The following is a 72,089-nucleotide window of genomic DNA, read 5'->3' as shown; positions in this document are numbered from 1 at the left end:
ATAGAAATGAATGGACGTAGCCGGCACGCAGGGGGTTAAGCAGCCGGCCGCCGTCAAAGTGGAAGTACCAGGTGCATCCATTCATTTCTATGGAGCGTGCTGTTCAGATCGGCTGATCCGAACAGTACTCGCTCATCTCTAGTAGCTATCATGATAACGTGGTAGTTCTTTGGTAGGTAGTGAGATCTCCTGTTCACAGCTGATAGTTCAGTATCTTGCATCAGCACTATTGTCCATTAACCACAAAAAAATGCCCCAAATGTCCATCATAAGCCCTCCTCCTTTCTTCTTACCACTGTCTTCTACTGCCCAAAGAAGTCTGAAGCCATCCAGGTAGACAGGGTGCTGCTCTCTTGCCAAGCTTCCATAAGCTTATGGGGGTAGGTGGGTGATGGTAGGTTCCCAGGCTGTAACAGCGTCCCACGTGTCCACAGTAAAAGAAAGAAATACCAGTCGACTGTATGTATCTTCACACATCAGCAATAGACTCCAAAAATCATCTCCTTGAAAGAAGTCCACACTTCCATGTAGGTTTCTCCTCCATGTCGCATGGTGTCCATGCTGTCCTTAGCTCCTGGGGGGATGGTAACAGGCACATGTGCAAACAGGAAAACTCCAACTGAATCAGGTCTTGAGTCTTGTCCATGCTTTAACAATAGAAACAAAAGGGAAAAAAATACTCTACAGGGTCTTCCATTCGATTTATAGTTGCTAATTCATAGTGCTAGGTTGCTTGAGTAGAGGATTCTTGAAGATACAGACAAAAAGAGTGAAAAAGGAAGATAAAGGTTGCTCTCAGCTTGGAGCTCTGTATCGAGGCTGCCACTCAGTGTGGCGCCATCTTGCAACGGCTTTGCAAATAGCAGTGTGTCCGCACTGCGTTTTTTTTCCGCAAAGTGGGCATGGGGTTCGCATGAATCCCATCCCCTTTGCTTGCACTGTACAACGCTGTAATTTTTCCCGCAGCGACTCCGCTGCAAGCAAATTGCGAAGTTTACATCTAGGCCCACGGCACAGGTTTTATAGATTTAGTTTTTGAGTGTTTATTTGCACTTCCCAATAACGCTTTCCAGGTTGGAGGGAAGTGGTATAGACTCCCTCCCCCCCCCCCCCATTCAAAGTGGGGAGAAAAAGTCAGTGTGTCTTAGAAAGTAAAAGTCACTGTTGCCACCCACGAACCATTATTATACTCTGGGGTCTCTTCAGAGAGATTGGAGGATCAGCGCTAGAGCTCAGGAGAGGTGGGTTACCCTTTGTTCACATCTGTGTTCGGGGAGTCCGTACGGAGACCCCCCGAACGCAACTGCAAGCACTGTGCAGTTGCACGCTGCCTGCACGAATCATGCAGGCAGGAAAGAAGATTGTGAACTACTTTCCTGTCCGCATGATCTCTGCGGAGATCTGCCGGCAAGCACACAGACCCCATTATAGTCTAGGGGTGCGTGTGCTTTCACTGGCACACTGCTTGCAGTTGCGTTTGGTATTCCGTGAAGGAAGGGGGGTGTCCTCATGCGGACTCCTCCGGAAGGAATATCAACGCAGATGTGAATGAGGCCTTACACTGTTTATTATGATTAATCTGAAGAGTGCAATATTGATGGCTTGATTTTTGCTTTATAAGATGCACTGACTCCCCCACCCCCACTTTGAATGGAGAAAAAGCGAATCCAAAGCTGGTTACACACGACCATGTGCTAACCAGCAGGTGCGAATGAACAGCACGGGGTGACACAAGAATGTCATCCATGTGCTGCCCCTCTCATTCATATGGTCGTCTGCAAGACACTTTATAAAGCGGGAAAATACAGTAAATGGATTTTTAGATCAGCAATTACATTTCCTTGATATTCTGTTCACAGTAAGGGTAGGTGAGCTCAAAACATCACTACACCATAAAAATACAGCAGTAAATTCATTATTGCACTTTCTGAGATTCCACTCTAAACATGTCAAAAGAGATGTAAGGGTTTTGGCACCAAAGTTCAAAATTCTAAGCTTGCTTTCCTGTGTCATCACTATGTTTACCATAGTGCTCCCTTGCTGTCACCTATGTACTGTATATGCCTGATTACCTTACAATACCTAGATGTGCTGAGTGTTTTATCTGGCAGCTGTACTGTCTGGTTAAGGTTGCTCTATATACAACCCCTCCCAGTCACAACCATTTTTTTTTTTTATTTTTTTTTTTTTACTCCTTTCCTTCCAAAAGCCATAGCTGTTTTTATTTTTCCATTCACAGAGCCATATAAGGGCATATTTTTTGCAGGACGTGCTGTACTTCCTAATAGTACTGTTTAAAATCCCATATGATGTACTGGGAATCTATGTATTTTATTGCATTTTATTATTTATTTTCAGTAATAGACCAACACATAGTAGCAGATAATTGTAAAGTGGAATGTAAATGATACAAGGTTTTCAAAATTTTAGTCAAATAAACATCTGAAAAGTGTGACTTGCAAAAGTATTCAGCCCCCTATAGCAATGCTTTGTAGTTTTCTTTCGCTGCAATTACAACTGCAAGTTTTTTTTTAACTTCTTTCATCTCTACCTATCACTAACTACGCTCTAGTGGAAATGGGCCTCATAGTAGCTGCTATTTCTATTTCCCTAGTTGTTATGCCCATGGCACATGTCCATATCGTCTAAACTGAGCCCACATCATTATAGTTGAGTTCTACAATGACCATAGCTTTACTGCCCCATATTTACAGCACAGGACAAGACAGGAGAACTGTGATCATTGTGGAACTCAACATCATAAATCATTGATGCTGTGAACTCAGGTCAGATGAGCCGCAGTCATGCTGCGAAATAGGGCCATCACAGAGATCTTGTTTTCCAGCATAGATACACCTATGTGAAACAGCCCTTAGGCTAAGGCCCCATGGGCCGTATCCGCAGCACTAAAGCGCTGCGGGAAGAACCACGGCGTGAACGCATTTGCATTTCCGCTTTTAAGAGAAAGTCACCGAGTTTTCCTCTGCGGACTTTCTCTTAACATTATATCTAATGGAAAGCCGGCGGCATTTCTGTAGAAATAATTGACATGCTGCGATTTGCAAAACCGCAACGGCTTTGCAAATTGAAGCGTGTCCGCACAGCGATCTTTTCCTCAAAGTTGGTATGGGATTCGCATGAATCCCATCCGCTTTGCCTGCACTGCACAACGCCACAAATCGTGGTGTTTCTGGTCCATGGGGCCCCGGCCTTAAGCAGAATTCACATGATTATGTCCACACCAGGCAAAGCAATCCATTTAATGGGCCACATACAGTATAACAGCCTGATAATGGCTCAGCTGAACTGACCTCAACCTGTCAGTTTAGTCCGGTAAATGTGGTCAGCACATGGACTTTGTTTCCCAGCACAAACATGGCCATTTGAGCCCAGCTTAATAGGTTGTCTGTTTTAGGCGGAGGCCCCCACGTTGGGGGAAAGCAGTTTATTTGTTGCAGATTTTGCTGAATTTTTTTGAGCCAAAGCCAAGAATGGCTAGAAAAGGAATGGGAAATATATAGGAAATTCTTATACCTCTACCTTCTGCTCAATCCACTCCTGGCTTTTGCTTAAAAAAAAAAAAACTGCAGCAAAATCTCCAACAAAAAAGCTGCATTTCTGCAAAGTGGGGCTTTAGCCTTAGACTGATAGGCAACACTGCTTTTGAATGCTATGGAGAAACTGCATGAAACTTCCTACATGAACAACTGTTGTTGCCTATAGCAACCAATCACAACACTGCTTTCATTCTGTATTCTGCTCTTGAAAAACAGAAGCTGCACTGGGATTAGTTGTTATGGACAATAAAGTCAAGTTTTGCAATGTTTCATAGGCCCATTCTGCATCAGAGAGACTGGCCAACCTAGGCCAACTAATGGAAGTGCCCACCCTCTTGTCAAGCAGTTTCCTCAGCATAGTCCTGATCTCCTACATTCCCAGACCCTACTGTTGAAATACCTTCAGAACCAGAGCAGTATAAGCCAGAAAATGGGAGTTTGGTGTGTGAAGATCCTTCACTTGCCCTTCTGTCTCATATTCATGGAAGAAAAGGTGAAACCATGCCCTACAGGAGCTCTCTCTTTCCAAAGGTTTGCAATGTTAGGGCTCGTTCACATCTGCGCCCGGTCTCCATTCATGCAGGTTTCCGTTTCCTGCACAAAACTGAGCAGGAGACGGAAACCTGCAGGACTCTTTCAAACCCATTCATTTGAATGGGTTTGAAAGATGTCCGGCCGTGAGCGCCGGTGAGCGTTTTATGCTCTCCGCCGCGAAACCGTTTTTTTTTAAATCGGACACAGAGTCGGACATGCAGTACTCTGTGTCCGGTTTAAAAAAAAATGTTTCACAACGGAGAGCATAAAACGCTCACCGGCGCTCACGGCCGGGCCCGGTCTGACAGCTTTCCGTCTTCTGCATGTATGCTCAGAACGGACTCCAGTCGCTATTGTGAACCTAGCATTACTCTGAAAGGTATTCAATAGGAATATTATACGGTTGACCACACACAACCCTCCTAGCCTCCTCCGCCCGCTTGACTAGGCCCAGACTAACAGCTGGAAGAACACACTGCAGATCAGAAGAGTAGAAAAGTTCTGACAAAAGACAAACACTGCCCAAATGGATCAACAAAGGGATCAGGTAAGTTTTGATCAGGTTTACCCTTTCCCTTAGGACCTACCTTCTGAGAGGAAATGTTAAACCTGCTAATTTTTCATGGGCTAGTTCCACTGGCCAAATTTGATGCTGAGGACTCCTTCATATTCCTTGAGCCCTAATAGGGTGTCCAGGAGATCAAAAACAGGATCTACCTCTCCCAGTCAGAGACTCTCACATTTATCACGGTTGAACTTGAATCCAGAAGCCTCTGAGTTGTGATCAACCTCAGACATTATCACCCACTTTGCCACCTTTGCAAAGACACAAAGATAGTGACTTCATTGGCATATGCCACCACCTTCAAAGTGGCATCCAGTGTGGCCTGGTCAATCTGAACCCCCACCAACAGACCATGAATAATCGTCTTAAGGAACTGTGTCAATCACAAATACAATTAAGACTGGGTTCAGAAGCAAACCTGCCAAACACCAATTCCAACCTCAAAATAGCAGCCAATCCAACTATTCCCAAGCAAGAAACTCTCTCCCCTGCATACATGTTCTTAAGACAAGCAACAAACCCAACCCGGCAGGCCATATCTCAGAAGGCGATACCTTTCCAGACTCCTGAGGTTCAAGAACTGGCGGAAGAATCTTGCCACCCTATTCTTAAACATCTCCTACCAGACTTAATGCTGCAAAGGCCCAGCAGTGGTACCTGGTTCTAAATAACATTTTCAAAGGATTGTCATTAGAGATGAGAGAATAGTATTCAATCGAATAGTAGTGTTCGATCGAATACCTCCCTTTGCAGTTATTGGTGTACTCAGTCGACTACCACACTGTAAAAATTTGATTCCCCTCCCACCTTCTCTGGTGCTTTTTTTTACAACAATAACTATACAGGGGAGGTATTCGATCGAAACTACTTGCTCATCTCTACAGTAATTGTCATATCTCTGATTCTTTCAGGAAAGATGAACTGAGCTTCCAAAAAAAACCTAAAAATTGATAAAAACAATATATATTTGGTATCACCGTATCCATAACAACCTGTAGAATAAAATGGAAAGATTCTTTAACCTGCACGATGAGCATCAGGGGACAAAAAGGTGGAATAATAATATTTCACCATCTTGCCTTACAAAATATGCTATAAAAATGTCATACGTAATTGGAAACAGTACCAATAAAAAGCACAGGTCATCCTGCAATAAAATAAGTCCTCAACCAACTCTGTCAACTGAAAATTAAAATATTATGCATCTCAGAAGATGGTGGTACAAAAATGATTGATTTATGTCCTCAAATGGGTTTTTGTTCTGCAAAATTAGTAACATATAAAAACCCAATATAAATTAGTTATTGCTGTAATCGTACCAACCCATAGAATTACGGCACCTTGAAAACTATTCCAGTAAATACTCATAAAGCCAAATATTGCTCTTTCCATTCTGAACCCCGACATATTGCATATACCCATATTCCAGAGAAATTGTGTAACAAACTTTGGGGAGTTATTTTCTCCTTTATACTCTAGTGAAAATGAAAAAATTGGGGCTAAATTGATGGTTTATTGGAAAAAAAAAAAAGTAATATTTCATTTTCAAGTCCCAGAGTTAATAAAACCTTTGAAACAGCTGTGTAGTCAAAATGCTCACTATACCCCTTGATATAGTCGGTGAGGGGTGTAGTTTCCAAAACTGGGTCAATTTTGAGAGGTTTCCATTGTATTAGTACTCTAGGGGCTCTGCTAATGCAACAAGGCATATTCCAGCAAAATCTGTCCTCCAAAAGCCAAAAATTGGTCTTCCCATTCTGAGACCTGCCATGCAGATTATGACCACATATTGGGTATTGCCGTGTTCATAAGCAATTGTTTAACAAACTATGGGGTGCTTTTTCTCCTTTTAACCCTTGTGGAAATGGAAACTTTAGGATATAGTGACATTTACATTTGGGGGTTTACATACAATACACAAAATATACAGGTAGATATAATATTAACAGTGATCAGCTGGCACAGTGGAGTAGAGGGCCCTGCCTGCAAGGGCTTACAATCTAGGGGCTCTGCAAATGAGACATGGCACCCGAAAACTATTCCAGCAAAATCTTATTTTCAAACACCCAGTGTCGCTCCTTCCCTTCTGTTCACTGTAGTGTGCCCAAACATAGCTTTACATTTACATATGGGTTACTAGCTTTTACTCGCGACTTCGTCTGCGGTGATTTGAGAATTGGGCGGACACAGACGTGTGAAACTGTAAAAGTGCTTTAAAAAGTTTGGTGATAGCAAATGTGATCTGTTATATTGTGTATGTAGTGATACAGACAATGTGGTGTGTTGTATTGTGTATGTAGTGATACAGACAATGTGATGTGTTGTATTGTGTATGTTGTGATACAGACAATGTGGTGTGTTGTATTGTGTATGTAGTGATACAGACAATGTGATGTGTTGTATTGTGTATGTTGTGATACAGACAATGTGGTGTGGTGTGTTGTATTGTGTATGTAGTGATACAGACAATGTGATGTGTTGTATTGTGTATGTAGTGATACAGACAATGTGGTGTGTTGTATTGTGTATGTAGTGACACAGACAATGTGATGTGTTGTATTGTGTATGTAGTGATACAGACAATGTGGTGTGTTGTATTGTGTATGTAGTGATACAGACAATGTGATGTGTTGTATTGTGTATGTAGTGATACAGACAATGTGATCTGTTATATTGTGTATGTAGTGATACAGACAATGTGGTGTGTTGTATTGTGTATGTAGTGATACAGACAATGTGATGTGTTGTATTGTTTATGTTGTGATACAGACAATGTGGTGTGTTGTATTGTGTATGTAGTGATACAGACAATGTGATGTGTTGTATTGTGTATGTAGTGATACAGACAATGTGAAGTGTTGTATTGTGTATGTAGTGATACAGACAATGTGATGTGTTGTATTGTGTATGTAGTGATACAGACAATGTGAAGTGTTGTATTGTGTATGTAGTGATACAGACAATGTGATGTGTTGTATTGTGTATGTCGTGATACAGACAATGTGATGTATTGTATTGTCTATGTAGTGATACAGACAATGTGATGTGTTATATTGTGTATGTAGTAATACAGACAATGTGATGTGTTATATTGTGTATGTAGTAATACAGACAATGTGATGTGTTATATTGTGTATGTAGTGATACAGACAATGTGATGTGTTATATTGTGTATGTAGTGATACAGACAATGTGATGTGTTGTATTGTGTATGTAGTGATACAATGTGATGTGTTGTATTGTGTATGTAGTGATACAATGTGATGTGTTGTATTGTGTATGTAGTGATACAGACAATGTGGTGTTGTATTGTGTATGTAGTGATACAGACAATGTGATGTGTTGTATTGTGTATGTAGTGATACAGACAATGTGATGTGTTGTGTATGTAGTGATACAGACAATGTGATGTGTTGTGTATGTAGTGATACAGACAATGTGATGTGTTGTGTATGTAGTGATACAGACAATGTGATGTGTTGTATTGTGTATGTAGTGATACAGACAATGTGATCTGTTATATTGTGTATGTAGTGATACAGACAATGTGGTGTGTTGTATTGTGTATGTAGTGATACAGACAATGTGATGTGTTGTATTGTTTATGTTGTGATACAGACAATGTGGTGTGTTGTATTGTGTATGTAGTGATACAGACAATGTGATGTGTTGTATTGTGTATGTAGTGATACAGACAATGTGAAGTGTTGTATTGTGTATGTAGTGATACAGACAATGTGATGTGTTGTATTGTGTATGTAGTGATACAGACAATGTGAAGTGTTGTATTGTGTATGTAGTGATACAGACAATGTGATGTGTTGTATTGTGTATGTCGTGATACAGACAATGTGATGTATTGTATTGTCTATGTAGTGATACAGACAATGTGATGTGTTATATTGTGTATGTAGTAATACAGACAATGTGATGTGTTATATTGTGTATGTAGTAATACAGACAATGTGATGTGTTATATTGTGTATGTAGTGATACAGACAATGTGATGTGTTATATTGTGTATGTAGTGATACAGACAATGTGATGTGTTGTATTGTGTATGTAGTGATACAATGTGATGTGTTGTATTGTGTATGTAGTGATACAATGTGATGTGTTGTATTGTGTATGTAGTGATACAGACAATGTGGTGTTGTATTGTGTATGTAGTGATACAGACAATGTGATGTGTTGTATTGTGTATGTAGTAATACAGACAATGTGATGTGTTATATTGTGTATGTAGTGATACAGACAATGTGATGTGTTATATTGTGTATATAGTGATACAGACAATGTGATGTGTTGTATTGTGTATGTAGTGATACAATGTGATGTGTTGTATTGTGTATGTAGTGATACAATGTGATGTGTTGTATTGTGTATGTAGTGATACAGACAATGTGGTGTTGTATTGTGTATGTAGTGATACAGACAATGTGATGTGTTGTATTGTGTATGTAGTGATACAGACAATGTGAAGTGTTGTATTGTGTATGTAGTGATACAGACAATGTGATGTGTTGTATTGTATATGTAGTGATACAGACAATGTGATCTGTTATATTGTGTATGTAGTGATACAGACAATGTGGTGTGTTGTATTGTGTATGTAGTGATACAGACAATGTGATGTGTTGTATTGTTTATGTTGTGATACAGACAATGTGGTGTGTTGTATTGTGTATGTAGTGATACAGACAATGTGATGTGTAGTATTGTGTATGTAGTGATACAGACAATGTGAAGTGTTGTATTGTGTATGTAGTGATACAGACAATGTGATGTGTTGTATTGTGTATGTAGTGATACAGACAATGTGAAGTGTTGTATTGTGTATGTAGTGATACAGACAATGTGATGTGTTGTATTGTGTATGTCGTGATACAGACAATGTGATGTATTGTATTGTCTATGTAGTGATACAGACAATGTGATGTGTTATATTGTGTATGTAGTAATACAGACAATGTGATGTGTTATATTGTGTATGTCGTGATACAGACAATGTGATGTATTGTATTGTCTATGTAGTGATACAGACAATGTGATGTGTTATATTGTGTATGTAGTAATACAGACAATGTGATGTGTTATATTGTGTATGTAGTAATACAGACAATGTGATGTGTTGTATTGTGTATGTAGTGATACAATGTGATGTGTTGTATTGTGTATGTAGTGATACAGACAATGTGGTGTTGTATTGTGTATGTAGTGATACAGACAATGTGATGTGTTGTATTGTGTATGTAGTGATACAGACAATGTGATGTGTTGTGTATGTAGTGATACAGACAATGTGATGTGTTGTGTATGTAGTGATACAGACAATGTGATGTGTTGTGTATGTAGTGATACAGACAATGTGATGTGTTGTGTATGTAGTGATACAGACAAAGTGATGTGTTGTATTGTGTATGTAGTGATACAGACAATGTGATGTGTTGTATTGTGTATGTAGTGATACAGACAACGTGATGTGTTGTATTGTGTATGTAGTGATACAGACAATGTGATGTGTTGTATTGTGTATGTAGTGATACAGACAATGTGATGTGTTGTATTGTGTATGTAGTGATACAGACAATGTGATGTGTTGTATTGTGTATTTAGTGATACAGACAATGTGATCTGTTGTATTGTGTATGTAGTGATACAGACAATGTGATGTGTTGTATTGTGTATGTAGTGATACAGACAGATGTGTTGTATTGTGTATGTAGTGATACAATGTGATGTGTTGCATTGTGTATGTAGTGATACAATGTGATGTGTTGTATTGTGTATGTAGTGATACAGACAATGTGAGGTGTTGTATTGTGTATGTAGTGATACAGACAATGTGAGGTGTTGTATTGTGTATGTAGTGATACAGACAGATGTGTTGTATTGTGTATGTAGTGATACAGACAATGTGATGTGTTGTATTGTGTATGTAGTGATACAGACAGATGTGTTGTATTGTGTATGTAGTGATACAATGTGATGTGTTGTATTGTGTATGTAGTGATAGACAATGTGATGTGTTGTATTGTGTATGTAGTGATACAATGTGATGTGTTGTATTGTGTATGTAGTGATACAGACAGATGTGTTGTATTGTGTATGTAGTGATACAGACAATGTGATGTGTTGTATTGTGTATGTAGTGATACAGACAATGTGATGTGTTGTATTGTGTATGTAGTGATACAGACAATGTGATGTGTTGTATTGTGTATATAGTGATACAGACAATGTGATGTGTTATATAGTGGAAAGCTATATGTAAATGTGAGTGAGTAGAGTGAGGGCTACTCCTGAGGTGACAGTAAGGAGTGTGCAGGCAGGAAATGCCAGGCAGTGTGTGTGAGTCTATAGCTGGGGCTAGGAGTCCTGCTTTTGCGAGTCTCCTGCTAGGAAGCCATGTTGTTTAGTTGCACCAAAAGTAGCCTGTGACTCAATCCTGAGGGAAAACTATGTTTGTGGAAAATTGCACGCAAATCCGTCCAGGCGTTTTAGTGTGATTGAGGAACAAACATCCAAACTCACAAACATCCAAACACACAAACTTTGACACTTATAATATTAGTAGGATTTCCAATGGACTCGGCACCAGAGCCTCTAACACAGATCAATGTATCCAAGCCTACTGTGTATCTAAATCTCCACCTTCTTTAGGGATAACCCCTATAAAACTGGAGCCACTTGGGAGACCTGTGATATCACTGTTATGACCCTAGATCCCCCCTTATCTCCCCTCACTCCGCAATCCGCTGAGATACAGTCACAATCGGCACATGACATCACGTGACTCTCCCACAGTTTACAAAATGTCTACTAATGTCATCTTAAGAAGGCGTGGCTACAAGCCACGTGATCAGAACGGTAAGATCCCGTTGGTCCGAGCGTGTTCAGTACTTTACATGGGTGGTGTAAGCGGCCGGCCTTAGACAGACGAATGGAGCCTGGTAGTCGGAGTGACACCGGACACCGCTCCTCAGCTGGGGACAGCGCGCAGGTAACACCGGGAATGATAGCACAGCAGGTATAGTGTACGGGAGCAGTACCCTGTACTGCCGAGTAGGGAATAGTTACTAATGTGCGCTGTGTATGGAGGGATGTGCGGCGCCGGGCTCTGTGTGCTGGGATGTATCAGCTGTACGGCTGCCAGTGCCCGGAGCTGATACAAGGCAGTGCAGGTCAGGGCAGGGTTGTCAGCTCCTTCTGAGTCCCTTCCTCCTACTGATTTGCTTCCTCGTTTGTTTGTAAGATGTTCTCTTCTTGTTACATTTCTTCAGAATTCTTTGCCTGATGCCCTCAGCTCCTGTTTTGTCCCCTGATGCTCTAAGCTGCCTGCCCGCCTTGTGCCCTTATACCCCCAGCTGCCCACCTTGTGCCCTCATACCCCCAGCTCCCCTCTTATCCCCTGATGCTCTAAGCTGCCTGCCTTGTGCTCTCATACCCCCAGCTCCCCTCTTGTCCCCTGATGCTTAAGTGCCCTCATATCCCCAGCTCCCCATCTTCTCTCCTGATGCCCTAAGCTGCCCTCCTTGTGCTCTCATACCCCCAGCTGCCCTCATACCCTCAGCTCCCCGTCTTGTCTCCTGATGCCCTAAGCTGCCCTCCTTGTGCCCTCATACCCCGAGCTGCCCTCCTTGTGCCCTCATACCCCCAGCTGCCCGTCTTGTCTCCGCCTGGCCTCCCTATACAAAGTTTCCTGTTCAGCTGCTATTCCCCCCTACTCTTGAGAGTACAGATATTTATCACCTTTTTGTAAATGTATTAAGCAAAATGTTACAATGTTCTCATCTATTTCTTTTTAATTGTTGGTGTCTGTTCAGACCTTTGTAATTACCTGCTCTCATCCAGCCGCCATTACAGCTCTTATTTACATGGTTTGTCACCCAGATCTTTTATAGCTGTAGTCTATTTTTGTATTATTTCATAACTAGACAGGGAAGTGACAACTTGTACATGAGTTGTAATTGCAGTGTTTAGAGAGAGTTGCTTATGGAAGTGAGGGCCAGAAATCTTTTTCTGAGTGGACATGGATGACAGAGTGCTGGGAGATGTAGTGCCAAAGGCACTATGTTCATGTGTATGAGTATGCATGCTGGGAGCTGTAGTTTTGCACAGAGAACTTTTCTGTCTGCTGGTTTCAGTATTTAAAAAACAAACAAAAAAACAAAACTGCAGAAACCCCTCGGAACCCATCATAGTCAATAGGGTCCACGGGTAATTGCCGTGGGGGATCTTGATGGTTCTTACAAACAATCCCAGGATTTAGTTATCATAGATGCCAGACGTGTAAGGCTGCCTTATCACAAAGTTGAATTTATCTTTTGCATATCAGGTTCCCTGACAAAAGGACCATTCACAGCAGCTGCAGGGGGTCATAAAGTGGCTGATAACTGCATACAAAAGCATTTTAAAAAAATACTACTACATTGCATTACTTACCATGAATTCTTTCTGTCTTGCTGCCAATTATGTAAAATGAGTTCTCTTTGAGGTCTTCCTATTGTAGCTGAGTGTTGTACTCAGATATTACATTCTACTAATGGGATTATTAGATGTAATTGGTGTTCTTTGTGATTGTAATAATCCTCTTTACCTTCAGGGATGGACAATGGAGTCCAAGGGGCCTGGTGTGGAGAAGAAAGGACCATATCTAATGAACAAGGGTCCTACAATCCAGGCCAAGTTACGTAAGTATTTGCAGGAAGTCATGATGGACTGAAAGCATTTCTCTAAGATACCAAGTATGTTGTTTGCCTCATGTATAATAATATATTGTACAGGTCATACAGCAGGTACGGTATTTCAATGTGGTTCTTGCAGAAATTAATGAGTATCATGTCCAAAATGGCTCTCAGCCATTAATAAGTGCTATGTAGGGGCTTTAATAAGAGCCACAAACACATGGAACAGTCATCTCTTTTAGATCCGAAAATCATCCAGCCCTAGGGGTCTGATTTTCATATTTACCTACAGACTGAAGTGCTCTGGCTTTCTCTGGAGTTGCCACCTAACAAAGTCCCTTCAGCTTTGGCATTTTCAGTCTCTGCATACATAACAGCTATCTGTAGGCAAATCTATCAAATCAGGCGCCACCTCTGTAGTATTTCCAGGATGATTTGCATATTCATATTGATTATCTCTCTTTGGCCATAAATGTATGTTTTTGCTCCTATCAGAGACCTCTAAACAATGCTATTGTTGGTTTGGTGTTTTTTTTTGTCCCTAACAGACTCTTTAAAAACAACAGATGTTCTTTCTTTATCTACATTGCTAAAAACTGTTAATTTTTGTTCATCTATATCTGGGAAAGCTGGGTGACAACCAGAATGGCCAACTATACTGCTCCATCAGAGGTTGTTGTCTACTTGCTTAGACTCCAGAGTGGACAGATGCTTAGTGAAGTAGGAATACTGCCCCTTTCTGTATATTACTGCATAAATAGGCACATTTGCTGTTTAGTAGGCAGGGAAAGTTGGGTGACAACACTTTGTAGAGTTGTAATGGTAACCATTCTGTCACCCAATTTTCCCACAAAAACAAAGAACTGACATACTACAGAATAAGGTAATTTGACCTTATTCCTCTGTGCAGTGGCCATTTATTTTGAGCCTATAGAGGAATTGGATCCTGTCAAGGGTGGACATACCATTGATGCAACCTGTGCAGCTTCTCAGTGGATCCTATTACATCTTTCTACTGTCTATTAGATTTCAGGTAAATTCCTGAGCTAATTAACTTCATGGCTAAATATTGGTGGTGTGGGGAATCGCTCAGGTTGATGCTTGTAGCAGTGCAAACAGGGACACAGACACTGGATTGCACACAGGTTCAGGCTTTATTCACTTGTAGCACATACACTGATTTTGCAAAGCCACAGGATAAACAAAAACAAAGTTCTTCTCGGCTGAGAGACTAACTTAAATGTAAGGAGACTTTTCCTTGACTATACAGGAGACTGGCTACCAGTCTCCCACCTTGCAACAACCACGGGTGGCACAGTATCTGCTTTGGAGGTCCGGTCTGGACAGGCTAGCTCTGTCAGTGTGGTGCCACACTGCTAGTCTTCACACTCAGACTGTTAGGGCCTGATTACCCAGCTGACCTCCATGGTGTGAATCTTTACCATACACCCTTTAGCTGCCTGGCTGGGACATACCTGTCTTCCGAGACCACACCCTTCACTCTTTCACAGTGGGTTGGTGAAAGACATAAGGGTCCATAACTGTTTTTGCACAGGGACGGTTTACTCTCTGTATCTGCCTCTGGATCCTGTTCTATTCATTTGGGAGTAGTTTTCTTAGTCCCATTGTATTGGATCCATGTATGGAGCTTTAATAACCAGTTTTCACCTCTTTTTTTCCTATAAAATTAGGTTTTCTGACATATTTATCAAGCAAGGTGGGGGTCACCGTGTTGTCTGTCTCAGTGTTGCTGTTCTCATATACATGAATTGGGAAAGAACGGGTGAGGGAAATCGGCTATGAGATAATGAAGTCATACTGGTGGGGAATTTTTGTCATTGCTAGCCATACACATGAATGGGTATCGTGTAATACATCTGTATTATACTATGTAATTCTAAGAGGGTAAAAAAAAAAGTAAATGCAAGGTGATTGTGTGTGTAGAAAAGATAAATATTTTTTTGCTGTGGGACTGGCTTCTCTTATCCCTGGTGATCATTTGTTATGACCAAGCATATTCGCTCTGGCCTTACTACATTTTCCCTGCGGCAACTGCTGCAATATACCATATTTTTCGGACTATAAGACGCACCCAGGTTTTAGAGGAGAAAAATAGGGAAAATAAATTTTCAGGCAAAAAATGGTAAAATATTTAATATATGGGAGTTGTAGTTTTGGAACAGCTGCAAGGCCACATTGACAGGTGACCCTGCAGCTGTACGGGGATGTATAGGGCGTTTTTTTTGTGGGGCCAGGTGTAGACCGGGCATTTTCAGACACAGGGATACCTAATGTATATGTTTCACAGTAATGTTATACTTTTATATGTATTCTAGGGAAAGGAGGTGAACTTTTATTTATTTTATTTTTTATTATATTTTTTTAAGTGTTTTTTTTTGTTTTTGTTTTTTTTTTTTACTATTTTAATATCCCCCGCCTAGGGGGCTTGAACCTGCAATCATTTGATTGCAAGTCCCATAGACGGCAATACAAGTGTATTGCCGTCTATGGGAGATTCTATACATTACTATCGCGGAGGGTCATAGACCAGCCGCGATAGTAATATATATCTATGACAGGCCTGGTAGCCTTCATTAGGCTCCCAGCTGTCATCGGAACAGGTCGGCTCCTGCGGCCTCGCCGTGCAGGAGCCGGCCTGCATCACTAAAGGTATGAGGCTGGGGGGGGGACGACCTGCGGTGACCTGCGGTGGAGGAGTGGGTTTGCAGCATGGCCGCGCTACTGCCACCGCTGGTTTTCTTCAGCGGCAGTAGCGCGGTAATCTGCAGGCCCCGGCAGCTAAGACAGTCCCCGGCATCTGCTGTAATAGACCGGCGGATGCCGGGGAGTGTCTTAGCTGCCGGGGCCTGCAGTATTGTCACACTTCTGCCGCTGAAGAAAACCAGCGGTGGCAGTAGCGCGGCAATCTGCAGGCCCCGGCAGCTAAGACACTCCCCGGCATCCGCCGGTCTATTACAGCAGATGCCGGGGAGTGTCTTAGCTGCCTAGGCCTGCGGATTGCCGCGCTACTGCCACCGCTGGTTTTCTGGCCATGCTGCAAACCCACATTCAGACTATAAGACGCACCCTCATTTTCCTCCGAAATTTGGGGGGAAAAAAGTGCGTCTTATAGTCCGAAAAATACGGTAAGTGTATTGTATGCTAGCCATACACATGAATGGGCATCGTGTAATTCATCTATGTGAGTCAGAGGTCAGCTAGATGTCTGTTCTCAGAAGCTCTATGCTTTGTCTCATAGAGTGGGGTTTTGAATGGACCACTTAGAGGGAATCTGCCAGGTAGATTTTTGACCATAAACTGGCACCTTCATGTGTAGGATGAAATAATTACGTTTTCATTGTTGCCCCCTTCTATTCTTACTGTTGCAGCAATGTAAAGTTCTAAATGTTTGAAATCCTAAAAAGTTCTAAATTATCCTAAGTAGCCATAGTGGTGTGGGAGGGAAGGGCGACAGCTTTGGCCTAGTCACACTGTCCCCTCCCTAATCACGTCTCCTAAGCTTGATTGACATCTCTCTCCTGATGTCAGGAAATGAGGGAAATGTCAATCATGTAATGGAAGTGTGATCAGCAAGTGAACATTGTGACTAGGCTGAATTTTCTCCCTACCCAATATGACAGATTATGATGAAAAAAACCACCTGACAGGTTCCCCTAGAATTGTCCAAATACACTATAGCATGGAAGAGGATTGTCTTTGAGACTTGGCAACAAAACTGATGTACAGCTGTACTAGGATCTTTAGGCCCCACAGGACGTCCCACAGCCAAAAAGCACTGCGGGAAAAACTGTGGTGGCATTGCATCGTGGTTCTTCCCGCAGCGCTTTAGACAGAAATTTCATGGAGTTTTCCTCCACAAACTTTGTTACAATTAACTAGTTCACATGGGATTCCGCGTGTACACATTCCATCGCAGCTGCCACGACGGGAAGCCGGTGCAGTGCATTGGCATTCTGTCACTACATTCGCGATGAATTAGGCCCAAATGAATGGGCCAGAGCCTCGCGCTGCAGCTGATTCAGCACCGGAATCCGTGGCAGGATAGGGCAGCTCGCTTCTTTTTTCCGCTACTAGCCAGGGGGAAAAAAGAAGCAAGAGGCTCCCATTTGAAGTCGATGGGACCAGCAGATTTTGAGGCTGATTCCGTGCCAAAATCCGCTGCCAACTTGCCCCATGTGAACTAGCCCTGAGTTCACACAGGAATCCACCTCAAAATCAGTCTCCAAAAAAAGCCTCCCAATAGAGTTCTATTGGGAAGTTTTTTTGGAGGCGGATTCCTGACCACACGGCGAAAAAGGTTTCTGCTGTGTGAACTAACCCTTATACGTATAGGGAAACCGCCAGCATTTCTGTAGATATAATTGACATGCTGCGATTTCCAAAACAGCGCTGGCTTTGGAATTTGCAGCGTTTCTGCTCTTACTGTAAATCGCCACAATTTTTTTCCTCGGCATTTCCACCCTGTGGGGCATCAGCCTTACAGTCATCACATCAGGGCAGACAACAGGCAGGAGTGAAAGGCCTTACCTGCTATTCCTGGGATCATAAGTGGTAGAGAATACTGCTGGTTAGCATTTAGTATTCATTATTTGTGTAATTTCTATAGAGTAACTCCTGAAAAGCAAACATCAAATATTTCACTATATAGTGTATACATATTGCTACAGTCTGCTACCTATTGTGAAGTACAGCCATCTGTGTGCTGTAATCCTCAGGTGTAGCAGGCAGGGGCCTCTCCCTTATACACTGCACCGTGTGCTTAACCTGCATTCCTGAGGGAACATGCTGTAATTGACATTTGTCATGCTACTTGTATGTATGCGTCCTACAACAGGCATTTCCATAAAGTGTCACTGAAAATAACATAGAATTTTAAGTTGTCCATATACTGTACTTGGTGGTATGCATTGAATATGTGATGTATTGGACAGTGTAAGGCATTTTGCGCACTAGATTGGCAAGATTTTACAATGAATTCCTGCAATGGATACTTTGTCAATGTACATATATACAGTAAGAAAAATGCATGCTCATATACCAGCCCAACAGAGACCGAAAGGACACTCTTCTGGTCTCCATCTGGTGAGTGAATCCATATGGAGACTGGATTTATATACCCTTTTTTACTGGAGAATAAGAACAGAGTCTAAGTGCTTCCTGGTTTATAAGTCTTTAATATTTGACAGCTCACATAGATTTGTGATCATGTATTTGTGGGAAGGACCTGGCAAGGGTTTTCCTAGGAGCCAATTATAACACCCATGGGTTTTGTTTCTTATGCCTAGCCTTTACTATGTCAGACAGGTTATAGGAACTGGTCTTTCAGGGATTACATCTTCACAGCCTTAGCCTTGTTGCTCTTGTGTAAGGGAAGGTTCACCGGAAAAGGAAAGACGTTAGATTGTCAGATTGAATGGGCATTACTTATAATACTTGCCGCACGTCCCTCATGTGCAGGATATAATACCAAGTTTCTCTCTATTCAGAAAGGCAACGAGATTTAGCACGGGCAGCTCTCAGAAAAAAAGGAATGCTTGGAGGAACAGGGAGGACGAAGGCTGCACCTAAAAGGTAGGGCGGCTGAATAGTAGGTTATTACATAGAGCTGTGCCAGTCGTTTATATGTGTAACAATACCTTTTGTATGTTGTAGGTCAGTAAAGTTTAACAAAGGATATGCTGCCCTCAGCCAGGCCTCTGATGAAACTCTAGTATCCCTCGATTCTGACAGGTAACGCTCTCTATGTGTCTCTAACCCTATGTATCCTCATCCGTTTCAGAGAATGCACAGAAAAGCAAAATGATTCACTGTGCTTAATAACCTTTATGTCTCAATGAAAAGTCATATACAAAGAATGAAACCTAGTGAAAAATCAGTAAAGTGTGTGGAAACTGCAGTAAAAACAAAGTGGAGTAAGTCTAAGTTATTATGATATCTATAACTATACTTAGGATAGGTCACCAATATCGGATTGGTAGGAGTTCGATACCCCACAATCGGATGTCTGAAAAGGCCACAACTAAAAATCCCATTGCCAAATAGTGCTGATATGTAGTGCAGCTCTCGGGCGCACAGATCACAACTCAGCGGCTGTATGCTGCTTACACACACTTTGCTGCTTCTACATTGTAATTGCTATTGAATGATCTGTTCATGGCATCTATTAGATTCTCAGAAACAGAATAAAATATTTTAACTGTTAAATGTGAAAAAGAGCTTAAACAATATTCAAAGTAGCATTTTATGGTCCTACTGGAATTTTCGCAAAATTGCTGTTTTGACACAATTCAGTAAAATCTGTGATATAACAAACAGACAACAAAATATGAAATTACTGGAAATTAATGAAAAAACTGTAAAGCAAAGTATTTCCAAAGTATATTTGCATTTCAAGTAGTAAAAGATGGAACTTTACTTAAAATCTACTTTTTTACTTTGAATGGCAATGTCAGCATTTTATATGGTCATAAAGCCGTGGTATTGGGCCATTGTGTTGAGTGCTGGGGTTCGTTGAAATTCTGTTAATGATTGATTGTAGACAAACATTTCAGTGTAGGGTGAGGTGCCAGTTAGGGGAAGTGAAAGGGGGAAAAAGTTCCAGTTCATGTCTTACAACCATCATTGCTGAACTTATTGTTATCTTTAAAACTTTAGAAAACTCCAGATTTACATAATAAAAAAGCACGACATGAAAAAGCAGTAAGGCTGTGTCACACAGGAGTCTCTTGCCATTTTACATTAGTGTTTTTACAAATCAGTAGTGGCTCCAAAGGTTTTGGCTTAATAATTGGTGTACAAAACACTCGCCAAAATATGTAATGACCTTACAGAGGTCAATGCGCACGTGCAGACACCTCTCCTTTCCCCCTCTGTCTGGATAAAGTGGACAGAGACCATCTTAACAAGTGGGACAGGTGCTGGGGAGACCCCTGCTCTCTACACATGCATTGGTCTCAGAGGCGAGTCCCAGATCTGAGACTTTTACCGCAGACATACAGTCATAAATGTGTAAAAAAGGAATAGTCCTTTGTAAACCAACAGTATTTGCAAAGCAAAAGCAGGAGTGGGTCCACATTTTTTCTATTAGGGCTAGTTCACACATAAAAACTGCCTGGCTTATTTTGGTCCAGAAAAAACCCCGCTATTTAGGAAGCGGTTTCTTGACCCTGAGGCGTTTTCTGGAGCAGTTTTTGGTAAAAACAGCTTCAGAAAACACCAGGTGGTTTTCCCCTCCCCTAAAGTGAATTTACCGTTATAAAAAAAAAAAAAAAAAAAAAGCATCGCGTTTTTGGTCGCGTTTTTTTGCAAAAAAAAATGCGACTTGATTTTTGCAAAAAAAGCAATGCGTTTTTCCGCCTCCCATTCACTTCTATTGCTTTCCTCAGGCGGAATCTGCCTCAAGAAAGGTCATGTCGCTTCTTTTTTCTGCTAGCAGCAAAAAAACTGCTAGCAGAAAAACGAAAGCTAGCGGTCTCCATAGACCACCATTGTATGGAGGCAGATTTTGAGGCGAAATCCTCTGTCAAAATCTGCCTCATTGCCCCCGTGTGAACTAGCCCTTAGGGTTCATTCACATGCCATTTTGGAACCTTGTAACAAAAATTGCAACATGTTAATAAACCCTTTCTTACTGTTTGCTTTCGCTAACAAGCACTAAAATAAAGTACTGACAAAGATGCTGCTGTGCCAGTGGACTACTGGTGGCTATGCACATTAGATTTTATACCCTCATGCACATTGGTCTTTGTTGAGTATGTTATTTGTCTCAATACTAAAAAATGTGGGAACCAGCTAAAATACTGGAGAGAAGCCTATAGAAGCTCAGGTATTTCATCGGGTCAAGGCTGCAAGGGCTACAGTGCTGCTTTGCACCATATATTGTGGCTTCGTTTTATTGTATGCATCTGTTGCATGAACAAACTCAAATGTTCTTATTTGTCGGTATTTTTTTTTGTCTTTTCCTATATACACCCTATGCTTCCTGTGCTTATTTCCTGTCTGCTTCCTGTTGTAGTGATGTAGAGCTGGAATCTAGATGTTCCTCTGGATATTCCTCAGCAGAGGTAAGCTTATGTTTAAAAAGATATCCGCTAATATTGTGGGTCTAAAAGTAAAGCTACAGCTTTCATTAACAGTTTGCAGGTAGCAATGGTTTCCACTGCACAGAAAAGACACAAAGTGAAAAAATAGTAAAAACTGCATAAAGGATAAAGCAACAAATGCTGGACTGTGTGACCGATAATAGTCACAGTTAGAACCTCACCTCTTAGGCCCTATTCACATCTGCGTTTGGGTTTCCATCCGCTTGGGGACCCCCTCAAATGGAAACCATTGCATTGGTTTTGCAATGGCTGTCACATGGCCGTTTCTTCAATAGCTTGATTTTAGTGGGGCTGCTTCTATCTATCAAAAAATAGGATGTGCCCTATTTTTCTGTTCTGTTTTCACAAATCTGTCAATAGACTCAAATTTATGATAGATCTGTGAAAACAGATGTTCCATGGATGCAAAATGTCTGTGAAATGAAAGGATATTTCATCTGTTGGGGTTTTTTATTATGTTTTTTTTTTTCTAATGTACATGTGCATCAGGCCTTAGTGTATTGCCTGCAACATTAAGAAATTGCATCCAAACTGCATGCGGTTCCCTGTTATATAGTTGTGATGCATTTTAACAGGATCCAACTACATTGTGTGCATGCACCCTGATGGTTTGTTTACAAAAGTAAACAAGATGGAAAAAGCTTCCTTTTTTAATATTAAAGAGAATGGAGACTGATGGAAATGTGCTTTGTCTGCTTCAGTTATTTTGTTGGCATTTAAGTCCATTGCTCTGATCCTGTGATGGTTCAGAGCAATGGACTTCCGTAACAGCAATAAGTGCATTGTTATTTTCTACACATCCCCTGCTGCCTGTAATCAGATTTCTGATTCTGGACACCCCCTTTAATATCATATTTGGGACCTGTATATTTGGAAATTGCATAAACTGCAACTCCTCAACATATTCCTATTGTCTTCAGGGTCCACATAAATCTGTTAGTAATATAAAATGTGGCGCTATACAGCCATCAAACACACTACCAGGGAAACCACGGTGGACAAGAATTAACCATGGCTTCCCTGGTCTCTCATCAGAAATCACCTTCTGATGAAAAGTGATTGAGTGAGTGTTACATGTATTATAGTATTATATGACTTTTGTTTCGGAAATCCATTATGCTGCAGGTTATAACGTGAATCGTGTTTCTGTAGCAGGTTTCACAAGACCTTAACAGGCAGCTCCTTCAGGATGGCTATCACTTAGATGAGATTCCAGATGATGAAGATCTAGACTTGATTCCTCCCAAACCTGTACGTTCAATCACCTGTCCATGCTGCTTGGGGGAATCTTGGTCGTGCTGCATCCAGTGATTTTTATATGGGAACATGCATTCTCCCTACTGTCATCTACTAGCTGCCACCTCCGCTTTCTCCGATCTTGGGAGGTCACTGATCTGATGGTCTACAGAACTGGCTTGTATGGATAGATGACCTACATGTGGGCATGAGAGAATTCTGGACTCAGAATGTCCTGACAAGATGTCTGGCTTTGTTACGTGCACTTAAGAGAACACTGTACAGGGCCAGAGGCTCCAGCTTGAAGAGAAAATGAAGAAACTGCTATTTATCTTGTGACATGACAATCATTACCAAAGACTTCACCTATGGTGCTTTTAAGATGGCATGCTGAGCCACCAGAAGGACGCTTGCTGTCTGTAATCCTAAAGACATGGATATCGGCATGGAGGAACGCTGCTTAAGGTTTATGGACTTTATTTGTATTGTCAGCTTGGTCACGTTGTTTGGCTGCCAGTTATGTTAGATTCTGTTAACACTCTCTTCTGTCCTATTTCTGTTACCTGTAACTGGACTGTTACGTTGTGGAGGTTTCACATAAAAAAACCCTGGTCATTACAAGTGAGTTACTGAATAAGGACAGTGTGGAGATTGTGACACATCAAGTAATATTAAAGCGAATGGCATACATAGGACACAGTGTCTAGCCCCATCTTTCTGTGGGTCCTTCTGTTACAGGCTTAGGAAATGTCCACATCACATTATATTAAGTAAGTGTAAGAAGGGCAGACCGATATGTTTACATAATGTAAAGTGACACTTCCTTTATCTTATTTAAGCCTCTGAAGTGTTACATACATCTGTGTTTAGTAAGAGTGCTCCATGAAACAAGCGGGAACTAACAGACGGTTGTCCAACAGCTCTATAATACTACTTTTCAGCTAAATGTTTTCAGAGATTGTATCTTTAATAAACACTATTTCTGTTTTATATATGCTCTGTGTCTTCATTAAAGAAGAGATTATCCAAATGCTTTATAAAGTATAGGATGCAAATCAGTAGAGCAGGCTCGTAACTGGTGTCATGGCAAAATAGTTGTCGAAATGAGGTAGGAACACGTAGCCTGGCTTGATCTACTGAATCATTCCATACCCAGGAAATGCCTATCCCAGATGCTCTTTTTCCATAACTGTGTTATGCTGTTCCTCCTAGAATTATATGAATAATTGTCCAACAACGGCAGCATTCTCCTTGTCAGACTGTACAGGGAGACATTCAAAACTGGTAGTGCTATACTTCAGCGATCTCTAGCAGTCCCATTGAAATGAATGTGCAGTGGCAGAAAGGTCCTGCCATTTTCGCTTATTGGGATAACCCTTTTAGGGTCTGTTCACATGGAGTAAACGTGCGTGTATTTTGGCAAAATACACGTGTAAAAATAAGACTCTCATATCTCTTAACCGGTGGTGAGGACAAACAGTGCAAGGACCAAAGAACAATCTGTGCTTCACCCGTTCGACAATTTCAATCTTTTATTATTAGTTCGGACACAACTCATTTCGGGCACAGATTTGCCCTTTTTCAAGTGCAATGAAACTTTGCAGGTACTGTAAAATACTGTGGGTTTTTTTTCTACGGCTTTTCCTTAGTGGCATAAATGCTGTATTTCAACAACATGGGGCTTTAGCTTATGGCAGTGTTTCCCAACCTTTTCAGACACCCCTCATTCCAGCATCTAGATTGTGAGCCCTATATGGGGCTTACAATGTATATTAAAAAAAAAATTGTCTGTAGAAAACAAAGGATGGCCGGAGGCGCCATTTTCCCAGCGGCGCATGGGCGCCGCCATTTTGCCCGGGATCGCCGGCTCCTGGAGCATGCTCCAGGGCCGACGTCATGTTGCCATGACAGCTGGGAGCCTGTACAAGGCTCCCAGGCTTGTCTGCAAATTTGTCTCTTTTGCAGGCTGGTCTATGCAGCCTGCAAAAGAGAGGATGATTTTTTGCAATGCATTAGCATTGTAATGCATTGCATTAGTGATCAGACCCCCTGGGGTTCAACACCCCTAGGGGGTCTAATAAATGCAAAAAAAATAAAAAAATAAATAAAAAATATAAAGTATTAAAAGTTCAAATCACCCCCCTTTCCCTAGAACACATATAAAAGTAGTTAAAAACTGTTAAACATATACATGTTAGGTATCCCCGCGTCCAAAATCGACCGCTCTTCAAATCTATAAAAATATTTTTCCTGTTCGGTAAACGCCGTAGCGGGAAAAATAGTCAAAAGTGCCAAACCGCTGTTTTTTTCACTGTTTTGATTCTGATAAAAATTTGAATAAAAAATGATCAAAGCAATAACATTTCCCGAAAATGGTAGAACTAAAAAGTACACCCGGCCCCGCAAAAAAAGAAGCCCTATGCATCCTACGTATAAAAAAGTTACGGCCGTCGGAATATGGCGACTTTTAGAAAAAAAAATTTTGAACACAGTTTTGGATTTTTTTTAAGGCGTCAAAATGTAAATAAAACCATATAAATTTGGTATCCCTGGAACCGTACCGAAACACAGAATATAGGGGACATGTCATTTTGGCTGCACAGTGAACGCCGTAAAACCAAAGCCCGTAAGAAAGTCGCAGAAATGCATTTTTTTTCTTCAAATCCACCCCATTCTGAATTTTTTTCCTGCTTCCCAGTACATTATATAGAATAATTAATGGTGGCATCATGAAGAAAAATTTGTCCCGCAAAAATTAAGACCTCATATGGCTCTGGGAGCGGAGAAATAAAAAAGTTACGGGGTTTAGAAGGAGGGGAGTCAAAAACGAAAATCAAAAAAATGCCATCGGCGGGAAGGGGTTAAAAGCTAGAGCAATAGAGTTAGGATAAATGACTAAGAATATGGGCTACCGTATGTACTCTAATATAAGCCGAGTGTTTCAGCACAGTTTTTGTGCTGAAAAAGCCCTCCTCGGCTTATACTCGAGTCAAGCTGGGCTGCGAATATGTTAACCTTGTCTGCAGTCGGGATGTAATAACCTGTACAGATGGTTAATCCCATGTGGTGATTCAACCCTCTATATGACTCACCGCAAGCCAGCCGGCCGGCTGCATCAACGTCCACACCGTGAAGGTATAGGGTGTCTCCTCTGCCCGTGGTATCATAGGCCTCATTAGAGACTTGTTAAGCTTGGGGGGTATAGCACCACTCAGGTACTGAAATATGTAGACTGAGAACCAGGCTCCTGCGGCAGCTCCAGGCCGGTGAGCTTGATCTGGTGATGGTTCAGAGGCAGCTGCTCGTTGCCGTTCGCCTTCAGCTGCCGCCAGTCCGGACCCGCGGGGAGCACCATCTTCCTGTGGACGAGTCCACAGGAAGATGGCGCTACCCGCGGGTCCAGACCAGTGGCAGCTGAAAGCGGACAGCAATGAGAGTCCACAGGAAGATGGTGCTCCCCGCAGGTCCAGATCGGCGGCAGCTGAAGGCGAACAGCAATGAGAGTCCACAGGAAGATGGCGCTCCTCGTGGGTCCGGACCGGCGGCAGCTGAAGGCGGAGAGCAACAAGCAGCTGCCCCTGAACTATCACCGGACCGAGCTCACCGGGCTGGAGGTGCAGCAGGACCTGGACAGTGAGGCATCCCGCTGCACTCCCTGTTTATGGTTCAAGTACCCCTACTTATCAGGCCACCCCTGGGTTCCCCCTGTAACATTCCTGTTGTCTTATCTCATTTACTTGAGCACTTCTGAGCAGTGAGTCCTCTATCACATTCTATATAATGTATCTGCCTGGTGAACCTCAAATAAGATGCTGGAGCTGCTCATAAGAATATATCAGCACCTTAAACTCTCAGGAACTGAGTGTCTCGGTGAACAGGGTCTGCATTGACGGTTCCCAGAGCATGCAAACAAAACAACCCTCTAAAAAAAAGTCCCAGACATTGACATCAGACCACAGGGCTTCTATTTAGTAATTTAGTCGGGGTTTGGGGTGCAGTAGGTGCTGGGGAAGGGTGGGGAGGTGGTGTTTTGGTTGTCTGTCTGCTCCTTCCCTGAGCTTGAAGACTGAGGTTTTTGAGGTTACAGCCAGGCTGAATATAGGGGATCTGCAGTGCTCCTGTTCCGTCAGGAAGGGGTTAATAGGAGCACTGCAGATACCATATATTCAGCCAGACTGAATTCCAAGTGGGGTGAAAAAACCCCAGTCCACAGGAGCAGGGAAGGGGCAGACAGACAACCAAAACACCCCCTCCCCTTCCCCAGTACCCAAAAACTACAGCCATTTTAATTTTTGAAAATTTCCAGTAGTTGCTGCATTTCCACCCCTCGGCTTATACTCGAGTTTTCCCAGTTTTTTGTGCTAAAATTAGGGGCCTCGGCTTATATTCGGGTCGGCTTATACTCGAGTATATACGGTATATTTATGTGTAGAACAGAAAGTGTTACCTTTGCCTATGGTTTTTACCTTTAAGCGTACTTTCAACTGTCAGGTTTAAAAAAAAAAAATTTAAAAAAAAAATTTGGTTTTGAGCCAAAGCCAGAAGTGGATCCATTAGGAAGGAAAAGTAGAAGTCCTTACTTCATATTTCAAGTTCCTCTAACTCCGTTCTTGGATTTCACTACAACTGTGAGACAAACTGCTACACAAACCAACAGTCTTCTAATATGATCGGGGCAGAATGATTGTTTTGTGGTAGCCATAGACATTACATTATCAGCATTGTTTTATGCATTTGTCCAGGGTAACACATGACAGTGTGCACGTGACCATGTACATTTCAGACTATAAAAGTGCGCAATACAGAATTGTGTTTGCGGGGCCTATAGTTTTACAACTGTGGCACTAGATCAGACAAATGCTAAAGGGGTGCTCAGCTTCCAAAAATAATCTGCAAATACATCCACAGCAGTACAAAGTACTCACTGTTCTGTTAAGTAAAATAAATCCAAGCAAGTATTTAGCACTGCAGTGAATGGATAGGCAGATAATTTTTGGAAGCCGGATAACCTTTTAAGTGGAAAATACTGAGAAATACACACAAACTGGGGACACTAAACAGTTTGCATAAGATATTCAACTTTTAAATTTTCCAGCAACAATATCATGTACAACCTACCCTTGATCTATTCCCTGACAAATGTGTGTAGTATTTGGCTGCTGCTGGTAAAGGAAACCTGGTGACACCAGTCAGAAAGCCCAGCTTTAAACAATAAATAAGGGTATGACAAAAGAAACAATATAGACTGCAATTTATAAAGTGCCCGTGTGGTGGAATAATAAGAGGCATAACACACATGGTATTGTTGTCCACTTGAATGTATTAACAAGAAAAGACACTAAAAAGGGACACTATAAGGTTTCCATAGCAATCAATGATTTATTTTGCACCATACTGCAAAACCATGCCCAATGACCCTGGTTCTTGAACATATAATCTCATTTATCCCTACTCAGTGCTGCAGTCATGGGAAATAGAGAGGGAGTGTGTAACTAGTTATGTAACAGCATTGAATATAGGGCTGGGCGATTAATCGAGAAATAACCGAAGATCAACCAGGATAACCAATGTGATTTTGTTCACTGAGGTTATTTTGATTCAGTTATTACAATATTTGCAAGGTTCCATCTACAGTTTCATTTGGACCTAACACATCCAAACCAAAACTGCTATTATCATCAGGAAGGTGATCCAACAAAAAATAAACAAAACAGTGTTACTCACCTCTCGACGGAGTCGTGCCGGAGCCCAGGAGAGGTGAGTAACACTGTTTTGTTTTTTGTTGGCTCATGTCCCCGGGGTCTCCATTAATTATATTTTGGAGTATGAAGAGATCCCAGAGTATAATAGCAGTTCCGCACTCAGTTGTGTTGGTTCCAAACAAAACCACCGGCGAATCTCGCAAGGTTCACCCAAAAAAACATCTACTCATACTGTAAAAGGGACGTGACCTAAATAAACACCATTCATCATAATCTAGGTAAAATGCCTGATTAACTCCATAATCACCCAGCCCTAATCAAATATTTCCATCATTACAACAAACTACAAGCCCTGAATAAAAGGAGATTGTGGGAAGGGTCCACAGTCAAGGTTATACTTTCATTAGCAGATATGAAAAGAACTGAGCCTGGATGTAGACTTAATTTTTCATGGATTCCTTGACTTGAGGCCTGACCCCGGACTAGCAGTAGAATGCTTGCAGAATCTAATGGCGCAACCTTGTACTGTGATACCGAAGATGGAACCTGCAAGGGTAAAAATACAGACATTTTGATTTATTGCTAAATTTATATTGCGTTTTCATTATTGAAGAACTTAAGAAGTGATATCTAGAGTAGAATATAATTCTAATTCTTAAAGATTTATATTTCAGACACCCATATCATAACAACAGAATAGCACCCAACACTGTATTCCCTGTGTGAATAGACTAATAGTGTACATACAGGGCTTCCATTCACTTCTATGGGATTGATAGAGTGCTGTTGTAGGCTATGTGCGTCGCAGAGAACTAAATTGGGCATTAGTGGTGCCAGCTGGGGTCCCTCAGTGGTCAACTACCCCCTTTCATGATACCTAAATAAGTGTTTGTAGAAAAATTCCTTTTGTTTTTGTTTTTTTTTTACTGTGGTTTCCTTACCCAAAATATTCAGGCCTTTCATTTTTGACAGTTAAATTAACAGAATACATCAAATTAAACAGTAAAATATGGAGTTTATTCACCTCAATTTTGATGACTGAGAAATCAGGTACAGGAGGGTTGTAGAGGAGGGCGTAGGGGTCTCCACTAACTGGTAATGGGGTAAACAGCTTGTCAGCAGCAGGAGCTGGTATGTAGGTCAGCATGGCACACAGTGTATTCACATCAATAAATTTAGGGGTGAGTCCAGCACGGACTGTATTATCAGAACAAGCCATGCACTCCACACAATCTGTATGAGGAAAAAAAAAAGAGTTGGATTTATACATTACAATATGTTCTAAGCCATCTATGTTTAATTATAACACTTCTTCACAAATAAGAATTACATTTAGTACTTTTTTTTTTATGTAGGACATTGTCCACCACAAGTAAATCAGCTTGCTACGTTATAGAGTATATTGAGAATGACATGTTACGGATCGTTTCCATACAGTCTTATAGTACCACACTCTCCAATTTCCATGGTGTCACTTCATGTGTAAATGCTGTCCATAGCCACTGACTAAGGAAGACCTTAACAGTTAGAAGCAGACAGTTCTCAAGTTCAAGAATACACCCACCTCTACTTTACCACATCCATATTTTCCCTATTCCTTAAACCCAAACAGTTATTTAATATCTTTAAAAGGGCTCTATCATTGGGAAAAGTAATTTTTAACTAAGCACATCCTTGCATAGCCTTTAGAAAGACTATTCCACACATACCGTTTGTATACAAATCCCCTCAGCAGTTTTTAAATGAGCCCATTTTTATTCATATGCTAATTAGCTTCCAGAGAGCACAGGAAGTTCTCAGTGAGCACTCAGGTTTCTGTGTGTACAGCACAGGCTGCTGATGACTCATCTCCCTGCTCTTACACACACAGCAGACAGTGCTCAATGAGACTTCCTGTGCTGGCTGGAGGCTAATTAGCATGTGAATAAAAAGGGGCTCATTCAAAAACTACTGAGGCAATTTACATACAAAAGGTAGGCGTGGAATATCCTTTCTAAAGGCTATGCAAGTATGTGCTTAGTTAAAAATTACTTTTCCCAATTTAACTCCCCTCTCCTTCCCTCGGACGACACTTATCTCAGCTGAAGACTTTGCATCTTATTTCAAAAACAAAATTGACATCATAAAGAGCAACTGAACCACTCTACTCAACTGTTCAGTGCTTTTCCTTCACTACCTCCACAATCACCAATGAAAGCTCTCCACTTGAATTTCAAAATCTCATCCCCAACCTCACTGAAGTTTTTACACCTACTCTAACCCACTTTCAACCTAGCTCTAACCAGTGGTACCTTTCCTTCTACCTTTAAACATGATACTGTCACACTCATCTTTAAGAAACCATCCCTTGACCAGTCATGCAACTGTCACCCACTATCGCCCCATCTCACTCTCCAGTATGCCTTGAAAATCCTTGAACCACACATCCACTTTGAACTTTTCTCTCATGCAACTTATTCTTTGACAAACTACAATCAGGCTTCTGTCCCCATCACTCCAATGAAACTGCCCTAACCAAAGTAAATAATAACCTACTAACTGCCAAAGCCAAATGACACTACTCTGTTCTCCTCCCCCTAGACCTTTCCTCTGCCTTTGACACCGTTTACCACTCTTATTATAATCTCTCTCATCCATTAGTATCACATACTTGACTTTGACCAGTTTGTTGTCCAGCAGCCACAGCCTCCTTCCTCTCCCCCCACTTTCTCTAACTCATCATCTTCCTCCCACTTTGCACAGCCCCTCTAGCTGACCCATCTATCAAACTTAATGGTTCCACTTGCCCCTGTCCCTAGTCTGTTGCTTGGGGTAACCTTTGATTCTACTCGATCTTTCAAGCCTCACATTCAGCCCTCAGCACCACCAACCCAAGAACATTCATCAAATCCACTACTTCTTGACCCCTGAAACTACAAAAATTCTAGTCCATGCCCTCATAATCTCCTGCTTATACGGGACTGTCGGGATACAGGATACGGGATACACGGGGGACTGTCTCTCTCTTACTCAAACAGCTCTAGCACCATTTAAGGGAGCGCAGAGTGTGTTCCAGTTACTCACCTCCCTCCAGATATGCATGGGGTTCATTGGCTCCTAGATACATGGCCTCTCCAGGTTGAAGAGTCACCACATTGAGAAAATAAATAGCAAAGCAACCTATATCTCCTGGGAATTGTGAATGCAGCATGAGAAGCAGATCTCCAATACAGTACGACACATCTTCTGCTCTTTGAACTGCAATACAAACAGTTATGCAAGAAGAAATGAGTTAGTTGTGGTGTGATATGACAGTAAGTTACTACCAATAAACACATAAGGGACTTAATCCATACTAACACTAATATAGATTTTATTTTTTCAGTGTAACTCAGTGCCTACCCCCAACAAGTCCACACCACACCCAATAACAACAACTTAAGGGCTAACAAAGTGTCCCTCCATATAAACCATATCAGCAGCCATTTCCATCATAAATGGTGGCCAAGTCATCTGCACTTACTGTAAATCCTCCTCCAAAACTGCTGTTTAATTTCATAATATATTACTACTTCCTTTCACAAACCCAGTGAGTTATATCATAAAGCCACCACAATGGGATCTCATTGCGTACAAATGTATACAGTTCCCAAAGCAGCAAGCTGCTACTCCTTTCAGCACCTGCATGCATCTCTTTATGGGAGACACCCGTGCTCTCTTATATTTGTCTCCAGCCATACTTACGTACCTTGCTGAGTTACACGCTGCACCAGTAAGTTAAGTTGTTCAGCAAATTCTTTCTTTCCACTCTGCATCATGCAGGTGAAGCATCGCTGTAGCGCCTTCCGTTGCTCTGAATCCTTACTGGGATCTTCCAAGCTGGACTCCAGCTGTTGTGCAGCGTCCTGACCAATGAGTGCCCGGAACTCTGGAATGCCTTGAAGATAATGGAGGGATAAACTTAAACTGAGCTTCAATAGTCTCAATCTCCTACAATGTAACAAATGTAGTTTTCAGGTTCTATTTATGTGTAAGGTTGTGGTCACGTCTGTCACGTTTCTATTTTCTGTTCCGTCGCAAGAATATCAAAATGGAAACCAGGAAGAGATCCATTATATGTCAGACAACAATGTCATCAACTATGTTATGTTGTCCGTCATTTTATTCAACAAAATAACGCTGCACTATATTTTCCAGCATTTTTTACAGAATCTGCAAGTGAGGCTCCTAGCAAAGCCTAAACAAAGTGTAAAGTCGTGTACCGTAATTTGGAGCAGTAGGTTTATTTACATAGAGCAGAATGCAAATTGTGCACTTTCAATGTAAAGTAGTGGCGATCAACAGTTTTATCTAGGGAAAATGCAGGTCTGTGGCACTCACAATGGAAGTTAGGAAACAGCTATTTATGTAGCTTTTGTAAAAGGGAATGCTAATTCAATCAATTAATTAATTAGATTAGATTTTGACATTTTCCCGTTGTGTTGCAGAAGACATTTTCACAAAAGTGGCAGTAAAAAAAACATGTCTGCCGTATTAGTTTTCACCTTTTAAAGATCTTAAACTGCAGACTGGCTGTCATTCTTTCAGCTTGGTCTATCAATACTAAAGAGTCAACAGTTTATGATTAGAGATGAGCGAGTACTGTTTGGATCAGCCGATCCGAACAGCACGCTCGCATAAAAATGAATGGACGTAGCCGGCATGCAGGGGGTTAAGCGGCCGGCCGCCGTCAAAGCGGAAGTACCAGGTGCATCCATTCATTTCTATGGAGCATGCGGTTCGGATCGGCTGATCCGAACAGTACTCGCTCATCTCTATTTATGATCCATTAAAGGGGTTGTGCCAATAAGGACACTTATCCCCTATACACAGGATAGGGGAAAAGAGTCCAATTACTGGGGGCCCAACTTCCCTGCTCTCCAGTGATCAGAAAGATGGGGGATCAAAAGCCCCCTAAAAGCCTTCTTGTGACCGGTGCTCCATTCACTGCTATGGTGCTGCTAGGGCACCTAGCAGTGAACCTGCAGAAGTCCCATAGAAGTGAATGGAATGCCGGTTACGTAAGTGCACTGGCGTTCCATTCACAAGAAGGCTTTAGGAGGACTTTTGGTCCCCCATCCTCCTGATCCTCCAATGGTCAGCCCCCAGCAATTGGACACTTACCCCTACCCACATTGTCCTCTGTATAGGGGATAAGTGTCCATAATGGCACAACATTTAATGACAAATGTCCATCACATTTGAATACAAATATGTGATACCAGATAGGTACCAGATAGGTCAATAGCTCAGTAATCCCTGTATAAGAAAATCTTTATTAGGTTTATCATAAAAACAGGGCAACTCTTGTACATGCTTGGTCTAATGGTAACTGATGTGCTTTGTATTGCGTACCCTGCAAGAATCCTACAATTTCAGATATAGGTCTGAATCCACAAAGGCCCCGGAAAGGGGTGAGAGCAATGGCCATCTCTGGTTTGTGGTTGTCATCAGGATAGTGTTGAGGAAATTGTGCATGCAGCTTCTTGGCCAGTGCCTAGGTATGAAGATAGTAAGAGAAAAAAAAAGAGATGACTGAGGTGTTAAAACAACAAATAATAAAGCAAAGAGGGATGAGTGATATATGGACAAAACAGGATAAAAGAAGAGGCTTATGTTAAATAAGAAAAGAAAACTGAGATTTCATGAAATGTATGATCAGCCATTAAAGGTGGCCAGTAAATGATATTATAGACAGCTATCATGATAAAATGATTTTTTGCTTTACCCGCTTATGCGCAGGGAAGATTGCACAGAAATTCCCTGACACACCCTACCTTGAACACTGGCTGCATAGCTGAAGATGGGGCAGTATGAATGTTAGGTGGCTATGTAGTCGCCATGGCTAGAACTGATCTACTCATGTTCTGTTCTACCCTTCCATGTTATTGTCTCATTTGCCCTGTTTGCCCTGCTGTTTCTTTGCCACGTAACGCTGAAGCCTTTTGAAGAGCATAAATATACATTTTTTTGTTTTAAAGTAGTTATTATCATATGCACCATGGGCAAAGATGTAATAAATGCCGCTTTGAGTCCATCAGAGCGGGGCCTGCTCTAAGTAGAGAATCGCCTCTTCAGTTAATAGATTGGCTTTTATGATGAACCTTTTTTTTTTTTTTTTTTTTTTTAACATCCAGATATATGTATAGGGCATAAGGATAAAGGTTATCCAATCACGGTATTATCCAATAATATCTAACCAAATCTAAAAAGAAAGGAAATTTAAAACATGTGCCATATTTTACGCCAGAAAACTGGCATAGCTAGATTGACATATTTTCTGCACTGTATCTGAAAGAAATTAAAAATAGGACATATTAAAACAATGTTAATGTTAAAACAGACCTGTTCACATGGCAGAATTTGCTATTGATATTGGGGCAAACTGCAGCAGAACACAAGAATCCTGCTTGATTTTGCCGAGGAGTCCGTGAATTTAGACTCTCCACTAATTAGTCTCATTCACTGGGGCCTAATCAGCGACGCAAAGCCAATATTCTGCACTGGTGATCCACAGCAGTATTGTGGGGCCAGAAAATTAAGGGAAGTCTGAGGTGGATGTCCTCAAATTTCTCTTCATTTTCTGATGTGTAAACAGGGCCTTAGGCTTCAGGCTTGTACAAAATGAACATATCTTAACATTTTGTTTAAAGGAATTGTTAAAGGGATTCTACCACTAAAACCTCTTTTTTTGTGGATAAGACGTCGGAATAGCCTTTAGAAAGGCTACTCGTCTCTTACCTTTAGATGTGATCTCCGCCGCGCCGTTCCTTAGAAATACCGGTTTTTACCGGTATGTAAATTAGTTCTCTAGTAGCGATGGGGGCGGGCCCCAGCGCTGAAAATGCGATGGGGGCGTCCCCACTGCTGCTCGAGAACACGATCCTGCGACTCCTCTATCTTCGGCTGGATCCTCCCCTTCTCTGTTGTCTACCTCCTGCGTCACCTCCGACACCTGCGCAGATGGCTCTGCCAGTGAGACACCAGCAGAGCAGAGTGCGAATGCCGGCCGGCCACTATTTTTGGGAGGCCACTCCTGCATTGAACTACAAGAGCAAGACCGGCCTCCCAAAAATGGCCACCGGCCGGCATGTGCAGGCGGCTCTACTAGTGTCTCACTGGCAGAGCCAACTGCGCAGGCGTCGGAGGTGACGCAGGAGGAAGACGACAGAGAAGGGGCGGATGCAGCCGAAGATAGAGGCGTCGCAGGCTCGTGTTCTCGAGGAGCAATGGGGACGCCCCCATCGCATTTTCAGCGCTGGGACCCGCCCCCATCGCTGCCAGAGAACTAATTTACATACCAGTAAAAAACGGTATTACTAAGGAACGGCGCGGCGGAGATCACATCTAAAGGTAAGAGACGAGTAGCCTTTCTAAAGGCTATTCCGACGTCTTATCCACAAAAAAAAAAAAAGGTTTTAATGGTAGAATCCCTTTAAGTTTAGTAAAATGGGTCTTCATTTTTTAGTGTCAGTGGGCTGTGTTGTTATTACAGCTTTGCCCCATTGACTCTGATGTGCAGTGATCCTTTAAAGTATTTATCTAACATCTTAAATTTAATGTCCTATGCTTAGAATAAGCCATCAATTTTAGATTGTGAGGGTCTAACTCTCAGCACCGATCAAACTGAAGGGGCTGAAATACTCAAACAGCTGCTAAGAAAAAAGTATGAACCAACCTGCAAACTGATGTCAGAGGCTGTGGTGTTCATACAAGTGCGGTGGTCACTGATCAGTATGGGGCCAAGGTAAGATCAGACCATTATCGATCAAATATTCTTTCAGATAGTTTTAGAATGCTGTATAACTGCAAAACAGCTGCACTAACAACAAGCTACTGTCTATAGGAATACATTAAAGAGGATCTGTCACAAAACAGAAAATATTAAACACATACATTTGATTTCTGCTGTGCCCGTGAACAATTGGGTATTTTTCTTTTTAAAATCCATCCACTAGATATGGTCCTGGAAGGTTATGTATAAACTAGCTGCGATTCCCCATGTAGGCGTGAACCTCTTATTTTATCAGAGAAAAACAAGCGTTACTGCCCACTTGGAGAATCAGAGCTCTAACCCTCCATCTTTTGAATGGATTAAAAAATAAATAAATAAATAAAAATTTACCAAATTGTTCAGGGGCCTTGCGGAAAATAAATGGTGTATGGCATTTAGCATTTAGTGACAGATCCTCTGGGTGCACTTCCAAACGAAAGTCCCTTTAACAATATAAAAGGAAACAGTAATTGTTCATGGGCAGTATTGTTGTATTCAGTTCTTGTTACCTTGTCTGGATGGGCTTGTATGGACAGTGCAAGCCTGACAGATAGAACTTTAAACAGAAAAGGCAGCTGATCCTGGAAAACTTCTCGGACTTTTGACCCCAGACAATCTGGATGGGCTGTGATCCATTGTCCCAAAGTCTTCTGGTTAATACGGTTGTCTGTGATCAAAGCATCACCTTTAGGGTGAGTCCCCATCCACAACTAATGAAGGAAACATATAAGATTAGGGTCTGTATAACACACTACTGCAAGGTGTTGTAATGAGGACCCAGTGATATGCTTAGTCGCAGAAAGATCAAGAAAGGTTTTTCCACTCTATGGTAAACTAGTTTCTGTCTTTTATGGAGCTTTTCACTTGCTGGGAGTCACCTTATAACTTAAGCTTTATGGAAATAGTGTAACTGTCCCCTAATGTTACCTGGAGATGAGTCTGCTGAGCTAAACATTACAGTATAATATCTGATTCCAGATGGGCCTTCAGCTCTTCTGGGATATTCACTAGAGAGAAATTTGCTCCAGAAAATTCTCTCTAATTTAGTTAAATATAACTTGCAGAAATGTCTGCACGTGCAGGTGAAACTGAAGCATTCAAATGTACCAGATAGATTTTGTTCTGAAAATTTTGCAACAGAGCTGCCATGTGTGAATAAGCACTTAGGGTACAGTATGAGCAGCTTTACTTTAAGCGTCTAGTTTTTCCCTCCTAATTGAGCATAAAGGAACACTTTGCTGTAACATGCTGTGATGTAATATACTTTATGAGGCACTGAAATCAGTAGATATACTATAAACCCTCAGACTGGAATATTTCAGTATTCATATATTAATATACATGCATATACATATATCAGTATATTTGTTACCTCGGCATATGGCTTATTTGGCTCGATCTTCCTCCCTGAGTCACCACTAGCCCATAGTTGAGCCACTTCACTGTCACCTCCGAGCTTGCCCCATGCATAGTCTTGCACCACACAGGACAGAAGAAAAACTGCATGTGATAAAATAAGACTTAAGAATTAGATTTAAGCAAGACACGTTCTTCTTCCCAGCAATACACTATATTACTTAGGGAATATAAAAAAACCCAAAAAACTTGAGAGTCTTCAGTAGATGATACCTTTTTTAATGGCTAACTTATAATGATGACAGAATATAACATTTCGAAGCTCTTTGGCTTCTTCTTCAGATATAACTAAATACAATTTCTGAAGGCTGCATATTTATGTAGAACAGGCCACATAGGGATAGAATTTCAGGAAGGAGGGGGGGGAAGAGGCTTATTAGTATATACATGTAAGCAATTCACAGTTCCCAGGTTCTTATCTTTATGGCTGTCTTAATTCAGTGATTTCTATAGAATGACATGAACCCATGTGAGACATTTATTCCATTCTCCAGAGTCTTGAATAGGGTCATGCTCTTTTACTCACAAATCTGTCGCTCTTTCCTTAATTTAAAATTCCCTCTTAAAACCAAAATTTTCATGTCATTGGTGATATTATGATCTTCATTGCAGAAATGTTTTGGCACGGGAAGGTCCATCCTTTGTTCTCTAATTGTATGGCGATGTGAATTAATTCTCATTCTGAGTTTCTGGCCAGTCTCTCCAACATACAGATTTTCGGTGGAACAGTTGGTGCACATTATTAAATACACTACATTAAGTGTGTTACAGGTGAACGTACCTGGGATTTTATATTTCCTGTTAGAGTTTGGTATCTCTATCCTGTCAGTGGTCAGTATGTGAGGGAAGGTTTTGCACCTTTTCTGTCCGCATGGAAATGTTCCTGTGTTAGTTGGAGGTGACAGTGAGCTGCTAATAATCATATTCCTGAGGTTTGGTGGCTGTCTGTAGCACAGGAGAGGGGGATCTGGAAATATGGATTTTAGACGGTTGTCTTTTTGCAGTAGTGGATGTAATTCCATAGTCCACAGTCCCTAGGGAAACCCCTTCTCTTTGGTTCCTAATGGTTCGTTAACTTGAGAGATGTGTATTTTAGGGTCTCAAGAAAGCTGGGTAACATACCAGTCAGTGCTATAAAACAGAACGCCACTGAAGCAAATCTACCTATAAAAATCTCTTTCTAAGTTATAACACTATTAGCTAGTGTTGCCTTTCAGGAATCTGGAAAAGCTGAGTGATTTGCACACGTAGATACCCTCTCACTGGTGTTGAACTGTCTCCGTTACACTCGATGGCACGCCATCACATCAATAGACAGAATGGGAGCTGTCACCTCCTAGACATCCTATGATGTCATGCCAGTGCTTGTATCTGGTCTCCAGAAGGTTATGGCACTGCACAGAAGCAGGAAGAAATGGCTGCAAAATCTGTCTATAAGATTTATGCTAACTGCTCAGAAAAACAGTTTAGCAGTTAGCTCTGCAGACATGGATAATAACCAATATCTGCATGATATAGTTCTTTATTCTTGGTTTTCAGGGTTATGTGTCCCTTTACAAGATTATCAGCAGCTTGATATCAAACATACTTAACATTTTCTTTGATGCAATACAAATGTTTAAAGAGAACCTTTCACCACCTCCACTAGTTCTAGTTCTCAGTATGTTAATAGGTGCTGCACCACTGATTCCAGTGCAGTTGGAGTTTTCGCTTTAGCCCGCACTGTTGCCAAGCAGTTAGTTTTGGTGCCTGATACGCTATGTAAGCTCTGTAATGTCACAAGGGTGGTGTCAGAAAGGGGTGTGATTCAGAGCTCCAATGAGAAGCAGCCAGTGTCAGATCTCAGAATCACACCCCTTGTCTGCTCCTGGCTGACACCGCCCTTTTGACAGTACAGAGGCTGAATAGTATATTATGCACCAAAACTAACAGCACTGATTGCTCAGGTACGGTGGGGGCTAGAGAAAAATTCAAATTACACCAGAATCAGTGGAGCAGCGCCTGTTAACTGGCTTAAAGAGATGAATTTGTAGGAGGTGGTGAAAGGTCCTCTTTTAAGTGGTTGTGCTGTTAAAGAAGACCTTTCACCATCTGGGGCACATGTGGTGTAATACACCGCTAGAAAGCAGACAGTGCGCTGAATTCGGCTTTCCCTTTCTGTGCCCCCAGTGAAGAGCTATCAATGCCGGTCCCGTAGCTCTTCACTATCAGAAGGGTGTTTCTGACAATCAGTCAGGAACGCCCTTCCTCACAGCAGTGTCTATAACGCTGTACTGTGAGAGGGGGCACTCCTTACCGCCCCATAATGACACTGAGCGGTGAGGAACGCCCCCCCCAGTACTCATCTATGGACGAGCACTATCAGGAAGGGAGGGAGGTGTTCCTCACCGCTCTCACAGTACAGCACTATAGACACTGCTGTGAGGAAGGGCACTCCCAAATGACTGTGGGTGCCCACAGAAAGGGCTCTGAGTGCCACCTCTGGAACGCGTGCCATAGGTTCGCCATCATGGCCCTAAAGCATACTTGTGAATGGAGTACCAGTGCGTTTGTGTGGCTATGCTCCATTCACTGATGTGGGTGCAACTGGTCTTTACATTATGGGCAGCCCCATGGCAGTGAATGGCGCACAGGTCACGCAAACGCACTAGTACTAAACTTATTATGGAGGCTTAAAGGGGTTGTCCAGGAAAAACTGGACAACTTTTAAATCAGTCGCTGGAAGTGAAAAAAAACCCACATACTCGCCTATCCCCAATGCTCCAGTGTTCTCCTGGCGCATCCCAGTTCTTCTGCTCTGATGGCTTCTCCTGGTTCTGTTCCTGAGTTCCACTGAAGATGCTGATTGGCCTCAGAAGTCACGTGACCACTGAGGCCAATCAGCAGAACTCTGGAAGAGACCCATTCAGCAGAAAGACCGTACCAGGAGGACACCAGAACATTGGACAGGTGAGTATGTATTTATTTATTTTTATATTTTTCTGACTGCCCTAGGCTGATTTAAAAGTTAAAGGGGTTGCCCATTTTTGCCTGGACATCCCCTTTAAGTTGTTTTTTTTGACTGCGTGTTCCTGATCGTTGGCAGATTTGCCAGTTGGGCCTCCTGTGGCTGAACACATATTCCTTGTCCTGTGGATAAGAGATAAATGTCTTTAACAGCACAACCCCTTTAAGGCTATCCCTAGACCAACAACAAGCCTAAAGAAGGTGTGAGCGCACACTTTGGGGCAGTAGTTTTGTAAGCCATGCCCATATATATATATATATATATATATATATATATATATATATATATATATATATAAAATTTATTTTTAAAGATGTTAGCCTTTGGGTGAGAAGAGATGACTTTATCCCCCCCGAGTAGGTGTTGGGTCTGTGCTCAAGTCCATATCCAGGAGCGCTGGACACATTAGGGATATGTTCTGTGAGAACAAAACACCAGGGGGCGCCATAACAAGTCATTTTAATAATGCATTCAATTTTATTTATTTTATTATTTTTTTTTTTGGGGGGGGGGATTTTCAGACTTGCCTACACAACCCAGTACATACGTTATGATGGGATCAATGTGGATCCCAGAAAACCAGCAAGTCTAATACCGGTGAGGTGATCTAGTGAGCGATGTGATTTAGTAAGCCCAGCCTGCACGCTGTAGAACCACATGTCCCTACAGTCTCGCCCGCACACTACTAGCCTTTCCCTGATGCCCGCAGTGCCCGGTGTTACTGTCCTTCCGCGCTTCTGTCCTCCTCTCACCTCTGGGTTCAGCCATCATTCGCTACTTCCAGCTCACACTGCGCAGCCACATCCCATCACAGCGCAGAGCATGCCGGGAGATGTAGTCTGCAGTCAGTCAGTGACGTTACCGCTCTGTATAATGTCAGTAAGTTACATTAGTGCTCTGTTCAGTTGCGGTAACGCTCCTGCGGCTTATTCTACATACACTGTCTGATATCAAACATATTACTTAGCAGGCGGATTAAACCAATAGCTAGTCCCGTAACGAGCTGAACCGCAACCGCGCTCTCCCGTCATGACTGACTCCTGCCTCTGACGTCACACGGCCTCACCTATTACAAGTCGCACCTGACTACAGGTTAAGACACGCCCCATGCGGAAATCAGAAAAATATTGGCTCATCTTAGCCCCACCCCTTTGTTTCCTGTGCCTCGCCTATGTAATTTAGGAGCAGTTCAGTTAGTCCTGACATTCAAGACCCGCCTCTTCTTGTAGAAACTCGCTACATGATTGGCTGTTAAGCGGCTGTATTGGCTAGCCGTTCGCCCATTGGCTATCCAAAAGACGTTGCAGACTACGGACACGCCCTCCAGAGACTGCCCCGTCACATCCAGGAGGGTACCTGTCCAAGGAGGAGTCCCGGCTGGAGGAGCCAGCTACATACTTTGACCCTCGCGGAAGGAGCCATGGCCGGCTACGACACCAACCCCTTTGCGGACCCGGTGGAAGTCAATCCTTTCCAGGTAAACAAGTCAAGCGAACTAGTCCCGCAGCGATACAACAAGTCACACGGAACCTGGCTAGTCCACTGTGGTAACTTAATGCAGCCCGGGGCTGGGTCTCGGCAGGTGGAAGTGGGTGGTGCCTGTCCCCGGCTTCTGTAGGGTGTGATGTGGCGGAGGTGTCAGCCGCCCATGGTGCCTGGTGCTGTAATGTGTCCTGCTGTGGTGATGCAGAACCGTGCACTTGTCAGGCTGGATGTGAAATATCTGGGGCCTGTCTGTGGCTGACAGCTAACTTAAAGGGGATCTCTAGGCTAGAAGGTCTTCTGATGTGTGGTTTATACAGAGGAGATGCCAATGGTCAAGTCTGTAATCTAAGAGGAACACAGTTCTTCAAAATGGGAAGGCTTGAAGTAATTAAAGGAATTGTCCACCCTCCACCCCTGAGACTTATTAAACCTACCACACTGGTGTGAAATACCAAAAAGAGCAATCCCTCATTTTACCCCCCCCCCCCCACCTCCTGGGGTTGACTCTTCTGCGGCTCCCTCTTGTTAGTGTGACATTAGCAGCCAGGCTCCAGTCAGGTCACTGCAGTGGCCATTTGTAGACACATGGTGGTTTTTTTTTAACAGGTTAACTCAAAGATGGTCAATCCCTGACTATAATGACTCCAGAATATGATCAAATAAGTGTTAATACTTTAGGCTAGGTTCACACACGGGTTGGTATCTCCGTCTTTGATTGAGAGAGAGCCCCACCAAAAAAGTGGCTACCCTCTGAGCTCATAGACTATTATGGGGTCTGTCCGGTTTCTGCCGTTTTTACACTGAAACTAGTGGAGAGAAAAGTCCACTATATGGAACTCCTCTCTGCTGATTTTAAGCAGAATCTGCGGTAGAGTCTCCTAGATAAATTCCAATGTACAGTAGATGTGAACATAGTCTTAGCTGTGGTTACAAATAATGTGATAGATCATTGGATGGGGAAGCCACTTGTATATCGGACACTGATGAACACCCATCATTCTATGACTTCCACGGGGCCCGGGCATCACTACTTTTTCACATGATTCCAGCAAACAGTAGCCCATAGTGTGTTTATAGTATCTGAGGGGAAGGGGCTTCCTGGATGTGTATGAGTAGTCCATTTAAAACCTGACCAGTTATGCTCATTATCAGAATAGTATACAGTGTGATCAGTGTAGTATACAAAAATATAGGGTGCTTGTTATCTGAATAGTATACATGATCAATATAGAGGGTTATCACTATCCGAATAGAATACCCTCTATTTTTGTATACTATACTGATCACGCTGTATACTATTCTGATAATGATCACCCTCTATTTTTGTATACTATACTGATCATTATCAGAATAGTATACAGTGTGATCATATAGTATACAGGCAACCCGTAACAGAAATTATCCTATAGATGAGCAGCCAAAAAATGTATCCGGACTGTCCAGTAAGACATTAATCCTGTCAATAACACTGATTGTGTGGGAGGGAAAAAAAGCATGTCCTGTTACACCATTGACTGACTGGCTGCAACAGTTACTTGCCTTGTGGACATGTTAAGTGAACAGGAATATCCAGGATTGCCAGTTGTGCTGTTAAAGGGGGGTCCAAGCAAAATTGGAAGAGATCTGTTCAGCAGAAGAACCAGGTTCACAACGTAGCATCGGTGACAGGTGAGTATGAACTTTTTTTTTTTTTTTACTTTTTATTTTTATCAATGCCCCCAGTTGATTTAAAAGTTAAAGTGGTTGTCCATTTCTGCCTGGACAACCCCTTTAATTTACACCTTTGTAAGCTGTTTTCCTCGCCAAAATTCATAGTTATAGAGCCCTTTTATGCACCTTTGGTTCTTGTAAATTTTCTTTTCCAGGAAGTGTTATATAACCTTCTACAACTGATAATACACAAGTCTGGGATCACACAGTGTGTTTTTGTTGCTTTCAAAGATGAAAGCAACACGACTTCAACAAAAACGTGTCTTCAGCTCTGCTTGTCTTCTAATTGTAGTAAAGCCTAGCTCGCTTGTATGCTATTCTGCTGTAACTAATGGCCATTAACTTGAAAGCCTCTGGTGAGAACCCAGCCTAAAGAGTGTTATTTTATGGGCAGTCTGTAAATGTTGTATTGGATGACAGTTCCATAAGGTAAAGTGATCACATATCACTAGCCTATGCCATCGCTCATGAATGTGCTGCTCAATCCCCTTCATTCCCAGGATCATTGAAGGTCTGAGAAGTCAGACCCCAGAATCATAAATTATAGCATATTCTAAAAATATTCCATCAATTTGAGATGGGAATACCCCACTATAATGATAATTGCCAGTCTGTTTCTGCTGTGATCTGAGGCCTTGTCGGGTCTATTATTGAGAAGACTCAGATCAGCTTTTCAGCAGATATGTGTTATAAGGTAGTATTTGTTGTGTTCAGTTTATTTTTATTTTTTTTCTCTTGTTATGATAACTCGTACCAGAAAAGTTACATAGGATGTCCTGACTGGCATGGGTTTCCATTCTTGCACATGGTAGTGTGCCTGATTATTAATTTTAATTATATAAATTAAGAAGGTGGAGTCTCTTATTAATTTAGTTACCGGTACTCCTCTCGCTGGTTGTGGAAGGTTGGCATATGAAACCAGTTTCTAACTAACAAATCTCTCCATATGCCAGGAGAGGTTGCCAGATCCTCTTCAGACCCAAGGCCTAAAGCTGGCCAAACCTGCTGATTATGGCAGGAGTGAACCACTGTGTATGTGGATGTCCCAACTCTTGCCCAGCAGCAGATGTCCGGGTAGAAAAAAAAGGTTTAGGCAAATTTAATTTTTCCATTGATAAAAGGTTCAAAAACCACACACAGAGCAGGTCGCTCAACCATCTAGAGAACAATACCGATGAATAAATGTCGAGCATGAAAGCCTGGGCTGCTCGGAGAAAACCCCGGACTGTTATTAGGGGCAAATAGCAAATTTATAGAAAAAGAATAGTTCCAGCATGCCATATAAAAAAAAAAAAAAAATAACCTTTACTAAATCGTGTTAAAAAAAATAGCACAGACGAAGCATCAACGAAGGGCTTTTGATGTGGCTACCTGTGACATCACGTTTCTCTCCCTGAGGCCTGCTGAAGACTGCGATTAGCCTCAGTGATCACATGACCACTGGGGCCAATAAGGTTTTCACTAGATTAAAACACCAACTTTTTCACGCTGTGGGTAAACCACGACTCTTATGCCACGTGGAGCCCCAACCTGAAGTGTTTTTTTTTTTTTTCTTAAAATCTATTCCTTTTTACATTGTATTCCCTCTCTGAACTTCCACCTTATTTCTAGTGCTGGTTAGACCCTTCTAATGCACAGGTTCTTATTGTATAGCTTGTGTGTCCAACCTTTGGGTGTCTCTGGACCGCATTTGAAAAATTGCTGTCTTGGGTCATACTCAAACAATATATGATTTGCAAAAAAAAATAAAAAATCCTCCCATAATTCAAATTATGCAGCGACCCATTTAGAGAGTCCCTTAAATGGATTCTACCATTGAAATGAATTTTTTGGCAATCACATGTCGGAATAGCCTTTAGAAAGGCTATTCGTCTCTTACCTTTAGACGTGGTCTCTGCTGCGCCGTTCCTTAGAAATACTGGTTTTTACTGGTATGCTAATTAGTTCTCTTGCTGCGACAGGGGCGTCCCCACTGCTGCTCGAAAACACGCTCCAGCGACACCTCTATCTTCAGCTGGATCCTCCCCTTCGTCGTCATCCTTTGCGTCACCTCCGACGCCTGCGCAGTTGGCTCTCAGTGAGACACCAGCAGAGCCGAGTGCGCATGCCGGCCAGCGGCCATTTTTGGGAGGCCGATTCTGTATTGAACTACAAGAGCAAGAGCGGCCTCCCAAAAATGGCCTCTGGCCGGCATGCGCACTCGACTCTGCTGGTGTCTCACTGGCAGAGCCAACTGCGCAGGCGTCGAAGGTGACGCAAAGGAAGACGACGAAGGGGAGGATCCAGCCGAAGATGGAGACGTCGCTGGAGCATGTTTTCGAGCAGCAGTGGTGCCCTCCCCCCATCGCTGCGAGAGAACTAATTTGCATACCGGTAAAAAAAAACAACAACGGTATTTCTAAGGAACGGTGCAGCGGAGACCACATCTAAAGGTAAGAGACAAATTGCCTTTCTAAAGGCTATTCCGACGTGTGATTGCCAAAAAATTCATTTCAGTGGTAGAATCCCTTTAAAATTGATGAGAAGGTCCCAAATAAAAGAGTGCAGCATTAAACTAGTGGGATAGTTTTGACTGCTGCATGTAATGTCTGCTAGTGTAATAGCAAAATCTTTCTGTAGGAATGTTTGTGAAACCATTGAATGTCTTGTAAGTATCAGTGTTCTTTCCTGCTATCATATGTTCATGTATATAGCTACTGCTCTAAACAGGAGGCAGAGATAAGCACTTATGAAAAGGAAGCTGTCATTTCTAATCTCAGTTGATATCTTGCATAGTGGTTTGTTTTTTTTCCCAAAAAAACTGTTTCTCCGTTGCTCTAATTGCTTGAAAAAATACATAATTTCCTACCTTTAACTTGTTGCTACACTCACATGTGGGGCCTTTTTTTTTTTTTTTTTTTCTTCTCTTCTTTCTAGCACCCATGGACTTTAGAGCCCATTGTAGACGTCCGTGGTCGAGATCAGTGTGCTGTCTGTGTTTTTTGCAGATGGCACACTGACCAATTCATTTCTATGGGCCCATGCACACGACAGATCAGTTTGCAGGCTGTGAGTCTACGCCACAAAATATAGAACAGTTCAGAGTTTGCCCATAGAAGCCTATGGGAGACTAAAAACCACGGATGACACATGTACGCAATGTCACGGTTTGGCCGTGTGGGGAAAAAAAGCAGCGTTTTACAGTCGCTGTAAGTTGGATGGGAGTCTAGCAAATCCCATCCACACCTTGCAAGAAAATATGTGCTGTGGACGTACCGCAATTTCCAAAACTGTTGTGGTTTTGGAAATCGAAGCATGTCAATTAAACCTATAGAGACACCAGTGGTTACCCTATAGGTATGATTGAAACGCAAAGGGCTGTGGGAAAACCTGCAATGTGTTACTGCCGTGTTCTTCCCGCAGTGTTTTTTTGTTTCACCCTGCTACTTGGGCCTTAGGATACTTGGGAGTTAATGTGGCTTTGCCGCATCACTGTCATGTGTCTGTGCTACAGTCCATTTCTTTATTAGACTTAAGGCGGTGGCAAACCAACGCTTATTTAGTAAATTTGTTGGAATGTATAATATAGCTGCACACAACACATGACCCTGCCTGTAGATCCTACATTTGTATAAAAGAACGTTTGTAACCTGATTCAAGCCATACTATTATGTAATGGTTCCTTTTTCACAGTTGTAGTCACATGGGTTTCCTGGTTATAGTTAATGGGCTAAAAATATAGATATTTCTAATGAATCGCATCTTCTCAGCTATCCCTGTAATGAGATCTGTTGTAGCCAAAATATCACATCCATATACTGGAGAAGGGCTGCATCTAAGTCTAAACCGTGACTTTTGAGTCTCAAATTCATAATAAAGGGGGCTTTTTTTGCAGATTCCACACACAAGATACTATATTGATATAAGATTGCATGCAATATTACAAAATGCACCATACATTGACACATGCACACAGGCAAGTAGTTATGCTTAGTGTTTTTTTGTTTTATTTACTGGCAGAAATTTGGGATACGGATGATATTCGACAGATAGAAGTAATAAGAAAATAAGGACAAAACAGCTAATCCAGGGAACTTTACTGCAGGTCTTATAGGCGTGCATATCTTCTATGATATGCCCTCTCCGAGCAGTTCTGCCTTGGTTGGCTCCACAGAATGCCATGCCTCCATGGTCTGTTTGCTGCTTCCATGCGCAGCCTTATTGTGCAGTGTACGTCTGACAACCAATCTCTATGACCTGAATTGGCTTTAGCAATACTATACTTCCCCATCTAATGGGCAACTGCACAATCATGGCGGAGGGTTACTGGTTTCACTTTCCTGGGTTACATCAATGTGGGCTGGGCACCTTCAATGCTTGTTGCAGGACTTCTTACAGAAGTTTCTGGTTCGAAACAAACTTCTAGTACTTGGGACCTAATTCAGAAAACATCAACCTATATAAATCTCTCAGGGTGTTCATCTTTAATGTTACTGGTTTACCAGGATCCATAGATTCCTCCACCTCTTATATGTGGATAAATCGCATTTAGAAAGGACCCCCCCCCCCCCAATTTATTTATTTATTTTGTTTTTGTCAAACCCCCTCTATATTCTAAGTACTTGGTACAGGCCTTACAGGCGAACTTGTCCTCTTTGATTCTATCTCTTTTAGCTCAATAGAAAGCTCCTCTCTTGCAGAATTTTGTTCATCTATAATGCAAATCATTTTAAAAAAAAAAAAAAATTGATGTACTCGGGTCCTCAGACTTTCCATTACTCAAATGGCGGCACAGGAAAAACTTGTTCAGAAACCTTAGACAACTAAGTCACACCTAGCTCTGCACACGCCACGTGTAGATCTGTGACCGCAGCAGTCAAACCTTGTCCATTACCTAATCCTTCCCACTGCCATTTATTTAGTAAACTTTGGAATGTTATCTGCATGTTTAATAAGCTGTAGGGTGGATATATTTTGGATGTGTACACTGCATGCCTGCTATTACTGTAAACAGGCCCAAGGTAATGTCTCCAGGATATAATGGATCCCTACTTGGAGTGCATAGCGGTTTATAGATGACTCCCTTTCATTTGATGCCCCCATTGGCATGTCTTATTGCCTCCCGTGTAACCGTACATGTTACTTTCATATTTCTTCCATAGAATATAGGAATGGCAATAGGTATATTAATTATAGAAATCCCTTTCACCCCTGCTCTGAAATCTACACCGTATGCCATTCCTTTGCAGATCTTTGGATTTGGACTCTGCTCCTTTGTGGATTTACAAGATGGATTTTTAAACAATTTTTTGTTTTTCCCTTATGTTTAAAATAAGAGTGCATATGTGAGGCAAGCAGACCTCTAAATTATTTCTATAACTCTGTACTGCTGCCAAAACCCTTATTGCTCTCCACTGTAGGAGGACCTCTCCTCCCACCGGCCCGGAGCTCATTGTTCATATGAAGGACTTTCACAGTATGGAGCATCTAACTGCTTCCCTTAATCATAATGTGGAGGCTTTTGACGCTGTGTGGTCATGTTGGGGTGCATATTGCATTTTACAGGGACTCTTGACTTCATCCCTCCCCCTCCCCCTTCCCCACATTTACAAGGGTAGATATTCTGCTTGACAAGGGCCCCAATAACTCATTTGGTGTTCCATTTACTTGGTGCCATCACCAGTATTGATCACTGATCATTTGTACCTTCATTCACCATCCCTTCCCACCCCAGTAGTCTGTGATTTAACAGATGTTCACTTGAGCATTTGTTCAGCAGACCTTCTACCAATTTAAGGCTGGAGTGTGAGATCTGTGTACAGTTATAAGCTGAACAATAAAGGAGTATTATCAGGTTATGCTACAGTATTGTCATGTACATGGATGGAAGGAGCAGAGTGTTTGCATTCTGGTACACTGACTCCTTGCCGTTTCTCATCACTGTGCAGAACACCCATTATTAGCTGGCGTCTATAGATAGAACAGGACCTCCCTCCCAGCGCGCTAATGAAACCATGTCTCAGCAGAATTACAGCCGGCTATTACTTCCCACTTCCACATGACTTGCTAAATATTTACTTGTCGCACATCAGCTGGAGATTTTTCGTCAGGCTACTAAATCTCACAGCTGTGCTTTTTATCAATCCTGGAGCGTATCCAGGAGCTACTGGCTTATTTTATGTGGACCACTAGGCTTTTAGAATCTGCTCCATGGCATCAGAGCAGTGGCTATGGTCGTGCCCACTCCCTTTACTCTACAATCATTGTGAGACCCCAGAAAGCCTGACACCAGTCCAGAAATATGGAAACTTCTAGTGCCAGTACAAAATCTCATACCCAGAGAAATGGGAATAGACTCATCTGTATGAGCAGTTAATGATAACTCCATTTGGTAAATATTTAAAGGGGCGGTCTCATGATGCTTATTTAGAGAATGGCTGACATCTGTGGATACAGCTTCGCTTCTATTACCAGAAAAGCCTGCTTTTAGCTAGACATTATTTGGCTGCATGGGACTCAAAGCATGACATAGCTCTCCATGCAATGCATACCTGGTGACAGTGGTACCTGCTCAGGGTGTCCGCATTTGAGTCGTGGCTGGCTTTATGTGACAACCCTTTTAATATCATATATATTGAATCACAAATGTAATATGCTTTCTATTATATGGCAGTTGAGATGTTCAGTGTTCTTCCTTTATCTAGTCTAGGGACTCTGTGGACTGTGACCTTTTTGATAATGCAAGTAATAATTTTATACTGTCTTTTTGTGAGACACAAACACGTCGTCTGTTTTGTACTTTACTTAAATTTTTTTTTTTTTTTTTTTATTTGTGAGTCAATGTTTATCACTTTTTCGTTTGGCTGCTTATCTATGAACAAGATGTACATGATGGGAATATGATATTCATATAATATACACCTGTAAATGAGTCACTTAAAGAATGACCGTGCATCACAGTAATATGCTGGATGTGCACCACCCATGTATTTTAGCTACAGCTTTTGTGAAAATTTACTTAGATGTTTGTTTTTCTGCCTGAACAAATGCAAAGCCAGGAAGCTACATGCTACTTCCCATAGAGTCCAGGAATAGAAACTTTAAGTGGGTGTTTAGTCTACAGAATCCCAGCTTGACACACATTATTCCCAAAAGATATCTGTTTATGGTGTCTTATGTTGCCACAATTTGATGCAGTATTTCGCCAGGAGGGTACACAAGCAGAGCTATGGAGTCGGAAGGTCAAAACAACCCCCTCCTGATTCCACTGTAATGTACACAGGGGTATTCTCTGCAATGTAAACATATTTAAAATCTGTAGACAAGTAATAGTCGTTTTATTCTTTTGTAAATTAAATAATGAAGTTTTGCAAAGCTTTAAAGATTTTCTCCAACCAAGTCCAAATTCTTGCATACATGCATTGCATATCCATTGATAACTGATCCTTCCAATAGAATCACTACTAAGGTCTGGTTCACATCTGCATTCGGTATTCCGTTTGGGGAGTCCGCTTGGGGATCCCCCCTTTCCCGAACAGAATGCTGAAGGCATTAAAAAAGCCATGAGCAATGAAAACACATGGACACCATAGACTATAATGGGATCCTTTTGTTTTCCGCGCAGTGTCAGCACAAGTCGTGCGGAGAGAAAAAGTACTTCAAAAACTACTCTCCTCTCTGCATGACTTGTTTGTTAGACACATGGACTCCATTAGGGTGCATGCACACGATGTAATGCGGCGCTGATTCTTGCACGATAACTTGTGTAAGGATCAGCGCTGCAAAACAGAATCCCATTGACTTCAATGGATTCTGTTTAGCACGCGTAACACATTGAAATCAAAGGGAGGCTTTTTAACCCATTTACTTTCAATGTGTTACGCACGCTAAACAGAACCCATTGAAGTCAATGGGATTCTGTTTTGCAGCGGTTATCCTTACACGAGTTATCGTGCAAGAATCAGTGCCGCTTTACATCCTGTGCATGCACCCTTATAGTCTATGGGGTCCGTGTACTTTCATTGCTCACTGCTTTTTAATGTGTTCGGTATTCCATTTGGGGGGATCCCCAAGCGGGCTCCCCAAACGGAGTGCTCAATGCATATGTGAACCAGGCCTTAGATGGTTAGCGAAATCTTTAAAAATCTGCAAAACTTTTCTGTTTGCACAAATGTTTAACTTTTGTCTACAATTTTTAAATCGTACATTCATGAGAAACTCCAGAACACTTGACGTAGTATTCCTTTTACGTTTGAAACAGTCTTGTATAATACAGTGTTCTTGGTGTCCGAGGAAACAGAGCAATGCAGGTAACTATTACCCCACATTTCCCCTGGATGTGTAAAGCATCTGTAGCCAGCCATCTTGGCATGTCAGTTAAGTTTAGCACATCATGTCATTATACTGCCACCCATCTGAGTAAACATCATATGACATAAGGTCATTGATCTGACTATGAACTCTGGACGTAACATTCACATACTGTCATGTGTTCTGACAACTCCAGTATACGGAAATAAAGCAACACTCTTTGCTCTTTAGATCTTCTTTATAGACCTGTACTTGCGTAATATATTCTAATCTCACATATGGTCCCCTAATGCATATATGGTTTGAAATTGCACCCATAGTCTAGTTGGCGACAAGTGCATATAAAGCTTTCCTAGTATACACCGCACATGACGTTTATGGCTCTAATATAGAGCAGATCATGCTGAACAGTGCCAGAGTTCTCAACATGGCCACGTTTTTCACTAGTCATTACTTCAGAAAGACCATGTTCAGGATTTAGTTGTAGATTCTATGCCTAAATCCTGACCGAATCCCTGCTATAACTTATAAATGTTATTTAATACCCCAATCACAGGATTTGCGATAAAATCTACACAGAATGTGAAACTTTTTGCCAGCTTTAAAATCGTCAGCATTTTTATTGTTGACACGGCTTCCATATGGAAATACTCTGCAATATCTTCATATTGAATTACCATCCACTCCAGAAGTCGATTAATCTGGTTTTTGGTGGGAACCAGACAAGGTCTATATGACTTTGCAAAAGAGAAGTAAAGTTTAGGTGTATATAACAGTGTTTTGGAGGGGCTTCTTAGTTGTACTGAAGGGAATATTAAAGCACTTGTCCAATAGCCTAAAGCAAAAAAGTGAATAACTTTTAGAAATGAAAGCGTGCCAGGATAGGTGACGAATGTCTAGAATATACACACAGGAAGGTCGATATTGTCTGCTCCTTTCAGGTAGATCATATGCTATATCTCTATGCTGCATTATGTCACTAGGTCATATGTGAGTCATCCACTGGGCAAACCAGTTATCGCATGTAGGGAGTGGCTGCTTTATAGTGCATATAGGCTGACGACGCTTCCCTTCTTACCCCTTCTGATGCAGCCTCACCCCAAAATTTACCAGGCCAATTCCAATTTTTTATTTATTTTTTTTACACTTTATTTTTGTTGTATATGCAAACAGTAACACTTGTAGAGAAGTATTATTTTAAAGGGCAAGTTACAAATTGAGTAATGTTGCAGGAAAAATGTACAGTTATGCTAAGTTTACATACCCCGGCAGATTTTTTTTTTTTTTTTTTTTTTTTTTTTTGGGGGGGGGGCTTCTCTTGAGTGAATATGAATAATAACACAAGACCTTTTTCTCCACTCATGGTTAATGGTTGATTGAAGACTTTTATTGTCAATCTTCTGTATTTTCTCTTTTTTAATCATAATGACAACCAAAAACATCAAAATGACCTGTTCAAAAGTTCACATACCCCAGTTCCTAATGCTGTGTATTGCCCCCTCTAGCATCAATGACAGCTTGAAGTCTTTTGAGGTACAGTAGTTGTAGATGAGGCTCTTTATTTTCTCATATTGTAAAGATGCCCATTCTTAGCAAAAAGTCTCCAGTTCCTGTAAATTCCTGGGTTGTCTTGCATGTACTTCACAGGATGATATGTTGCTTGAAAGATCACTGTGAGCTGGTCTACTTTGTGATCTATTTCTTCTTCCACTTGAAACTGTTATATAATATACTAGCAGGAGGACCCGACTTTGCACGGGTATAATTAATTTTTGTTTATATAGTGGCCCCATAAGAACTGCCTGGTTTTGCACTGGTGTATTTTGCATGTTGTTTCTGTGTGTGTATGTGTGTTTGTCCGTGTCCATAAGTGTCATGAGATCTTGTGTACCTCAGGTTGGATATCAGTGAAAACCTGTGATCGGTTGTTATGCAGACTCTGATTTGTGGTACTGTATGGTGACGTGCATATCTAATCCTCCGGCGTGTGGTACTGTACGCTGGCGTGTGTATCTAATCCTCTGATGCGTGTATCTGTTTGGATATTAGTGTTGCATTGTACATGTAGAGTGACCGTGTGTATTGCAGTTGGAATATTAGTGAAAGACTTGCAGGTTTGTATTGGCTAATGGGGGTCATTGTTTTGGGAATACTGTATCTCCAGAACAGTACGTCTGAGCAAGTTGAGGCCTCGTCTTAAAGGGGTTGTCCCGTCACAAGGATCCTATCTATAATGCTTATTAATGTGAATGTAAGACTTTTCCTGAATACACTGCTTCAGCAAAACTGCTTTGTTTGGCCACTATCTCACTTTATTCATTTTTTTGTGGCCACAGCCCTGACCTAGCTGCTCCTGAGTCAAGTGATGTGTCAGCCTGCTCTGAGGGGGGAGGGAGGAGGGGCTAAGTGCACGGGAGCGAGCCTGGGGGGGGGGGGGGTAGTTTACCCTTTGGGGGAAGGGGCCACCAATACAGGGTTAGATGCCAGCACAGGTGAAGCCAGCAACATCGCTATGCTTCTGCCCTGCATGAAGGCAGAAGCGATGCTGCTATTCCGGGGGGGGGGGAGGAGCGAAATAACAGCATCGCTTCTGCCGCTGCTGGCTTCATGCAGGGCAGAAGCATAGCGATGTTGCTGGCTTCACCTGTGCCTGCGTCTAACACTCCCCGGCATCGGCTGTAATAGGCAGATGCTGGGGACTGTTAGACGCCGGCACAGGCACATCGCTATGCTTCTGCCCTGCATGAAGACAGCAGCGGCAGAAGCGATGCTGTTCCGCTCCGGGGTCACATATGCAAAGCCAAGCGGCGAGATGCCGCCGGCCCTGCGTGCACGCTCATACACCAGTCTAACCTTCACAATGCGAATACAGACACGCAGGGTGTCGGGTCTGTATTTGCATTGTGAAGGGTAGACTGGTGTATGAGCGCGCACGCAGGGCCGGCGGCATCTCGCCGCTTGGCTTTGCATATGTGACCCCGCCCACCAATGACGAAACAAAGCCGGAAGACAAAAGATTTTAGAGGAACGAAGACGGGTGAGTATGCGACGTGGGAGTACCCCTTTAATCCTTCCTGCCAAATTTGGTGAAGATCTGTCCAGTTGCTTGGTCGCACATAAAGGACAGACAGACACTCATATATATATATATATATATATATATATATATATATATATATATATATATATAACGTAAAATGTGTTGAATAGATCAATATATACTGTAATAAATGTTTATATACACATATCTGTATTATATTAAAAAATTAAAAATTTATATACCGGTAGTTTTTTTTTTTTTTTTGTATTATAGGATCCTGCAGTCACACAGATCACCAGCAGTGGCCATGGGAACCTTGAAGAATTCAACCCTTTTTCTGAAAACTCCCGCTTGGTGGGTATCGGTAATGTTACTGTGAACACATCACTGCCACAATGAATATAGTGAAAAAAAGGTGTCTGCATTCAGGCAGCAATTAACAGCTCTTAAATGATTGATTGAAATATAGTCCAAATAAATGGGTAACGTTTTGGTCCTAGTTGTACCTTAATCAGACAGTCTGTGCAAGGTAACTCAGTGGAAATTCCAGAAAAAATATAGTATTTAGTTTGACCATCTAGATACAGCTATTAAACACTTGTGTAGTTTATATTTTAATATTTATTCTTGAAATTCCATTGTTACCCTGCACATTCTCTGATAAAGGTCCAGCTGGGACCAAAATGTTACCTGTTAAGGGTAGGTTCACACTTGTGTTGTGATTTCTCCTGGCGGGCCCAAACAAATGGAGAGTATACCCACTAAAGCAGCAGTTATCTGCAGACACCAATGGATCGCTTAGGCTATGCCGTGGTCCGTCAGATACTCGCTGTTTTTATACTGAAACTAGCGGAGAGAAGAGTCATCCAATTTTTAGCAGATTCTGCGGCAGACACCGATGCATATGTGAACCTTGCCTTATTTGGATTGCATTTCAATAAACTATTTAAGAGTAGTCAAAATCTGTTTGAGCTCTGAAACCTTCTTTCCTCTATATGTTGCGTGAGTTCCTTTCTGCGCCCCAAAACCTACTCTCCACAGAATTCTGAGTTACCTACATTGTCACAAGTAGAGATGAGCGAGTAGTATTCAATCAAATACCTCGCTCCCATAGGAATGCGTGTAAGCGGCCAAACACCAAGGGGTTAAGCGCAGTGAATATTTGATGCACTTAACCCCTTGGTGTTCAGCCACTTACTCGCATTCCTATGGGTGCATTCACACTACTGATACGGTGCCTGATTCTGAATGTTAAAACACGTTCAGAATCAGCGCGTATAAAGCAGATCCCATTCATTTCAATGGGAGCCAGCATACGAGCGCTCCCTATTGAAATGAATGGGCTGATTTTTTTCACTACGAGCGCTCCCATTGAAGTGAATGGGAAGTGCTCGCGTGTACGGCTTGGAATGAGCAGAGCTAGCCGTACACGCGAGTACTTCCCATTGAAATGAATGGGAACTGCTTTATACGTGCTGATTCTGAACGTGTTTTAATGTTCAGAATCAGGCAGTGTATCAGTAGTGTGAATGCACCCTATGGGAGCGAGCTATTCGATCGAATACTACTCTCTCATCTCTAGTCACAAGGAATGGATTTGTCCTAGCTGATTCTCCGTTTTCACTTTATTACTTTTGTTCTCCTTTTGAGAACTTTGTGTTTTTTGTTTTTTTTTTTGTTTTTTTTTTTCCATTTGTGAAATATGTTACACTGTGTGATCAATGTCTGTTGAATGCAAAGTATAGTGAGAAGGCTTAGGGCCCGTTCACACGGAGTAAACGCGCGTGTGTTTTGGCAAAATAAATGTGTAAAAATAAGACTCCAATTGACTTCAATGACATTTTACATGTGTCTTGATGTGTATTTTTACACGTGTAAAAAAAAAAAGTCAATGGGAGTCTTATTTTTACATGTGTATTTTTTACTCGTGCATTTTGTCAAAATACATGTGTGTTTACTCCGTTAGAACGGGTCCTTACAGTAGTTGGTCATTATTGATGTACAGCTAAATGCAAGAAAATCTCAAATCTAAGGCCAACAGTTCTTTCATAGAAATTGGCCATTATTTCTGACTGTTAATTTGTCTTATATCTATTGTTTGCTTACAGACGACCAATCAGAAAACTGTGCCCATACAGCCCGTGATGCCTTCTCAGCCTGCTGTTTTACAGCCATCCGTAGAACCATCTCCACAGGTACTTTATCAGGGTTTGAAGGAGAAAACCTAGGCCATGTAACCTTCACGCTAGCAGTCCTACTGTCAGAGGCTAAAGATGATCACTGTCCTAACAGTTCGGTTATGTTTATCGCCTCTTAATAAGTCTATTCACTTTTGGGATTTGTACATAATCCTTTCCTGGTCACAGTTTACATTTGAGCATGTAGTATGAACATTGCATGCAGGGCCCAAAATTTGAGCACTGAATTTTATTTTATTTTGTATTCTGAACTCTTTAACTTGGTGAATTTCTACTTGTAGGTCTCTTCTACCCCAGGAACACTGGCATTTATTTCTTTGGGGTTGACTTACTATTGTGGTTACAATTTGAGCCTGATATAAAATGCAACAAAATGTGACATTTTAGCATCACTGCTTTTCCTAAAGTGAATTGGTCCACCAAATGTGCCTTATGTAAAATAATGATTTTGGTCAATGCTAGACTCCCTGTAGTGAGCATAAATTCCAATAGCGTTTATTAAGGCTATTCCAGGCATACTTTTTTTTTTTTTTTTGTTCAACTTCCTAGTGTTGTATGTGTGCGTATATGTGTGTGTATATGTATATGTGTGTGTGTATATATATATATATATATATATATATAATATAATATAATTTTTTTTTTTTTTTATTATTTTTTTTTATTTTTTTTTTGTGTGTGTGTTTGGTCCTATATCAAGTTTTTAGCCATATGTAAATAAGCTGCATGGAGCACAGCTGTGTCAAATTTAAACACCTCCGCTTGGTTAAATCAACGCACCCTCCTTGTAAAATCACGCCTCTTCCTCTTCTTAGCTGCATCTGTAGCAGCTTCTGATGTGTGCTTGGTCAAATCTTGCAAATGCGGTGAACTACAGAACATGCAGAGAATAAAGATGCACTGTATGCTCGGCCCAAATCCGAAGTGGCTGAGTGTACAGCCATACTCTGCGCCTCATCTTTATTAAATGCGTGCTCAGTATTTCAGCAATGCTTAGAACTACACAAGCAAACTGCACCAGCTCAGTACACTCGTTTGTGCAGAGAACAAACATGCTGAGCCTGAACCCTAAGTAGCCAAGCCTGGAATAGCCTTTAATAAAAATTGATTTTGCCAATGATAGACTCCCTTTAATAATCTTTGAAACACAAAAGTAGTGTAAATGAAGGCAAATTCCTCACCAGCTAGTAGCTGGCATGGATTAATTGCAATGACACTGGGAGAACACTCCTAATTCTTGATGAGGTGCAGTATCCGCATGAATTAAAATCTTTTTGCTAGCGTAATGGATATTATAAGCCATATAAAATTAAGGCTGGTCTTGATGAATGTACTCTCATTTTCTTTCATTTCACAGAAGCCAAAAAAATATTATCTGCTTATTCTTTCCCTCTTATACTTTTTCCTACAGGCAGTAGCAGCAGCGGCACAAGCTAGCCTCCTGCAACAACAAGAGGAGCTGGATAGAAAAGCGGCTGAGATTGAGCGAAAGGAAAAAGAAACAAGGAATGTAAATATTGACTGTGAGTATGCTGAGGGTGTGCTTATATGTCTATTCTGAAGTAAGGGGGGAAGGTTTCTGTACTATTAATGGGTTAATAAATACACCCATATACTTTTTAGTGTGTTTTGAGTGATTTCTGGGTGTCTTTAGGGGCCCCTGGTGTCTCCTTCTTTTGTTTACATCCTTCTGCTTTCTGCTATGTAACCTTCTTACTAACCCCTCACTCCCCCTCCCTGTCTCTCTAGCTATCCCGCCCTTTCCTACCTACTCAGCCCAACCCCTGACCCATCTACATGCCGTCGCAGGATACTGTGCGGAAAAGGTTTCTGCCATGTGAATTTACCAAGTCTGTCTTAGACTAATTTAGTGTGTGTGTTCATAGTATAATGTAATTAAATTACAGTACATTATGCTAGGTCATAAAACATATGACCTGTAATTGTATCACTTACTGTTATAATTCCTCTGAAAGATATGACTAGTATTAACTGAAAAAAATGCAATTGGACCTTGAGCAATTTGAGGTCCGCCTGACGAACTTTCTCTCCTTCTGCAGTAAGACAGAATAACTGGCCCCCTCTTCCCTCTAAGTGTCCCATCAAACCCTGCTTCTACCAGGACTTTGCAGCAGACATCCCGGCTGATTACCAGCGCACCTGCAAAATGCTCTACTACCTGTGGATGTGTGAGTACCTGCCTATGATCCTCATTCTGGGAATTGTATTACGCTATATGCTTGCTTGACCCCAGTAAATTCCTCGGTTCTTTATTGATCTTATAAATGGACCTTCACCTGGACCATTTTTACCCCTTTAAAATGTAACTAGAAGGTTAACTCTTCAGGATTGGGCCTTTTTTAAAATGTATTTATTTAATTGTCTGATTCAGCAGCTATATGATTTTGTGCAGCTGCTTAAGTCTACAAGCATGTACAGGACCATTGGATTCTACTACTTTGTAAATTGTACATTAATGAGCAATTGTGGTTCTGTAGTGTTTAGCAGTACACAAAATACATATATGAATGCACTAGATGTGGTGGTGTTCTCAGGTGTACTTCAAATCCACCTGTCCCCTCACAAATGTTCAAGGCTTTATAAAAGGTGTCCCACATGATTAACGGATATAATGCAGGTAAAGTGAGTGTTTCAGCAAAGCCAGGCTGTACCTTCTGTTGGTGGAGAGGTTATGTAGTTCTATCTTATTAGATGTTACACTGTTCTGATGGGTGGCTTGTCTGCAAAAATGATGTTTTAAAACCAATATGAGCAGAAAGATTTAATTGAATATGGCTTCTTTCTCCAGTTCACTCCGTCACACTTCTGCTTAACCTTCTGGCTTGCTTGGCATATTTCACCGCTAATACTGAAGTTGGAGGTGTGGATTTTGGCTTATCCATCTTGTGGTTTATTTTGTTTACACCATGTGCCTTCTTATGCTGGTACCGGCCAATCTACAAAGCATTCAGGTAATCTTTTCTTCATACCTAGGAATATTGGGTGTATCTGGTATTGTGTAAGAAACAGCAAGGGAGAAAAACCTAGCATCCACACATACAAGTAGCAATAAAGATTTTTTTTTTTTTTTTTTTTTTTTTAACGGCAAGTACCATATATCCTAAGTCTGCAGGCTTTTGGAGTCACTGCTTTAAAGATACAGCTTTGTCATGTCAAGGTGTACAGCTATCATAGAGCGAGCTAGGAACCCTGAGCAGCAGATAGAGGGAATTTGTAACAGTCTGTCCTTGTCCAGCATACAAGTCACCAATGTGGCAGCCTTTACAGGCCTAGGTGTTCACGTGATCACCGGGTAAATTTGTATCAAAATTGTGGAGCACGCTAAGCCAGATAATAGTGGGATGAACTTTCCTTAGTGTAAAGATGACCAGATTCTTATTAAACATTCTGTGATAAACTTGCCACATTTTAAGATTGTCCAGTAAAGTTTTGCCTCATTGAGCCTATATTTTTGTCCAGTCCACAAAATCAATCTTAGATGTAGGCAGTAATATCAGAAATGTACATCTGACCTGCTTGATACCATGTTTTTACAGGACAGACAGCTCCTTCAACTTCTTTGCGTTCTTCCTCATCTTCTTCTGTCAGATCATCTTTTATATCATACAAGCAGTAGGCATCCCTCACTGGGGTGACAGGTAAGATTTGACGTCCTCCTCATGGTTTTCCTCCTCCGTACCGTTCTTCATAGTGATCTCACGTTGTCTTTGTTGCAGTGGCTGGATCATGGCTCTGACCATGTTGAAGGTCAACACTGCGGTTGCTGTGATAATGATGATTGTGGCATGTTTCTTCACGGTGTGTGCTGCATTATCTCTCTTCCTGCTAAAGAAGGTAAGTCTGAAATACATTACATTACATATTAACTCTCATTGAGCAAACTGTAAAAGAGAAAAAAAAAGTTGAACTCCTGAATGCTGTCTTTGTCTATAAAATTTAGTTTCAACTATAAAAAGAAAGTTAAATCAATCAATCTCTTAGCATACAGTGCTTCTTTTTCTGATACAGAAATACCCTGCGTATACCTACTGTAGGTTTAAAAGATAACATTCCAGCAGTTGCCGCTAGAGCAGTGGTTCTCAACCTTTCTAATGCTGTGACCCCGCAATACAGTTCGTCATGTTGCGGTGACCCCATTTAGTTTGGAACACGCGTCCAAAACTGCGTGCGTTCCAGCTGAATAGCGCTGCTGCAGACACTAGCGCGGCTTCTCAGTGGCTAAAGCCATCAGAAATATGTATTTTCTGATGGCTTTAGGCATACCTCTCAACTTTTGAAGATTAGAAAGAGAGAGAAAATATGACTCCACCCATTCTCATTCATTTTTCATGTGCTCCCACACAGTATTATCCTCCTACAGTCATCCGTACATTATGTCCCCCCGCCATCTCTCCCCCAGTTTCATATAACCCCTTCATCTGCCCCAGTTTCATATAACCCCTTCATCTGCCCCAGTTTCATGTCCCCCCCCATCTCTCCCCCAGTTTCATGTCCCCCATCTCTTCCCTAGTCTCATGTCCCTTTGTCTCTGCCCCCAGTGTCATGCCGTCCCCCCTTCATCTGCCCCTTCATTATGTTCCACCTTAATGTTTAAAAAAAAAAAAAAAAAAAACACACGCCTTCCAACGCTTCCCCGCTGCCCGCTCAGTCTCACTCACTCATACAGTTGTAGCCGCGATGTGACGTCATCACATCGTGGCTACACATACAGAAGCCGCAGCACAGCGTTGAAGCAGGAGCTGGCTGTGTCAGCTCCTGCTTTAATCGACTGTGTTTTCAACTCATCGGCGTCCTCCGGGCGCCGATCAGTTGAAACCAGGACATACCTCCCACCAACAGGGACGGTTGGGAGGTATGTGGCGACCCCTGTGTTTTGGTCGTTCGACCCCCGCCGGGGTCTCGACCCACAGGTTGAGAACCGCTGCGCTAGAGGGAGCCTGTCTTAGCATAATCAATGTGACGCTAGGTTAACACTAGTGTTCACGTTTCTGTATTTTGGGTCTGCTTGGGGATCCAAAGAAGGGAAACCTAATCCGCTTAAAAAGCGGTTACCTGTGGAAACCCTCGGACCTCATTATAGTTTAAACTATGATGGGGTCCGTGGGTTTTCCACTTGAAAAATGCAGAGAGACCAGCTTGCATGACTTTTCTCTCCGCGTTTTTCAAGTTGATTCTGGGATGGAAAAACCGAACTAGTTTGAATGCTAGTGTGTTTTTCAATTTTTATTTATTTATTTTTTTATTTTTTTTTTTTGCATTAGATGTAAAAGGAATTTTGCCTCCTACAAAATGTTTAAGCTAAAAAAAAAAAAAAAAAATATCCTACCCTGACAATTACCTGCATCTTCTTAGTAAATTGTAGTAACTCATTTTGCTTCTACGGATGTGAATGTGGGGACAGAGTTGCTGGGGGGCAGAGTCTGGGGCACTTCTGTCCCCTTAACTGACTCTAGGTTCCGTTCGGGTCTCCGTTCTCAGCTTTCGGTTTTCTTCATGCAGAAGATGGAAAGCTGTCAGACTGGATCTGGCCGTGAGCAGTGGTGAGCGTTTTATGCTCTCCGCTGCAAAACTGTTTCTTTTTTTTTTTTTTTAAATCGGACACAGAGTACTGCATGTCCGATTTTAAAAAAAAAAACTGTTTCGCGGCGGAGAGCATAAAACGCTCACCACCGCTCACGGCCGGACCTCTTTCAAACCCATTCAAATGAATGGGTATGAAAGAGTCCTGCAGGTTTCCGTCTCCTGTCTGTTTTGTGCAGGAAACGGAAACCTGCATAACAGAGACCGGGCGCAGATGTGAACGAGCCCTTACTTGATCTCAGACATACTCATTGGATGCATGAGTTCTAGCTATTTGGGCAGAATTCACTTGTGCTGTTTTGATATGTTTTTTTTTTTTTTTTTGTTTTATCATCAGCCAATAGTTAGGAGTGGATTTAAGAAAGAGAACCTTTGTTAGTTTGTGACTTCCTTTATGATGGCAATTGTGAAAGCACCATTGTTAAATTTTCTTGAAATGATAGGTCAAATACCTTATTCTCGTATAAGGTGTTTTGGTGATTGTAAGTCAAAATCTTAGTATAGACTACACAGATTAGATATAATGGAAAGATTTATACCTTTTATGTGTTTTCAACCTGGATTTAACTTGTGCTTCCTGATGCCAGACACTGACGTGTGAATAAGGTCTTGGCATTACTTGCTAAAGGGTTTGTCCAAACTTTGCTATTTATGGCCGATCTTTGGGTAGGTGATCGATATAATTTTGTCTGGGCTTCAGCTGTGTCAACCATGGACTTGCATAGTGTATGGCGGTGGAAGCAGATGGCTCTGTATACTGTTTTGAACCAAAATTAGAACATTCCCTCACTTCAGCAAGGCCATACACATTACAAACACCTGAAACACCATAGAAAAATGGCCAAAAAAATAAACTCAATCAGCATATATTTATAAAAATATAAATTTTATTGATAAACAATAAAAGTTCATTCAGCAGGGCAGATGGAAATAGCCAAAAAAACACACACAACACAAAAGGGGCAACCAGACAAAATAATATGTATGCAGGTAATACATTTTGAGTAATAAATCGGTAGATATTGTAACGCAGCATACACTTGAAAATATAACTATGCACCAAAAATCATGACTAGACAATCAATATTGTAGTAGGAAGTTATACTATAAAGGGACATTGGTATAAAGTAATATAAAAGTACCAGCCATATAATATAATAGTAGCACTAAAGGCAAATCTGAACTAACAAAGTATTATCACTCAATGTGTGCTAGACAGACACAGAAATATATACCAAAATGCCCACCATAAAATGTGATAATAATATTATAGGCAAGTCTGAACTAACAAGATATAACCACAGAATGTGTGTTAGACAAATGAGCCATAAATATGTACCACAATAGTAGCCTACTACAAAGAAAATGCATCAAACCACAAAGGGAAATCAGATAATATACCTGTAGCTATGGTGTGTAAAAAGCAAGATGAAGGTCTCAATATAGGGCCCCGGATGAACGCCAATGTGTGTGTACATTGTGCAGATCTGGTGGCTACAGATGTTGGTATAATCAGATATTGTTGGCCCTTTAATATAAAGTTGTAGACAAGCCCAGTAAAACTGTCAGTGCAGAAACACTCTGGCCATTGTTATACAACATTACATCTAAAAGAGCAGCTTAGAAGTACTTCTTATAACCGATATCAGCCAGTTTTTTTAACCCCTTCCCGCCGATGGCATTTTTTGATTTTCGTTTTTGACTCCCCTCCTTCTAAACCCCATAACTTTTTTTATTTCTCCGCTCCTAGAGTCATATGAGGTCTTAATTTTTGCGGGACAAATTTTTCTTCATGATGCCACTATTAATTATTCTGTAGAATGTACTGGGAAGCAGGAAAAAAATTCAGAATGGGGTGGATTTGAAGAAAAAATGCATTTCTGCGACTTTCTTACGGGCTTTGGTTTTACGGTGTTCACTGTGCAGCCAAAATGACATGTCCCCTATATTCTGTGTTTCGGTACGGTTCCAGGGATACCAAATTTATATGGTTTTATTTACATTTTGACCCCTAAAAAAATTCCAAAACGGTGTTAAAAATTTTTTTTTTTCTAAAAGTCGCCATATTCCGACGGCCGTAACTTTTTTATACATAGGTGTACGGGGATGCATAGGGCGTCTTTTTTTGCGGGGCCGGGTGTACTTTTTAGTTCTACCATTTTCGGGAAACGTTATTGCTTTGATCACTTTTTATTCAAATTTTTATCAGAATCAAAACAGTGAAAAAACGGCGGTTTGGCACTTTTGACTATTTTTCCTGCTACGGCGTTTACCGAACAGGAAAAATATTTTTATAGATTTGTAGAGCGGGCGATTTCGGACGTGGGGATACCTAACATGTATGTGTTTCACAGTTTTTAACTACTTTTATATTTGTTCTAGGGAAAGGGGGGTGATTTGAACTTTTAATACTTTTTTTTATATTTTTTTATATTTTTTTTTAACTTTTTATTTTATTTTTTTTTTGCATTTATTAGACCCCCTAGGGGTGTTGAACCCCAGAGGGTCTGATCACTAATGCAATGCATTACAATGCTAATGCATTGCAATGCATTGCAAAAAATCATCATCTCTTTTGCAGGCTGTATACACCAGCCTGCAAAAGAGAGAATTTGCAGACCGGCTGGGAGCCTTTAACAAGGCTCCCGGCTGTCACTGCAACATGACGTCGGCCCTGGAGCATGCTCCAGGAGCCGGCGATCCCTGCCAAAATGGCGGCGCCCATGCGCCGCCGGGAAAATGGCGCCTCCGGCGCCTTTGACAGCAGCGCCGGAGGGGTTAATGCCTCCGATCGGTCCGGGGACCGATCGGAGGCATTAGAGCCGGTTGTCTACTGCTTAAAGCAGTAGACACTCGGCGGCTATGACGGCCGCCCGGCTCCCGGGCGGTCGCCATAGTTACAGACCCGACACGCGCCGTACTATTACGGCGCATGTCGGGAAGGGGTTAATTTATATACTGTATGTAAATGTTTCTAAAGTTCCCAGAACTGGTGATTAAAGGTAGGTATTTTTATGGGCTTCCTATATGTAGTCCATCTGAATAATGTGAATATCAAAGAACTGACTGATAAAGGGGAGTAATAGATGGTAAATGGATAATGCAGATTTAATCTTACGGTCTCTAAGTCTGATGCATGTTTTTGGAGTTTTCTCTGCTTTTAAAGTGTGTATGTTTCTTGCAGGTTCACTCAATGTATCGCAGGACAGGTGCAAATTTCCAGAGAGCACAGGAAGAATTTTCACAGGGCATCTTATCCAATCGTACAGTTCAAAACGCAGCTGCCGGAGCCGCCACTGCCGCCGCCAGGGGGGCATTCCAGGATAACTGAGCATCTTGATTCCATTACTTCTTTTTTTTTACACTTCTGACTATTTCCCTTATCCCTTTTACTACTTCTGTGAGGAAGAAATTCATTGTTTCTATAAAGCAATTTCCTCTATTTTTTGCCTCTGGTGGTCTTACCGAGCACTCCAGATAATGCCATTTCCACCAAGAGACTGTGAAATTCTACATATATGTACATAAATTATATATATTTAGACATGAAAAACTAATTTACTTGCTTTCCTTTTTATTTGAGGCAGATTTTTTTTTTTTTGTTCCGGAATGGGGAATGAATGATGTATGTAAAATGCAACAATCTGTGGTAATGGACTGCTTGTTCTGATTGGACAGGCTGAGATGTAAAATATGTAGATTCCTTTTCCTTTTTTTTTTTTTTTTTTTTTTTTTTTTTTTTTTTTTTGTTGTTGTTTTATCTGTCTTCTCCTCTTGTACGTGTTTCCCGGCATTGAATTTTTATGTTTACTGCAAAAGCCATTTTAAGATGGTGATTCATATTACGGTAATTACATCCCTTTGGCCGTTCCAGGAATGATGCTTTTTAAACCTTGAAGACACAAGTTGTTGCCTATGATCCCTTCTGCCCATGTTGTGCCATGCTGGCACACAAGCCATTCATTTACAGTGTTTTCTTGGCATTAAGAATACAATTGCTGTGTAAATGTCCAGGCCCGGGCAATGGTTGGTCTTTTTATAGGTACAAGTTACAGACTAAATACAGTTAAATAACTGCTCTGTAGGCAGTGAACTGACTGCACCAGCTTTGTATAATGTAATTGTTGTCACCCTACAGTGCCTAATGAGTGAAAATCTAAATAAATCTATTTTCTACAATCAGTATGGATACTTCATTTTTTCACTGTTAGGTTTTGATGTCTTAGTCATTGTAATGAGATATGGGGCCCATAGGATAAGGCAACACGTTGTGGAATAGCTGCTTTGTTTTCCACTTTTTGCATTGTTTTTTTTTTTTTTGAGTGTAGTTTGAAAAGTAATGGAAAATATAAAGAAAGTATCTATGCTTTTCCCTTCTGCTAAATCTACTCCTGGCTTCTCTACAGAAAAAAAACAAGTAACAGCTGTAACACGGTGGCTCAGTGGTTAGCACTAGAGATGAGCGAACACTAAAATGTTCGAGGTTCGAAATTCGATTCGAACAGCCGCTCACTGTTCGAGTGTTCGAATGGGTTTCGAACCCCATTATAGTCTATGGGGAACATAAACTCGTTAAGGGGGAAACCCAAATTCGTGTCTGGAGGGTCACCAAGTCCACTATGACACCCCAGGAAATGATACCAACACCCTGGAATGACACTGGGACAGCAGGGGAAGCATGTCTGGGGGCATAAAAGTCACTTTATTTCATGGAAATCCCTGTCAGTTTGCGATTTTCGCAAGCTAACTTTTCCCCATAGAAATGCATTGGCCAGTGCTGATTGGCCAGAGTACGGAACTCGACCAATCAGCGCTGGCTCTGCTGGAGGAGGCGGAGTCTAAGATAGCTCCACACCAGTCTCCATTCAGGTCCGACCTTAGACTCCGCCTCCTCCGGCAGAGCCAGCGCTGATTGGCCGAAGGCTGGCCAATGCATTCCTATGCGAATGCAGACTTAGCAGTGCTGAGTCAGTTTTGCTCAACTACACATCTGATGCACACTCGGCACTGCTACATCAGATGTAGCAATCTGATGTAGCAGAGCCGAGGGTGCACTAGAACCCCTGTGCAAACTCAGTTCACGCTAATAGAATGCATTGGCCAGCGCTGATTGGCCAATGCATTCTATTAGCCCGATGAAGTAGAGCTGAATGTGTGTGCTAAGCACACTCATTCAGCACTGCTTCATCACGCCAATACAATGCATTAGCCAGTGCTGATTGGCCAGAGTACGGAATTCGGCCAATCAGCGCTGGCCAATGCATTCTATTAGCCCGATGAAGTAGAGCTGAATGTGTGTGCTAAGCACACACATTCAGCACTGCTTCATCACGCCAATACAATGCATTAGCCAGTGCTGATTGGCCAGAGTACGGAATTCGGCCAATCAGCGCTGGCTCTGCTGGAGGAGGCGGAGTCTAAGATCGCTCCACACCAGTCTCCATTCAGGTCCGACCTTAGACTCCGCCTCCTCCAGCAGAGCCAGCGCTGATTGGCCGAATTCCGTACTCTGGCCAATCAGCACTGGCTAATGCATTGTATTGGCGTGATGAAGCAGTGCTGAATGTGTGTGCTTAGCACACACATTCAGCTCTACTTCATCGGGCTAATAGAATGCATTGGCCAATCAGCGCTGGCCAATGCATTCTATTAGCGTGAACTGAGTTTGCACAGGGGTTCTAGTGCACCCTCGGCTCTGCTACATCAGATTGCTACATCTGATGTAGCAGTGCCGAGTGTGCATCAGATGTGTAGTTGAGCAAAACTGACTCAGCACTGCTAAGTCTGCATTCGCATAGGAATGCATTGGCCAGCCTTCGGCCAATCAGCGCTGGCTCTGCCGGAGGAGGCGGAGTCTAAGGTCGGACCTGAATGGAGACTGGTGTGGAGCGATCTTAGACTCCGCCTCCTCCAGCAGAGCCAGCGCTGATTGGTCGAGTTCCGTACTCTGGCCAATCAGTGCTGGCCAATGCATTCTATTAGCCCGATGAAGTAGAGCTGAATGTGTGTGCTTAGCACACACATTCAGCTCTACTTCATCAGGCTAATAGAATACATTGGCCAATCAGCGCTGGCCAATGCATTCTATTAGCTTGATGAAGCAGAGTGTGCACAAGGGTTCAAGCGCACCCTCGGCTCTGATGTAGCAGAGCTGAGGGTGCACAAGGGTTCAAGTGCACCCTCGGCTCTCCCACATCAGAGCCGAGGGTGCGCTTGAACCCTTGTGCACACTCTGCTTCATCAAGCTAATAGAATGCATTGGCCAGCACTGATTGGCCAGAGTACGGAATTCGGCCAATCAGCGCTGGCCAATGCATCCCTATGGGAAAAAGTTTATCTCACAAAAATCACAATTACACACCCGATAGAGCCCCAAAAAGTTATTTTTAATAACATTCCCCCTAAATAAAGGTTATCCCTAGCTATCCCTGCCTGTACAGCTATCCCTGTCTCATAGTCACAAAGTTCACATTCTCATATGACCCGGATTTGAAATCCACTATTCGTCTAAAATGGAGGTCACCTGATTTCGGCAGCCAATGACTTTTTCCAATTTTTTTCAATGCCCCCGGTGTCGTAGTTCCTGTCCCACCTCCCCTGCGCTGTTATTGGTGCAAAAAAGGCGCCAGGGAAGGTGGGAGGGGAATCGAATTTTGGCGCACTTTACCACGTGGTGTTCGATTCGAACATGGCGAACACCCTGATATCCGATCGAACATGTGTTCGATAGAACACTGTTCGCTCATCTCTAGTTAGCACTGCAGCCTTGCAGCATTGGAGTCCTGCTTTCAAATCCTGCCAAGGACAACATCTTCAAGGAGTTTGTATGTTCTCCCCGTGTTTGCGTGGGTTTCCTCCGGGTAATCTGGTTTCCTCCGGGTAATCTGGTTTCCTCCTACACTCCAAACTACAAACTGATAGGGAATATAGATTGTGAGCCCTATATGGGACAGTAACTGTCAATTTCTGTAAAGCGCTGTGGAATATTACGGTGCTATAAAAATAAGCATAATAAATAACAATAAGACCTGTTTCTGCAACATGTTGAATCAGCCTTAAAAGGTGTGTCCCGATATACGGTTTCTCAGTATGTCATCTACAATGCACTCCATGTAAGTTTGTAATTGATAAAGTATACCAGTCACAATGACGCTGCTATTCTTTATTTCTGTGTATCCACTGATGTTGCGGGGCTTGGTGAGGAAGAGGGAGTCTAGGCACATCCGGGCACAGGAAATATATCAAGAATGGGGCTGGCTGTATTATGACTCTGCTATACTGTTGCGCATTTCCCCTCCTCCTTAACCTTGCCCACAACAGTGGACATGGAACATCTAGGAATGGGACTGGTTCCATCTTCTGTCAATGCCCCTGGTGTCCAACCACACCCACTGCAGTAAGAAACCGTGCAGAGGGAACAACTTGGAGGACTTGCCTAATGTTTTAGGGGGTAAGTTAAGCAGATACATAGAGGGATCTAATGGAACACCTTGTATAAAGAGAGCGCCAGTCAACTCCCTCTAGCCAGAAGCTTACTATAAAGACAGTTCTTGAAAAATGTGGTAAGGGGAGCCTATTGCACTATGGGAGCACCAGTATTCAGACAGTGTTGTTGGATTCAAAGCATGCAGAAGGGCTGGGCTTTGGTACCAGTTCACACACAGATTTAGAAGCACCTGACTATATCTGCCTTTGTACATGTGAAATTACCGATCCTATAGCCTCTTTATGTATCTATGGGCAGGGAGTTCTCGAAGTGAAGCTGGTAGATGGAGATTAAGTCGTTGGTGGAAGTACCAGCTCAACATAACTTCTCACATGTACTCTGTAGAGTCCTTCAGACTGCCAAATGGGGTGGAAACTACGTAGGCTATTTGCTGGTAAGTGGAGCAACTCTGTTCATGGTAGATGTGAGATAGTCAAAGGGCCTGCGCTCCAGAGTCGAGTGGTCCCCCCCCATCATATCTGCTAATCCTAACAGTCCTGGCCTAGACCATGTAAGGGACATGGCTGCTATCAGCCCCTGGTGGTACAAAAAGAAACTCCTACTACTATGTGGTGGTGGTGGCGATGACGATGATTATTATTATTATTCATCCGGATCTCCCTAGTGCAGGGGTCAGCAACCTTCCGCACTCCAGCTACTGTGAAACTACAGCTCCCAACATGCTCCATTCACTTCTATGGGAGTTCCAAGAACAGCAGAGCAAAGTATGCATGCTGGGAGTTGTAGTTTTACAACAGCTGGAGTGCTGAAGGGTGCCTAATGCTGGCCTAGTGAATTTCATGGGCCCCAAGGTGGGCTGGGGTAGAGCTGGCCCATAGAAAAGCATTTTGATGTATAGGGGCAAGCCATAGTTTCTCAATTTCCATCTCAACCAGCATTACCAATCTAGGGGATCTGATTGCAACTAGCATTCCATATAAAATTGAAAATACCTTTCTGCAGATTACAGTTTTTGGAGTGTTGTTAATGTAACAGAAAACCCCTTTTAACACGTCACATATTTTCCTTGACCAGTGTTTCCCCAACTTTTTTAGATTCAGGGCACCCCTGAGGGAAGAAAGGAAAGCACCCCAATAAAATTTTTACCATAATAATGTCCTGATTTAATATTATATATGGGCATCTTTCTTGCCAGTGTGTGGCCCCTGGTGGGTTTTCAAGGCACCCCTGTTGGGAATCGCTGCCTTAGACTTTTATTATACAGATTTTTATAGTACAATTAATTGACTCACCCCCCCCCCCCCCCCAAGTTGCACCTTGTAGAATGTAGCCTTCATACATAGTTAAAGGGGTATTCAGGTTACAATAAGTTACCCCTATCCACAAGATGCGCGGGGGGATTCTTGTGAATGGAATACCTCTTTTAAATAAGTTGTATGTAAACTACATTGTTATAAGCAAGTGGACACTTGACTACTTCCCCAAATATGAGCTTGTAACATGGGATATTCTAAAATTTCGTACAAGGTTAGAAGCTTAAAATTGTGTAGTTTACAGGTCACTAGAAATGGCATGGTTTCCATGTGTCAGCCATAGTTTTCACTGACCCATACACAAGAAATCAATTGACCCAGCTCCAACATGGTCACAAAAACTACAGCTGTGTGTATTGGTCTGTACTTTTATCCGCAATAAATAAA

The 72,089-nt window shown here is 41.9% G+C and overlaps 3 protein-coding genes across 5 annotated transcripts; 2 read left to right on the top strand and 1 right to left on the bottom strand.

The window, feature by feature from the left end:
* Window positions 1-11,545: 11,545 nt before the first annotated feature.
* Window positions 11,546-23,652, top strand: FAM219B (family with sequence similarity 219 member B). 3 transcript variants are annotated; one of them, XM_075276233.1, is made up of 6 exons: window positions 11,546-11,659; window positions 13,262-13,349; window positions 18,851-18,935; window positions 19,017-19,094; window positions 21,379-21,427; window positions 22,619-23,652. In XM_075276233.1, the coding sequence occupies exons 1-6, from the start codon at window positions 11,600-11,602 to the stop codon at window positions 22,775-22,777; spliced, it is 519 nt and encodes a 172-aa protein (XP_075132334.1). In that variant the 5' UTR covers window positions 11,546-11,599; the 3' UTR covers window positions 22,778-23,652. The 3 variants fall into 3 exon arrangements, with proteins under 3 accessions (XP_075132334.1, XP_075132333.1, XP_075132332.1); XM_075276232.1 differs by having other exon boundaries at window positions 11,551-11,686; window positions 22,622-23,652; XM_075276231.1 differs by having other exon boundaries at window positions 11,551-11,686.
* A 4,350-nt stretch (window positions 23,653-28,002) lies between these two features.
* MPI (mannose phosphate isomerase) lies at window positions 28,003-41,488 on the bottom strand. Its single transcript, XM_075273625.1, has 8 exons — window positions 41,372-41,488; window positions 37,569-37,696; window positions 36,706-36,906; window positions 33,778-33,919; window positions 32,132-32,320; window positions 31,468-31,641; window positions 29,429-29,637; window positions 28,003-28,950 (listed from the first exon to the last, which is right to left on the bottom strand). The coding sequence occupies exons 1-8, from the start codon at window positions 41,388-41,390 to the stop codon at window positions 28,738-28,740; spliced, it is 1,275 nt and encodes a 424-aa protein (XP_075129726.1). The 5' UTR covers window positions 41,391-41,488; the 3' UTR covers window positions 28,003-28,737.
* A 467-nt stretch (window positions 41,489-41,955) lies between these two features.
* Window positions 41,956-67,115, top strand: SCAMP2 (secretory carrier membrane protein 2). The gene is made up of 9 exons (XM_075273731.1): window positions 41,956-42,096; window positions 55,417-55,497; window positions 57,252-57,338; window positions 58,753-58,864; window positions 59,402-59,530; window positions 60,151-60,313; window positions 60,899-61,000; window positions 61,079-61,196; window positions 66,127-67,115. The coding sequence occupies exons 1-9, from the start codon at window positions 42,040-42,042 to the stop codon at window positions 66,271-66,273; spliced, it is 996 nt and encodes a 331-aa protein (XP_075129832.1). The 5' UTR covers window positions 41,956-42,039; the 3' UTR covers window positions 66,274-67,115.
* Window positions 67,116-72,089: the final 4,974 nt, after the last annotated feature.

Source organism: Leptodactylus fuscus, chromosome 5, assembly GCF_031893055.1.
Source record: "Leptodactylus fuscus isolate aLepFus1 chromosome 5, aLepFus1.hap2, whole genome shotgun sequence".
Classification (NCBI taxonomy): domain Eukaryota; kingdom Metazoa; phylum Chordata; class Amphibia; order Anura; family Leptodactylidae; genus Leptodactylus; species Leptodactylus fuscus.
Note: the sequence above shows the minus strand (reverse complement) of the source record. Positions and strands in the feature narration are given on the sequence as shown.

What these genes read in the sequence shown, in the direction of transcription:
- MPI (XM_075273625.1), bottom strand. An exon ending in CAAATAAGCCATATGCCGAG is followed by an intron (nt 36,907 to 37,568) that starts GTAACAAATATA and finishes TTCCTTCATTAG; the next exon opens with TTGTGGATGGGGACTCACCC. An exon ending in GCAGCGTGTAACTCAGCAAG is followed by an intron (nt 31,642 to 32,131) that starts GTACGTAAGTAT and finishes TTTGTATTGCAG; the next exon opens with TTCAAAGAGCAGAAGATGTG.
- FAM219B (XM_075276231.1), top strand. Translation starts at nt 11,600, where the DNA reads ATGGAGCCTGGTAGTCGGAGTGACACCGGACACCGCTCCTCAGCTGGG. An exon ending in TACAATCCAGGCCAAGTTAC is followed by an intron (nt 13,350 to 18,850) that starts GTAAGTATTTGC and finishes CTCTCTATTCAG; the next exon opens with AAAGGCAACGAGATTTAGCA. An exon ending in CTGGATATTCCTCAGCAGAG is followed by an intron (nt 21,428 to 22,618) that starts GTAAGCTTATGT and finishes GTGTTTCTGTAG; the next exon opens with CAGGTTTCACAAGACCTTAA.
- SCAMP2 (XM_075273731.1), top strand. Translation starts at nt 42,040, where the DNA reads ATGGCCGGCTACGACACCAACCCCTTTGCGGACCCGGTGGAAGTCAAT. An exon ending in AAGGAATGTAAATATTGACT is followed by an intron (nt 58,865 to 59,401) that starts GTGAGTATGCTG and finishes CTCCTTCTGCAG; the next exon opens with TAAGACAGAATAACTGGCCC. An exon ending in GCTCTACTACCTGTGGATGT is followed by an intron (nt 59,531 to 60,150) that starts GTGAGTACCTGC and finishes TTCTTTCTCCAG; the next exon opens with TTCACTCCGTCACACTTCTG.